The sequence below is a fragment of the Xiphophorus maculatus genome, chromosome 16, assembly GCF_002775205.1.
Source record: "Xiphophorus maculatus strain JP 163 A chromosome 16, X_maculatus-5.0-male, whole genome shotgun sequence".
Classification (NCBI taxonomy): domain Eukaryota; kingdom Metazoa; phylum Chordata; class Actinopteri; order Cyprinodontiformes; family Poeciliidae; genus Xiphophorus; species Xiphophorus maculatus.
In genome coordinates this window covers 9984357-10045790 of record NC_036458.1, presented here as the reverse complement: position 1 = coordinate 10045790, position 61434 = coordinate 9984357, and the positions used below count along the sequence as shown (strand labels likewise).

Genomic DNA, 61434 nt, shown 5'->3' with positions numbered 1-61434 from the left:
TATAGCAATACTTCCTATCACAAAGAGACTGCAGGTTTAAAATGGAGTCATTGTCAGGTTGATGTGAATGACACAATAGTATCCTTTATGACTGTTGAAAAACTCAATGGTCACTGATAGCTTTAAAAGATATTGTTACTAAGGTATTATTTTCCCTCTAGTTAAAGGCTCTTATCTGTGTGACTTCACCCCATTAGTTTAACGTACTGCAGCTAAGTTTCAAGGCATTAGAAAAATCTGTTGCCAATGGGCTTGAGAGTCAATGATGAACTGCCATTGGCAATGAGAAGGAGATCCTCAAATTTAATAAATTTGTCCTTTTTGCAGCTTTGGTGCCTCGGTTTCGTCAGCATTTTTGTAGTAGCACAATCCAAGGTAGTTAGGAGAATCAAGATATTTAACCTATACATTTTTTGTTGTATGCAAAATCAACTTTTTGAACTTACACTGTAATGTTCTCATCAAATGCATAGTTCAAGTGTTGTTTTCACTCACTATATTCATGCATGTTTGAGGAAGCCTTAGACCTCCCTTGGTAGCCATTTGGGGTGTTTTACAAAGTTTCTCACAATTGATTGCTGCTCCTTCAATGTGCCGTCTATTTCTCTGAAGCTCTACCTTGGAGATTCAGTGCCCAGCTGAGCTTCCATCCCACAGAGCATCCCTCCCTCATGCATCCCCACACAGCTCCATTAGACTAGTGGCAGCACCACTAACACTAGTGGTGTTAGCAAACACCTGGTGGAACTTCATGTCTGCGGATCTTATCATACAAACTACACACACTTAAGAACAGTTGCAAACAGCATCACTGTCCATGGACAGTTTGGGCATGGAGAAGCATTGATGTGATGACGTCATGAATGAGGAATGTTAGAAAGGGTATGAGGTTCTTAAAGAGACACGAGCCAATTTCAAGGTGCCAGATAAGGCTATAATGTGAAGTCAAATTTATTTTAAGTTGTTTTTGATATATACAGCATTTTCATAAGAACTGAAGGTACTTGACTGTGTTATAAAATGGCACTATGTGTCTGGAAAATATAGCTCCTTGTACATCACAGTTGGGATTTTGTTCTGAAGCTTGCAATCTTTCCTTTTCTTACTTTTTCAGTTACCATCATGGGAACAACCCATCAATTTCTTTTTTATCAGAGCTAAAGACATGTTTCCAAAATTTAAGGTTTTCATCACTGAGTGCATTTGCAAACTGTCACCTGTTTTATTGTGTTGCTCTTGGAGTAATGGCTTTATCCTTTGTTTAGTGGCCTTTCTGTCAATGTTGTTACAGGACTTGTTTAACTGTAGATAATGAGACCCTGTTATCAGTTTCCACCAGTATCTCACAGGTTGTTTTTCTTTTATTCTTGGGTTGATGTACAGATTTAACACCTTCTTTTCTGGGACTCTTCCTCTAGAGCCGTTTGATGACTGGACATTCCCATGTTGTGTTTTTTTTTCCATGTCATTGTTTGAGCTGATGAAGCATCTAGAAATTGTCTCCAAAAATGAGTCAAGACTTGTGGAGGTCCACATTTATCCTCTTTGTATCATGGCCGAACTACTGTATATGATTATTCTTTTTTGTCACACAAAAAAGTAGTTTCTTAAAATGTCCCTTAAAGTAGCTCTCTATTTTCACTGCCACTCAGCTTAAATCATTTTGATAAAAAGCTTTACACGATGACATGATGACATCATCATTGGAACCTTTTCAAGACACTGTGCATGCAAAGCTCTGAATTTAAATTTGTGTCAATATCTGGTATGAAGTATATATGTGCACCTTAAACACATTTTTATTAAATATACAGCAGGCATACAGTAACTTGTACATCATGATTGGTTTGAGTGTATTTCAAAAACCACTCTGTACTAATGATACTTATGGTGCTAATGAAACATATTTTGTAGTGGAAAGAAATATTTAAAATGCATGCATTTTATTAATATATCAATATGGTTCTATTAAATATAACATTCTATATTAAAATTGAAGTTCAACAAAAAAAGGAACTTGCAGGGTTTGGGGGCCACAGCTCCCTGCTAAAATCCACTAATACTTGAGACCTCTAATAATGCTCTTAGCTGCCTATTTGATTAGTTCTCACTCCACATTTACCTTGAAATGCATTAATACACACAGTATAAAGCGTCTTAGCATAACCTCCAAAGCTAATATAAACCGTCTTCCTTATTTCGGTTCTTTGGGGCACAGCCAATAAGCACCAAGAAAAAAAGGCATTCCTGGATTGGTTGCTTTGCAAAAACAAACCAATAGCTTGTTAAGTAGTATCGCTCCTATATATTTTAGCTTCATATGATGAAATTTTCTTTTTAATATTTTTAATTATTACCAAGACAAAAGTGTTACCTTAAACAGAAAAATCTGTGAAACCTGAGCCACAAATAGATGCGGGTTCACTGTACCTTTGTATAGTTAGACTTTTTCTATGCAAAAAGTTGTTATGTTTTTGTTTTTTAGGTCACAACATAAACAGTTTATGCCAGTAAAAACAATACCACAATATGTTCTTTTGTACTTCCAAGTTCCAGGAATCATATTGGTTCTTTTTGTTTTGCAACTGACACCTTAACAGATTGTCACTAAATCCTCTCCTGTGAGACACCATTCATATTGCACAGAGCCATTGACTTGCATTCCTGTTTGTGATGAGGGGGGCTGTCTATGCAAGTGGTGGTTACACAAGACTCCCCTAACGACATTACGGGCCTAATGAGTTTTAATTGGGAGAAGATCTTAACTTGAAGACCTAATTGCATCTGATTAAAGACAATATTAGTTTTAGTGCTTCCAAATTGGTTGGGGAGGTTGGTGAAAGGGGGTTTTGGTGGTATCAATGGCGTCCTTGTGGAAATATTGTGAATGTCCCTAAAAACATGTTAAGGAGATGAAGCAGACAAAGCCAGCTAAACAAATGAAGCAATAAGTGTTAAGTAGCTACTGTAGAATGGGTTCGAAAGAAGGTGATAACATGAGCACAACAGACGATTTATAATTCGTTGAAAGCAACTCTGCCTTTGATATGTAATTGCACTGATGAAACATTTGGCAAAGAAATTCTCAGAACATAATATAAAAAAGAGGAAAAGTATTTAAAGTGATGTTTACATAAGCTTTAGCTGAATAGATCCGTTCTCACATTTTATGCAAATTATTTTTGCTTTTGAAACGTATTGCCTAACTTAGCTTTCCTCCAAATCTAACTGGCCTGGTTTTCAAAATATGATCACATCTCCAGTGAATTACATTAAGCAGGATTTCTTCCACTGTACAAGGCTGCCCTCTTTATTGCGCATCACAGAAGATAAATCATCAAAATACCAGTGGAGGCATTCAGAAAGTGTTTAATGTATTTCCTATAAAGATTTTTTTCATTCATTATTGATAGGAGTATAGATTATTTTACATGTCTTTTTGAATATATGTAAATAAAGATATACATAATATTTTTCATTAGTGATAATCCTTTTAAGTTGTCTTACAATTTCTGAGAAGTGTCTTACTTCTTGTCAGTATACAATCCTCTGCTAAATGAAATCAGTTTTAAGTCTAAATCTGTCAGGGACGTGAAGAGTTTTTGTCTCAATTGTGTATGCATATATTTGCTGAAAATACATACTGATCCAAATAAAAATAGACAAGAACACATTCAGCGATTACTCCCTCTACAGCATGCCCTGGATCAGTGGTGATTTAAAGCCTGACACAAGAGAGAATACTAAATTATGCGTGTATGAGGCTTCATTTCCTGCTCTTCTTAAGCACTTTCTTAATTGCCGTTCTCACCTGAGCAATTGTATAATTTCCTTTATTTTTCTCCTCCTCTGCCCAGAATATGAGTCTATAATGAGCTGTGGGTGTCCCACAAAGCTAAGCCTGGCGCCTTGAAATAGGTTTCACTAATTTACCAATTAGTCATAAGATACAATTAGTGAACAAGTTTTCTAGGTCCATGAGTGCCCCCCACCACTGGCCTCCCCACTTTGATTGTTCTATATCTGCAGTGATCATCACTCCATTACTCGGCTCATGCTCTCGTCCTGCTTTGTTTAGCTTTGCTACAAAAGCGAGGTCCCACCTGCACTTTGGATATTACTCCAGCCCTATGGACCTCGGAGGGAATTGGTGTGGGAGTGGGAGTGTGTGAATGTGTCTACGTCCGCAGCTCCGGGTTTCTGTTTAAGTGCAGCTGGGACCGGTTTCACTGACCAAGAGGATGCAAGTTAAAAAGTGGAGGGTGTAAGGAAGGGGGTGGGGGCGTTTGGAGACCAGAAAACTTATGAGAACTGAGACAAGTTACTGAAGTTTGCTGGAGGTGCAAATCTAATTTATGAGTGGAAAGTAGCGTGCTGTTTCTCTCCTCTGTTCGCCCGACTATTAAAACTAAACCCGAGGACAAAAGGAAACATAAAACAACAACAACAAATATCAACTTTGAAATGCTTGCTGGTTATTATGCTGTCCGCGGGGCTCTGAGCGTACAGCAATCAATATGTGTGGGGTCATAAGTCAGTGTCTTTTTCTGTACAATGATACCTGATTATTTAATTAATGTCAACCACCTAACTGATTTGTAATTAGTTTTTTTTTTTTTTTTAATTACATGATTACCTCATTTTTGCATGTACATCTGTTGGTGGGTGTATAGAAAGTAAAATAAAATTACTGTTTGCTCAAGGGAAAACAAACTCATCACATAAACTATAACACGGCAACTAAGAGATTAATTAAAATGTCACATGATTAACAAAAACAAATGTTTAACAGCTGAAGATATAGCCTCAAATTAAAAATAACAAAATATTGGTGACTTTGATTTGTATTCAACAGATACCAAAGTGGAATTAATGCTGTTTCATTCCGTAAGAAACAAATTAAATATGTGTAAGAATAAAGGCACGACCAATTAGGCTTACAGGGATTTGCACAAGATTCAACTAAGAAAAGGTTTTACTTTAGCACCTGCTCAGTTGCCACAACATGAGGCAGGAGTTTTCGTGTTGATTGTTATTGGCATGGAGGGACACTTAAAGTGTGATCATACTTAGCATGTTTGAAGTACTTTATTGAAACTGGAATAGTCACTGTGAACAAAAATATTAAAATTTCCCCTCCAAAAAATGCATCTCTCTAATGTAATTGCGGGAAGGCAGAGCAGGAATATTTTATTAGCTTTCATGGGCACTTTATAATTAGAAGTCGCATAAATTGTAAACAAACATATTGATGCTTTTCAGAAGACATTTGTTTTAGAAATACCATAATTTCTATACACACAAAAAAAAAAACATTGTAGGGTGCAAAGGTCTGCATTGTACATGATTTAAATCAACTTATCCCTATAGATGGAAGGATGAATGAAATGCTAACATGACAATAAATACAAAAATGAGTTTTCAATCAATTTACAATCTATAAAACTATCCAAATCAGCCTGGCCATATGTAATAAAGTTATTGCCCCAAACCTAATATATGGATAAAAATGCTTCTTTTTTGCAGAACTTATTTAATTCAGCCACACTTTAGAGTTTTAGAGCATGAGCAGCCTATTTAAGATCATACCACAGAATCTCAATCAGGTTTTATTTCGGACTTTAATTAGGTAGCCCGGCCAGGTTTTTTTTTTGTTGTTTTTTTTTATGATGATAAACAAGCATGTTCTCTTTACTCAGGTTACCTGTTGTGATATTACAGTTTGTTTAATGAACTTAAATATTTCAGTGTAGCAAAGATGCAGAAATATTCTGCGAGTAGGCCAACTCGAGTGCTGTATTATTGCTTCATCAACATTTTTTGTGATAATTTCTGCTTTATAAAAACAGTAAAGTGTTGCATCCATCCAGCGGACCCCTGGAGACTTGTTAAATCAATGCAAACATTTCTAGCGGGAAGACCCTACCCATTACTACCCAGGTTGTTTTTTCCCCTTTAAATCATGACGTTTGGTTCTTCCTGTATAATGTACTTCAACTCTTTGAGACTCTTGTAGTGATACGTTTAATGTGAAATATCCATACTTAAATTGAGAATATTTAACTTAATCTCAAAGTTGGTTTAAGCATCACTAACTTTATTACCAAATTAATTAATTTATTTATTTATTTATTGTTATATGTGGTGGAAAATGCAACACTTACAGTTTGACTATGAATAACAGAGTTAACTGGACTTTCCTGCCAATTCCACTCTTGATCAACACATTTAATGTAATTCTATATGAAGCTTCCAGACACAAGAAAGTCCCAGAGCTGTCAACTTCAATTTGAACTTATACAAGCATTTTTTACAATCTATTTAGATGCAAGAAGACAGGTGGGCGATATTTGTATGGCTAGAAGAGAGTTTATATTGCTCTATGCAGTATCAACATGACTGTCTGGACACGTTGTGTTGAGCACTTTCCTGCACAGGAAAAGACCCAGGAGACTGAAGTTTCTCCAAGTATAGAAAAGTTCAATTGTTATTAGAAATCATAAATGTCTATGTAACAGTGTATAATTACAGCATATGATTTGGTCAATTAAGCATCAGATCAACCTGAATTTAGAAAAAGATGGAGTTATATCTCTGTTGCCTATAAAATATGCATATGCATTTATTTACTTGTCATTTGGAAAAGTGTCGTTCATTATTCTTTACTTCAGATTTTCTCTCTCTCCTGCATTGTACCTTCCTCTCTCACTCACTTCCTCTCAGAGGTTCATTCCCCTCATGCTAATGGACAACCTTCCCCTCTTCCTCTCCCCCCCATGTCTATCTAATCAAAAATCAATTAAAAACACCTCGCCGCCAAGTCTCCAGAGCCAAGCCTTAGTCGAGGGTGGAATAGAAACGATTCCCGAACCTCTTTCTCTCCCTCTCACAATCTCTCGTCTCTCTTACTCGTTTCCTCTCCCTCCCTCCTTCACCTATGGTCTCCCGATCTCTCCCCATAAGCTCCGCCCTCCTGTCTACTGGAAGTTGGCAACATGATTTACGAGAACGGAGAACTTAATTTATATATTTTTTTCCTCTTGCATCCTCTCATTTATTTATTAGATTTTTCTCCCAGCCGCCTCTTCCTGTCTCTGGTGTGGAGGGGAGGAAGAGGATGGGAGAGAGGGAGGGAGGGAGAGGATAGGATTAGATGGAGAGTGGTCTCGAGGCAGACCAGTAGACTGGCAGGCCTGCAGACATGGAACAGATCTGTCCCACACTTAATGGCATTAGTGCCGTCCCTGAAAGGGGGAGGGGAGGCCAGCAGGGAGACAGGCTAACATATTAAAACTGCTTCCATACCAGACGCTTGTCTACTCCACTCAAACTCCAACTTCAACTCCGACTCTCTTTCATTCTGGGTACATTTATACGTGTGTGTCCAGTTTTGTGTAAAAGCACAGCACTTTACTGAAATTTGCTACTCGGGGTTAATTCTTTCTGAGTCACTTTGCTACAGTTTATATAAATTTTCCACAGAAAGAATATCTAAACTCACCTAGATGTGGGTCCTGGTTAATGCACAAAAAGTTCCCCTTTGTGTAAAGTGCAAATAGGCTTCAGCACAAAAGCTAACACGGCCCTCAGTAAAAGCTACATCTCTGTCAATTCTTGCTGTGTGGATAAAACTGCAATCCCTCCTTCCTCTGTACTATCCCCTTAACTCATTTACACTTACCCTTTTCCCACCAGGATTTAACACATTCTTCCAATCTGTGAGACTTTAGTGTGATCAGTAAAGGATTGCTGACTGTCAGCAAACCTTCAAAAGCAGAATTCAAACAATAAGATGCACTTAGAGCCTAAAATTACCATCTCTAACCTACTCGGGTACTACTCCCAAAAGACACACAGCTTTAGTTTCCAGGAGGATTGGGGAATTTCATACAGGTGCTGGACAAGAGTGTAAAGTAAAAGGTGACAAATTATAAAAGGTGGAAAATAGCAGTCAGCAACAAAAATAAGAGAAGATTGTCAGTCAAGACGAAGAAGAGAGCACTTTTCTTAAACATGCACATATCAATTGTTAGAGTCTGTGGTCGGGTAGGGAAGAGGAAGTTACGAGAGAATGTGAGCGGACACTGACAGACAGGTGGAGCCAACATGCTGTGTCTTTTGATGGATGGGGCACTGAGTCAGTGAATATACATGGACCCCTCCCTCCACCTCTTTCAGCTGCTTCAGCAAGGCCCAGGGTAGATGAATTTCAGGGCAATTTCCCCATTGCTTTTATGAAAGGTTAAGTCACAACAATATTGCTGTGGATCATGGAAATATCAAGAACGCTTACCTCTGTCGAGCAAGTTTGAATTATCCATCTCCCCCTCTCAGTTGGTTGAGGAGAAGGAAACGTGGGGACAAGAAGAGATTGGCAGACACTAACAGCCTGGGGAGTGTTTTTCTCTTTATCTCTTTGTCACAAAGGCCACCCTAGGTACTGCAGATGTGTCTGGGAAAAGCTTCAGAAAGAGCTATTGATCCTGCTGAGTACTCCAACTGTATATAGTTGAGCTTTGCCCACATCCTTGCACCCTGAGGAAAATTATACAGGAACAGGCCATGCTAAAGGTCACCCTATGAAGGAGATTAGGGTCTGCAACTGGTTATGCATACCTATTTGGTTTCCTAGCAAGCTTGCAACATTATTATTTAATCAGGCTACACACTGATGCACTTGAATTAAAAAGATGTTACAAGTGGTTGGTGTTCATATTGCTATACAGACATGGAAGAGGAATAACAATGAACAAAACTATATTGTATTAACATTTATTTTAATAGTCCAAATAAATATGTGAGAATGCTGACTAGGTTACCAACAGAGTTTATAAATTGTCACTATGAAAGAAAATGTATAAACTCATTTTATTTTATATTCAATATTTATGTTGACCAAAATATCATATAATTTTATTTTATATACCAATATGAAGCCTTTTTCGACTTATGGGGATCATTTACTTTCTTAGATATATATTTTTTCACTTCTCTAGTGTCTCAGAACCAAGTGAATCTATTATACATTGCACAAATTTATATTTACTACCTGAAAAATATAAACCATGTTCAGTATATCCTTCCAGATTTTTTTTTACTGGCAATTGGAGAGAAAATATATTTATTTTACCTGGCTGACAACTAAGGATGTTTTCTTTATCACTCCATAAAATTACTTTAAAATGTTTTGAGAAAATTGTCTGTAATCTTATTTGTCTTTCATGCTTCTGAGCCACTACTTTTAACACCAGATCCCAAAATGGTTTATTGGATGCACGGTTATGAGCAGCTGTATGTGTTTAGCCTGCAGTTAATTCTGGATGGGAGTGAATGTCCATTAAATGTAATCTAGTTTTTCAGTGCAGCGCTCAAACCGCAACTTCAGAGAATTGGCCACCGATGAAGACATCATCCATCATCCCACGTTTGCTCTGCCAGAACACTTGGAGATAAATAAGGAGGCTTTTTAAGTTGTACCTGTCTTAGTGAAACCACACAATCATACACTCTCATAGAAGTTAGCATATGGAGGCTTATAATTCACATCTATTTCTGCAAATCAGAAGTATAAAAAATCATTTCATAGCTTTTCATCAAACGCCGCTCTCTCTGTCAGCAGAGGCTTTTATCCCGCATGATTATTTCACATCTTGACAGCCACCGCGACATGTCTTTTTGTGTGCACGTATGCAAGCATCACCACCCCATCTCACCTCTTCAAAGATGAAAAGGAACCCAAAATGATACACTCAGAAATTTGAGTTCTTGGTTTGATGAAGCAGTGCTTTTAGAGTTGATCTGAGTAGTCCACTAGAACACTTATCTCAGCATCAACAGTGGTGGGGGAAAAAAAAAAGAAACTGCCTTAATTGGATTGCTAAAGCTCTAAAAGGTTTTCTGCACATGGGCTCCTCTGCAGGCCACTGGGCTCCGGGGCCAGACTGGGCACTGAGGCTTGACTGCCAGGCGGACTGGCTGGACCGACTGATAAAGTCCAGAGACTCATTGGTGTCTTTGTTAGCCGCCACGAGTCTACGGGTAAGATGATACTAAGAGGCTTTGAATACCTGATTGAATCAGTAAATACAACACACAGACAGAAGCAGGAGCTCACAGACACTCCCACACCTCTCTTTTTTTTTTTACTAAAGAGATACAGTATGCAGATGATGTGGCGTGTACACACCAACATGTTTACTCTGATTTGTTTTTTCTTCTTTCTTTTCTTTTTTTTTCTTCTTGACATAGTGTACGCCTACACATAAGTCCAGGTGTTCACAAAGAGGATTCATTTATCAGTAGTTCGCTGTGCCCTGGAGCAAGAGAGAGCTGCAGCAGACATTGATCAAACTGACTTCTAACATGAAGAAGTTCAAAATCACACTTTTCAAATCCCCTTACCGCCAGCAGCCTTCCACTGCTGACATCATATGAGGCACACATGCACTCAAGCACATTATTATACCTTGCTGGTATGTTCACCAGCAAGGTTGCAAACAGAGATGTAGAGATTGTCATGCGAGCAAGCTGCAAGATGCAACATAAGTCTTACATTTTTAGCTTACACATCCAAAAAGGCACCCATTTTGTACACACTCCTCTGCTAAGGAAATGACAGTTGCACTACAGTGGTTACACACAAGCATAGAAATAGGTAATATTCTCACTTTCACACTTGAAAACAGTTTACTTGTTTCTGTATTAATATTTCAACTGTATGTTAGCCTGCGAGGGTCCAACCTTCTTTATTATTGAGATAATTTCAATAATCGCTCAAATAACACAAAGCCATATTTTTCACCCAAATAGTCATGGTTTAGTTAACATGAAATTTAAGAAAATGCAACATATTTTTGCACAACCGCTCCAGAGTTATTAGCCTTTGTTCCAACTGTTTTGCATATTCAGCCTCCCTTCAAGCCCACGTAGATGTTAATGCACTCCCACACAAACAGATCGGTGTGAACAGGGCAAACATATTTTCCAACTTCCTCTCTCTATCTCTTTCGCTCTTTCACTTCCCCCCTCTCTCGAATATGCACACTTATCCACAGTATCTCAGCAGTATTTCACTGTTGTCTTTCCCCAAAACTTGCTCACATCATATAGATTTAGGGACACATATGTCCACGGACAGAAAAAGTGCAGAAAATCAGTTTTCTGTGTTGCTCACAGCCACCTCTCAGTGTGCTGGATCAGCTGAAATAGGATCCATCCCTTAGATCCCTCTGTACTTTTTGCACATACTGATGTAGTCTGATCTCCTGTCAGTGAGACGGCCCACTGGGACCAAGTCAGGGGGTTATAGCTCATCCTCCAGAGACCATCTCAGCCAGATGCTCAAAGAGTTGGAAAGCAAGAAAACAACAGCCACTACAGACAGGCAGGGATATGATCAGACAGAAGACGCTGCACTGTATATACCCGCTGCTTTAGGCAGCTTAAAATGATATCTCCACACTGCTCACATCTGGAAAGTCACAGGTGTTTTGACGTGAGGCCATTCTAGTAGAGTTGAGTGCCTTGGGACAACGGTGCCGGCTCGATAACCTGCAGGTTCAATAGACACAAATGTATTTACTTCCCTGTGGCAAATGTGTCAAAGCACAAGGCTGTAAATAGACTATGTATAAACACATCGTGGGTACATCGATGGCATGTTATTATAGGTGACATAGTCTATGTGTAGTTTTCAAGACTTTCTGTGTGGGTTTTGTTTTATTTGATCTGTTTATTTGTTTTGTTTCATTGATTATTTTATTGTTTGTTTAATGGTTCTTTTTTCTGTTTTTCTTTTTTTTTTTTTTTTTGCCAATGTTACTTTATATTTACCATTACATCTGTCTCATCTGTCATCTTGCTGATCATCTTATCAAATTTTAACTCTCATCTCTTTGGAGTTTTTGTATTTCCACAGATATCCTACCTCTATAGTATTTTGGTTTTGCTTCATCAGATTTTCATCTGCCTACCTACTTACACACCACACAGAAAAGCATAGATACAAGAAAAAAAACACAACTTTGATCATATCAACAGCTCCTACTCTCTAGCTGCTACCAAACACAGCATCTTCTGCAAACAGTAGGCTCTCACACCCTGAATCTGTAATAGAAACCCTTTAAATAGAACTTTATTTTAAGAATCAAAGTGGACCAGAAAAATCACAGTACATTACAGAGTTTAGATGGATGTGTTTAATATGTCCACTGCAATACCTTCATGAATGAAATAAGAACTTAGTCTAAAAAGGTTTTGTCAATAATATTTTCGCTTTCAGCTTACTGTATTCCTTCACCATGGCTTGTTCTTAAAGTAAGAAATTTTACTAAGATTTAAAAAAAAAAAACTAAGTCAAAGACATTCACATTTACAAAAACTTTTCCATTGTTTTTTCAGGTCAATTCAGGTCAGTTGAGATCATTGCATTTTAAGAGGCACAAAACTTTGCTTCCAATTTTGACAGACCGAAGCTGCAAAAACTGTATATTTATTTAATGACTAGAGGTTTCCAAGAGCAAAGCAACAGAATCAACAGAATTTTTTAAGAATCTAGATACAATTCTTATCTATTTTATATTCCGAATATAAAATAGATATATTTAAGGTCTATCTGTACACAGAAAGAGAGCAAACTATATACACAGATATAGCAGCATATAAGTACCTCTGGGTGAATATATTGCATATATTTCCTCCATGGATTTCGTGTTTTTTTTGTCCCAGGAGAGAGCTGCTCTCCTCTCAAGGGGCTTCATTTCCCTCTTTTTTTCTTCCGACTTTATTACTCCTTACATGAGAATGTGTAAATATGGAATTATTGTGAAATTGATTGTTGCTCTCTTCTGTCCAGTGTGGCCTTCCTCTCATTAATCTCTTATGCTTGCAGAAGTAGCTTAAAAATCCATCTGGGGCCATCGCTGCAGACAATTGTCTGAAAGACCCATTCCATCCAAATTGAATTAGGATCAATGTGGAGCATACACAAGCAAGAGCATCATTAGATCAAGAGATGTAAGCAAAGAGAGGGATGGTGAAGGAGAAGGAAACAAACTGCAGCTGATTGCTCTCCTCGTTTTCAGGGCATTCTATCAAAGGAAATCAGCCTGAGTCCTTTTTAAAATCTATTTGTTAAGCATTTATTGCCACATGTGCATGTTGCTGCTTTCTACTAAGCAGGATATACAGACTCACATCAAATCGTTTTCAGCTTCTTCTTTTTTTACCCACTGCTAAGCCCTGCCATAAGCTTTCACAGTCTAGATGTAAGCACCACTTTCTCCTTGCAGAGAGGAGGAAAATGGTGGAACAAACTTAGAGGGAGAAGGAGGAGGAAGTGACTGTGAGTTGCATGCAAAGACACAGCTGGTGTGACTGGGCTGCCTGAGTGAAAGCAAGATGGGTGACAGAGACTGAGAGAAAGATGAAAGGAGGAAGGAAAGGTACATTATGATGAAGCTGAAAGCAGGTCAGTGACAAATGAAAGTACAAGGTGACTGGTGAGCCTGTCAGAGTGGTAAAAGGCAGAGATATATGTATGTGTAAGGAAAACATGCTACCGAGCTTAATAAGAAGTCAGTCAAAGATTGGCTGATGCTGATGACAGCTGGTGGACAGGAGAGGGAGAGGAAATGCTTTGGAGAAAGGAAAGCTGAAAACAACGAGGACAGGGTAGGCGGCGATTTAAGTAATTTTGAACCTGCTGCAGTTTGTAGGCAGAGGAGAGTTGTGTGAGGGGGTTGAGACAGGCAGCGAGGAGATACGGTGTGAAAAAAGAGATACAGAGAGCAAGATATGAGAGAGGGCGAGATAGAGATAGATAGGACGGCCTGGAGTGAGACAGTTATCGGCCATGATCGATCAGGCCTGCTGATGCCAAATGGGGGGTGTAATGACGGGTAATGATATGAGCCTGAAGAGGGAGCACAGTGTGTGCCTCCATGTGTGTGTGTGTATGCGTGCTCAATCCATGACCGCACAGATTCTCACACTTTCATTAATAGATCCACTTCATTGCACCTCACAGAGATGGTTTAATATAAGCCCCCACAACAATCCAGACGTGCTGTACATGCATGGCGCAACTTCACGCTGACACACTTCAAGTTTTCTCTTTATTTGTGGTTGTGATCTCCCCTTTTTTGAGACACATGATGTGTTCATGCTCTCTTTGGCTGTGTGCTCCTTGCCACTTTTAGTGTGTGTCGCCACACCCCCGAATCATCATCTGTCACTTTCTTCTCTCTCCATCATTACTTTTTCATTTCTTTCTCACCCACTATGAATCTCTGTGAATTCGCTCATCTGTTTTTCAAATCAGCCCGTTAAACACGAACTGCTGCTGAGTGGTGTGGCATTTCAATTGATTATATACATAGATTGCCAAGCTTCACAAATATGTACATACAGGACATACAATGGCATATTAATCAGTACACTGTTGGCAGACCTCCTGATTCAGAAACGGTTTCCCCAGCAACATCAACCGATGAATAATAATGTATTCTGTTGCGACTGGAGATCATTACCATTATTCATTTCTGTTTTAACATCAAAATAAGACAATTTCACTTGCTCCCCTTCAAAGTAGGACCAGAATCTTCTCAAGGCACATTTAGTGGGGGTAATCACTGTGATTAAAACTTGGAACATTTTTACTTTCCGATGGGCAATTTGCAGAAATTCACTAACCCGATATTCATATAAATACATGGCCATTGGCTTCATTCACTGAAGCCTGTGGCCACTGCTATAGAGACCAAATCCAATCCAATAGACATTTAAAACAAGATCACAACTTTCAGTGCTGAAAAAGATCAAAAGACATTTTAAACTGTACAGATAGTTCTTAGCAACCAATTGAAAAAACTGCTGGACAAGAAAAGTACTACACTTAAGAGGTTAGCATTGCCGAAGCTGCACAAATGTATGCCACATGTTGCATTATTTCCACATTTTGAATTCATGCGTACATTAATCGTATTTATTTTATTTCAGAAGGAGCTTTCTTCATTAAGTAAGAGGTCACGACTTCAGTCAGAGATCTATTTAAATCTACTTTTCTTCCAGAGGGACCTTCATGTCCTTCACATTTGTTATGGGATATTGACTACTGTTGTACTTTTTTACCCATTTCAATAATAATAAAAAAAAATAACAACCAATGTTTTTCAAAGTCTATTGTGCTCATTTGCACATTAAGAATAATGGATGAGGTATTAAATAGACATCTTAAAGACTTTTATATCCCTTGTATTTGGAAGCATCATCCAGGTGTGTATAATGTAACTTTACTAAATACTTCCTTCTTAACTTATTTATTTTGGGTTAGATAAGGTTTGTTAAACATTTTTAAATCGGGTTTTATTAATCAATAATAAATGCATGGTGTGACCTCAGAAGAAGTAGAATAATATGACCTTTGGTATTTCTGAATAAGTTTTTGTTTTCTTCAGTTGAATAATGTATAATATAAACCAACTTGAAAATGAGATTCCAAGTCTCAGGGAGATTTTTCTGTATGAATAATGAAGAAATAAATTCAAATATTCTTGATTTTGGTGTGCAATAGCTGTGTGTATTTACATAAGAAAATATGACCAAAAAAATAATTTGATCCAATTGCAGGTTAGTAGGTTGTTTTAATAGAAAATGCACAAAGTCATGATGAGGTCAAAACAGAAACCTATCCAAAAAAATTACCCTGGTTTTTATTTTTATTTGCTTTACCTTCTGCTTATCACACTTCTCCAGTGTTGCTTATTACCTTCTTCAGTAAATACAGTCCCATCATGTTAGCTATACTTTGTAAATTCCTTGTTCCAGTTTTTGGTTTTATGTGTTTCCACAAAGTCATAATTCATTCTTGTCACATTCATACTGTCTATTTGGAGTTTATGTTTCTGGACATCCTGCCTTACAGCCTTGGATTTTGTTTTCAAATAAAAATATTTTACTTTGTTTACCTTCCTCCTGAGGCTTGCCTGTATTTTTGTTCTTTTCTTCTAGCTGCATAGAGGATAACACTCTGTCTTTGTTCTTTTTGAAATTATAGTAATTGGACAAATAACTTAATACTCATATTGTTTCACCTTCCTTCCTTTGCCAAAAGACTTTCAAGTGACAAAGACACCAACACCCATATTTGCCAGCCTCCCACAAAAAATGATTAAACTGTTATTTTTAAGCATTATTAAGAAAATAAGTCAAATGTGCTAATGCAGAGTGAAAGTGTTATCTAAAAGAGAAAGGATGCAATTATAAATGTGTGCAATGCCGTTAGTAGAGCTGTTAGCACCCTTACAGATTTCTACTGTGTTTGCTTTTTATGTTACTTTTAACAATTTTAGATCAACAAACTAATTTTAATATCAGGCAGAGATAACCTGAATAGATGCAAAAGCTGTTTCAAATAGTGCTTTTATCCACAAACGGAAGAAAGGAATGCAAATCAATCTGATACATGTTTGAAATAAAATTTCTTAGATAATCTGAAACAACTGAAATATATTTTTTTTAAAGCACAAAGCAGAAACCTGTAAGATGACAAAAACCTTTTCATGGTGGTGCAGATATACACAATTTGCACACAAAATGATTTCAAGACAAAAAAGGCAAGTAAGAAGCAGTTCCAAATTTATATAAAGTATATAGTCAGTTAGATAAAACATCAAAATTTGCCAACATACAGAAATTGATCTGTCTTTCATAGATAGATAGATAGATAGATAGATAGATAGATAGATAGATAGATAGATAGATAGATAGATAGATAGATAGATAGATAGATAGATAGATAGATAGATAGATAGATAGATAGATAGATAGATAGATAGATAGATAGATAGATAGATAGATAGATAGATAGATAGATAGATAGATAGATAGATAGATAGATAGATAGATAGATAGATAGATAGATAGATAGGGTAATAAAAGTTCTGCTAAGTCTATATTTTAATCAAATATTTTACACATTAGAAACAACTGAAGTAAAGTCAGAGCTCATTTATCAAATTACGTGCTAAAAACTGCTATTTATTTGTCTCATATTTTTCCTTCTGTGCCATCCATCAATTTGAACCACGGAAAATAAATTCTTTTCTTTGTATTATGTAACCAAATTTTCTATATCCTTTTTTTTGCAGCTGATATTTCAAATGATGATGACTTTTTGATGAAAGTCTGCTGAAGAATACAGGGATCGGAATCCGGACACAGAGTGCTGGCCCATTATGTTTTCTTTAACTCCACCTCAAAACTTCCCAAACTGTGACTAAAAAAACCTTCATGCGGACGAGCTGGCAGCGTGTGAGGATGTGGAAAATAAATGAGAGGGAAAGTATGCTTAATGAGAAATGCTATTTTTACTGCTTTGATGTCCCCATCCACATAAGCACACGGCTCAGACAAAAACAAATTAGAGACGTTGACTGCATCCAAAAGACATTAAAAACATATTAGCACAACAACCATTTGAGACTGTGTCAATACACATACACATGTGGTGTGTGTGTGTGTCTGCATTTCAAATTCAGGAAACGTATTCTCAGTGTGTTTCTCAGCACTTGTCCGTACTTACTAGTATTACGCATTCTCCGTCACCGTGAGCAGTCTCCTCTTATGGTTAATAGAAGACAAAATATAAACATAATGATATCAAAATGTACGCATGACTAAATAACTCAGAGGCATCACACTGTGATTCATTTCCCCACTGGAAAGTGTATAAAACTATGTTTACATGGTGATTACTGCATCCAGAAGGATCTGAATGCACTTTTCACAACTTTTGAAAGTTACTGAGATCATCTTACTACCTGTTCTTCAGGTAATATATTCCTTCAACGTGCAATAACAGATAAGAGGGAGAGAAATACAGGATACAGATACCTGCCATTGTTTGAAGACTGAAGGCAAAAAAAAAAGAAGTGAAAACTGACAGAAAGCAAAAGGCTTCAAGAGTCATCCAATTACAGCAAACTTACATAAACTGTAGTATCATAATGATTTCACCTCGATGCAATTTCTTTACTCCCATTTGCTTGTCGCTATACTTGTGCAGAGATGAAATATTTACCAAACTTTGCTTGTTAAAAAGACTTGAATAAATAAGCAACCTACCAATCTGTCTTCAAATGTGTATAACTTTGTCGCAAAGAACACTTGAAGTTTGTTTTTAGTAGCAGGGGTCATGAAAAAAAAAACTTAATGATTCACTCCTACACATATTTTTCTACATCTGATTAAGATGAAACTTCGTCTCTCTTTAAGTTATTTGACAACTAACGACAACATCTCCAAGTATGCCATTTTGTGGGATGAAAATATTTTTTCTTACCACTCAGAAAGCCTGTTCCATAATCGTTTTCTCCCATGCAGGATCAACCTTTTTGTTCCTAATTTGTTATACTACATTTTATGTTAATTATTTGTGAATTAAAACTTCTTGATGCGTTATTTTATTAATCATTGCTTGCATCACTTCTTTAAAGTAACCAGATGTGTTCGTGTGAATATTTGAGTTGTGACTGTTTATAAAGGTTGAGTGTGCAAGCACTAGTTTCTGTGTAAATAGCTGATGATTCCTGCTTAAAAAGATAATGCAATAAAATCATTACTCTATATTGCTATGCAGTTCTACAGCTGTGGGGAAATGTTTCATTTACACACTGCTTTATGGGCTGTTTGAGTGCTCAACACTCCATGAGTGTTTTAATAAACAATCAAAAGGCTATGATATTGACTGTTGATCGTTTCACTGAAGTGTAGATATTAGCACGAATCGTCTCCACAGCATAATGTTGATATTTGGTGGTCTTTATATGTTTAAAAATGTTTTGGCTTTTTTAAATTTTGCTGTAATTGTCTCAGCCACACACCGGGAAAATCAGTCCACACACTCACCTCCTTAGTTTGATTTGTTTTGCAGGTAAACCTGCTTTTTAGTTAAGTAATTCACTGATTTCTTTACTAAATCTAACAGTGATGTTATGAAGTCTGCATATAATTCCACTGTGCATTTTTCAAAATGTATTCTGTTCTGCGTGAGGCTGGGATGGAAGTGGTGGAATGAGCCCACCACCCAAAGGTGGATCTGTTTGCAATGTCATGGCTACATTGTCAAAGAAATTTTTAGTTTGCATGAATCATTTCACAATGTCCTCTTTCGAAAACTACCGACAGTTGTGGACGTTAACTATCAAAATTGCATGGTTGCACAAGCATCTGTTTTCAGCCATTTTTACCTGTAAAAAGTGCGAGCATAAATGTTGAATTTGGGAACGTGGCCAGCAGCAGCTTTTTTGCGAAAGGAAATCAAAATAGGCAGAAATGAGCAGGTGAAATTTCATTATCTGTGAACAATGCTGTGCAAAAAATTTAATGATTCATAAACCTATCCTAACTTGTTTAAAGAAGCATAATAGATCCCCTTTAACTCGTTCTTGATAAAGTTGAACTGGTAAAATCAGTTGCTTTTTTTTTAGCTGAGAGAGATGATGTACCAACCAGTGTTGTTATTTTATGTAAATAATACAAGCAGTTTATTTAAATTAATATGTTTTATTTTGTTTAAGTGAGTGATAATTGATGCATAACTCACAGTGAAGACGAGAGCGTGGGAGAACAGATGTAGATGAGTGCAGGATATCTACATCATTAAGATAATGGTGACACAAAGAACTTATTCTACATTTTATGGAAGAAAACAGGAGAAGAAAAAAATTGCTAAGTATTGGTCAAAATGAGGAAACAGAAAAGGCTATGATTACTGACCACTGACTCTAGACCACACAAGTCAATATATTTAAGTGGATTTTAGCGTTTCCGTGAGAGGTGAAATGCTGCAGCGTGCCCACATTATAGCCACACAAAGACACACACACACAGAACAAAACAAACAAACTCAGAATTGGTTTAATTCCATCGGCTGAGTTTGAATGTGAGAATAGAAAGTGACATAATACTCACACAGTGCTACAGTTTCACACCTGCCTGCAGCTTCATTGGGTAGGTGGGGGCAGCAAGGTTGCAGGCTGCAATATTAAACCATCAATCACCCCCTAAATTAGGCATTTTACATCACACAAGCACTTACAGCTCTCTCTCCCCTTCTCCCACAGGTGGGGCCTAAGCCAAGGGAAAAGAGTTTACATCACAGAAGCTATGATGGTGCTGCAGGACCCATGAATACATTACACCACCACATATATGCACAGCAGGGGTAGCAACAAAATTACAACTCCTAATGAATATTATCAAATCAAGACTTTAAACTCTCACTCTGAGCTATATGCTGTAATCTTAGACACAACTTCTTTTCACTTCAAGGGAATATACTGATCACAGAAAATAATGTGCGTGTGATGCGTTTTAGCAATTACTCACAGTATCTAATCTCTCACCGCAATTCTTCCCAACACTGAGACACAAGCAGGAAAAAAGCAAATTTCAATCAACTATAGCGGATGAGACAGGATCTTGTCCACCCTGTTTTTAATGTTTTCATTATGGGAAACATCTGGAGTAACAATGAGGCAGGAAGCTATTAACAAGCATGAAGAACAAGCGGCGAGAGCAATGGAAGATAGAGCAGGGGGGAGAAAGACGAGGTTAAAGCAGAAGTAAAGGAGGAGGGAGACCATGGGAGGGGGCACAAAAAAACAGAGGGTGAGGGTAAATGAAGCATGGAGTTGCATTTATTCCAATTAACCACTGCTGGGGTCTCGGGTGTGAAGGTAGAAAGTGTCCACCCCCATTAACAGTGTTTGCTGACATGCCTGCTGATTACAAGCTGGGGAGAGAAAGTAATTGCATAGCTCTCTTTGCAAACATGAAAAAGAAAAACATAGAGTCAAGCAGAGCAATAGAAAGCCATGGTATTTTATGTATATCCCCACCACATCTTATTCCTTCTTACCATCTTTCTTGTGCATTGCACTGCCTGACACTGTCTCTTTTTGCCAGCACCTGTAAGTTGAAGGTAGAAATCATATGCCCCATTGCAAGCCAGTTTCTTCTCTGCCTTGTTTGTCTTGCCTCGGTTTTTGGTAGAACTGGTAATAGTGGTGATTACGCTGGCTCAATTTCTGTTTCACAGCACAGCAGGCATTGGCAACATGATGTGCGCTCCTGTTTGGACACAATCTCCAAAGCTGTTGAAAATCACAGTTTAAGGGCCTGCAAATAGAGAAAGCGTGGAAAAAGGTGGTGCATTTTTGAATAGACACAATAAAAACAAACAGGCAGAGAGGCAATGGAAAGCCTCTGGATATTGTTCCGACGTAGTTTTCAGTCAACAGTCACTCTGCAAATATTTCACCAAGAATGTATGTGTTACGTTGTTTCAGTGGGATTTGCAAGAATCTTGTCTTATGGCATTGCTGAGATAAGCTGTCCGTGGGCGAGCTTACTGCTGAACTTCTGACCCTGTAATACAAAACGATATAACCTATGCAACTCAGGACCGCTCTTGATGCAAGGAAATAGAAAAGTAGACAATAAAGAACCCAGAGTAAATATGTGAGTTCCTTACGAAGCCAGGAAAGTACAAGTAGAAAAGCTGGGTGCCATATCTCACCCAAAACAGAAAGGCAACAGAAAAGGGTGCATTTTGTAAGGACAAAAGACCCTGAGGGGGCGAGACTAATAATAAATAACCAATGCAGGCAGAGAAAATGAAGGCTTGAAAAGTAGTTACCTCTTTTGGGATTTTATAGACATTTTATCATTGTAGAAATTTGTCATTAAACACTTTTACATCCTGTTGTTTTACATAGCAAATGAGTTGGGTCAAACAAGCAGAATGCACCTAAATCTTTGTTCTGGAAAAGCAGCTGTTGGAATTCAATATCGAGGCACAGAGTCTTTATGGCTCTAGCAGTTAGTAAAGGAAACAGGCACTTCAGTCTTCAAACAAGAGCATTAGCAGTAGCAGAGGATCTAGTAGAGTTGCCTTTGCTTATTTATTCTCCTCTTCCTCTCCACCTTCTTCTATAGGTCTGACCTTTCTCAGCCTTTCTCTACCCCTGTCAATGCCAAGCCCACACTCTAACCCATTTGAAGAGAGACACCTAGTGGTGTAGAACACGCCAGACTGTCTTTGAGCCCGGACAACATTTTCTACCCTAACTTTACTTCCTCTCATCATCATTACAGTTTCTTCTATCTTGAGGATACATTAATCAAAACAAATGGCAAACTACAGGAGAAAAGCAGTTAGGACAAAAAAACCTGAAAAGAATAATAGATCAAGAGCCAGCTTTTGTAGCTGATCATTTTGGTGTATGGTAAACAGACAATTCAAATTACTATCAAGAGATGATTAAAACCTCACTTTAGGCACACAGGGTAATTATAAATCAATTAAAGAAAGACTGCAGAAAATTATTTTGCAGATGCCTTGTAATGGCAGGGCTCAAAACTACTGGTTTTCAGATGATCCTTCAAATACAGCTAAAAAACAATAGTTTAGTTTTTTTTTTTGTGCAAAGCAATTTCAGGTTGTTAATCTATATTCTTCAGCAGAAGAAGATCACATGAATAAACCTATAATACCACTGACTTTACTGGATTATTAATAATGCTGTTAAAATGTAGTGGGTTGTTATTTTTCTTGTTCGTGGTTGCTGTTTCCATAAAAATCGTCTGGTTGTCATTCATCTTCAGATTGTACCTTTAAGACTGCTTGTCTCGACCTAAACGCGTGACATTAAATCAGTTGACATGATAATAACGTCACACCTTCCCAGTCAAAAATCAGCTGAAACGCAACGCTTTATAAAAGATGATCTGTCGTGGCTGCTCAGTGGACTTTTCTGATAAAGCCAGACAAGGTGGTATTACAATTGCAAACCCCAATCGAAACGCCTGCAGTCAATCTATCACCGTGTTATCTCAGAGGAAGGGGTATATTAACTGGGGCCCCAACAGCTATGGGCATGCATGGATGTATAGGGCGGATAGCAGAGCTGGCTGTCATCCCTGTGGGCTGATTAATGAGGAGCTCGGCCTAGTGTTTAATGTGTTTAATATGGGCCTCTGACGAGGCCGTCACACTGACGGAACCCACCAGTCATGACTGATGAAGTCACGTGCAGTTCTGCTGTTGTTTTTTCTCACAAATGAACTAAAATGGGAAACTAAAACTACATATTTGCATATATGCCACAAAAATACAGGAAACTTTTTTTTTTGTCTAAAATTAAATCAGATTAATAACAGCTTGGGTCAGCAGATTTTTGTTCTTTGCTGCATGCCAGAATAATCAGCAAGACATATGTTTTTTTAATTATTTGTATTACTTTCTTCATATTCAGAAGTTTTGATACACTAAGTCATCTGTGCGATGCTCTAAGTTAATTAACAACGTTTGAATTGAAAGGAGGAACCCCTGGGGCTGCTCAGGAAGGAAGAAGCAATTATGCCAAAACCAGCACAATAAGCAAGATTGTTTACAAATATACCTATAGGGATAAAGATCTGAATTTGTGGAGACACATCCCGTGGTTTGATTAATCAAAAATTCAAGTGTTTTGCTCTATTGATCAAATTTAATTTTAGATAAAAGAGGAGTACAGTTTAGACACCATCCCTAATGGGTGATGATATCATAATGTGGAGATATTTTGCTGCAGGTGTGTGGAAAGAATATTATTTCAAAGTATTGAAGCAACATCTCATTGCGTCTAGACTCTGAACTCTCCTTAATGGCTCATCACAAGTTCAGCCTGAACTTGGACAGGAAGTGTTGGTCCAAACAAGAAACAGATGTAGGACTGTTCTGAGGAGACATAATTATTTGTGACAACACATCCCTAAAGCGGTCATATACTGAGGATTACCTAATGTGACAAGGCATGTATTGTCTTATTGCCTGATGGTGTCTAAAGATAATTAGAGCCACATGCTGAGTGATAACAAAAACAGCATAGGAGACATAAATATATTGTCTGAAATGCTTATAAAGCTTGGCACAATTTGGACAATTATACTGAGCATACTTTTAAATTAATTACAAAGTGGCTCACAGACAACGATATCATCGATGTTTTGGAGCGGCCGTCACAAAGCCCTGGTCTTAGTCCCATAAAAAATTTGAGGGCAGAATTGGAAAAGTGTGTGAGTGTGTTTGTGTGAGCAAACTTGGCCCAGAAACCAGACTCAGTTCAGTGGCAGAAATAGACTTGGATACAAGGGATAGCTAGAGGATGAGAACTTTTTTTAAAATCTGCATCCATATAGTAATAAAGGGAAATATTCTGTTTCTCCTACCTGGTAACTAAAGACCATCTCTACTTGGCATTACCGTGTGAATCTAGCCTTCTCTCATTTACAGGGTTCATGTTTTGCATTTAAAAGTTGTAGTTAAAAGCATTAACTTTACATTTTTATTTTAGGTAGGTTTGATTTTCCTCAACTTGCATTTAGAGAGTAACAAAGAGACAGTAATTTGTTATCCTCAAATGTCCTTATCTATTCTCCCCAGGCACACATAGCCTTTGTGTGCTCTCATTTAAATTCTTTATGTTTTGGTTGCAGATGTGCTCTAGGCGCAGCTGCTGTAGCTCTCATGCTAAACAGTAGGTGGCGCTGGAGAAAAAAAATCTGAATGTGTTCAACAACTGGCAGCAGCAAAAGAGTCTGAGAAGGAAGCGAAATCTTAACTCATCTGTATCTACAAAGATTAGCCTCATAAGTGTAACCTTTTAACCATTTTTACAAGTTCATCAAGCATTTAGAGATAATTATTCACTTTATCTACATCCAACATTTGCAGTACTTTATTTACAATACTTCCAGTGTATATTGCTTTCAAAAAGAAAAAATATTTTCTGATGTAAATTCACAAGAAGCAAACTCTCAGGTTTTAAAATGACTCTGCTCAGATTCTGAACAGTGGCAGACATTTGGGTGACGCAAAACAATCAGTTCTTTGGATATTTATTTTCCATATTCTCCAAGTGAAGATTCTCACTTCTTTCTGGGTGAAAAGATCGGAAAGATCTTTTCCTCTGTGCAATGAAACTGCTAATATTACACTGCCTTCTCTATAAAGCAATCAGACTTTTTTCTTGCTCTCTCCCCTCCCACTTTCTGATTTGTCTATTACTTTAAAACTGACCTTGCCATTTTTTTCTTCTTTTTCAGCCTACTCCCACCTGCTAATTTCCACTTCTTCCTGCCGTTCCCCTTCCCTCACTATCTGTTGCCTTCCCACTTCTCTGCACATCTCCATCTCTTTTTTCATCTATCACCTCCTCTGCAATGTTCTCATTTAATCATCCCCTCAAGAAATACATTCACTTGTGAGCTACCAAGCTTCTATTAGATCACATATTCTGTTGTTACAACTGTTATCATAGCCAATTCAATGCTGTCAGGGAGTCCAGCAGCTGCCGAGTACACAATGGTCCCCTTTAGAAGTGCACACAAAGAGAACAGAACCGAGTGTGTTTACAATTCCATCAAAACGATCTGGTGGGTTGCATTCTGGTGTCAACTCTCTTACTTTTAATAGCTTGTCTTTCTGTGAGTTGCTATGTTTAATTGAAAAGTATTATAATTTAATAATTGCTAAGGTTAATTTGATACTAAGAATATGTATATATATGTAGTAACATGTTCATTTTGACCAATTAATTACATTTTATAAATTGAGCGTTCTTTTTTTGCATACAGAAGTTACGAGCAGAGTCTGCAAACAACAACAATGGATGAGGCCAAAACACACTGGATCTTCAACAATCTTATGGTTGAATGACCTAAGTAAATGAATAAAGACAATAAATATGTTTGTCGTTGAGCTCATGTGTCTATTTATTCAGTAATTTAGCAGCAAAAGAGACTTTTGACTTGAAAATGTTGCTTACTTTGTTGATATGTGGTTTTCTGTTAAAGTTTGATTAGCTGCCAGTAATTACAAACCCTGCAATGAACTCAATTTTATTTACATTTAGACAGACAGACAGACAGACAGACAGACAGACATGTTATCTGCAGAACTAAATGCTAATTTAGTTCTTTCACATGCATGAGGTGGACTCAGAAAATGTTCCAGTCCATATCGCCAGGCTGTGTTCCCACAGGAGAGGGTCTGACTTTAGTTGAGGCTGGTTCAAATCTTCAAATCAAGTCGGCTCTATGAAGGTGGAGCGGTTTGAAGATGAAGAGGGGTGGGGGCACATCCAGTCTTACGAAGGACATAATGGAATATCAGTTCTCTAAGAGGCTTGTTCTACTTTCAGGCCAGCTGCAGAGTCCAGTTTAAGCATACAATGAAAAAAATCCTATTGGTCCCACCCTGTCCCAGTCATTGTGCTGGGAGCAATGAAATCTGAAGTACAAACTGATCGGTTTTTGTTTTTATTCATCTTAAAAATATATGTATTCATGTTTGGAACACTTCGTTTGCAAGAAGAAAGAAAGGCAAAGCGTAACTGCTACTCCCAGTAGTCTTCCCTCCTCGAGCCATCCAAATCCCATCGGTGCATTTATTCACACACTTTACACATAAACAACACACAAGCAGTTGAAATTGCAAGAAGGGCACACAGTCAATGTTACCACAAGTGCAAAATGACATTTATAATGAAATAAAAATCTAAGATACTTCTTGCATGCAGGAAAACCTTATGAATGTGTGACATTTTCATAGTACAATAAACACAAACCATGATATGCTTTCCCCAGATGAAGAGAAAAAATCCATGAGTCAAATGCAACACCAAATTTGGATTTTTGAGACGATAGTTATTGTAGCATATTACATGTGACTAAAGTAAACAAACCCGTGGTTGTGCAAAGAATGTTTTTACCTCTCAGTTCCCAAATGATGTATCACAACAATAATCACTGTCAGACCCAGAAAAGAGGTGGTTCTTTCAGAGGGAAGGATGAAGGCAGAACTCTGGTAATTATGCAGCTGTAATGGAGTCGGTGCCCGGTGAAAGCCTAATGAGCTTACTGAAGTCTACCATTGAGAATTGATTCCTGGGAAGGGGGAAGAAAGGCAAAATACATAAAAAACTGCTTGCTTGCAAGAGAAAGCAAGTTGAGGTGAGCTTGTCTTTATCATTTTACACTTAATTGACAATAAAGAAATTTGTGTTAAAAGTCTGCACGAGTAGGCCTGTCATGATAACAAATTTTGCCGAGCGATTAATTGTCTCAAACATTATTGCGATAAATGATAATATTGTTTGAAGACCTTTTTACACTGACTTAATGGAAATGACGTAATAATGCATGCGATTTCCTGCCTAAGATAGATACACTGTATTTTCAAAAGAACACTGGAACAAAATAAACAAAACAACCAAAAACAAAAATAAAATGGATTCTCAGTCTTCATTAACAAAAACATTACTTGAATAAAAACTAAACAACATAAAGCCAATGTGGAAATAAATACTGCATTCAACCAAAAGAGTGCAGATTATGACGTCTCTATACTGTATTGCCCTTCAGTAATCATTAGATTTAAATAGAGAAAATGGGCACATCCGACTACCTAATGATTCACACTGCACGATTTTTTTAAATTAGTTAACTGGACTTGTAGCCATTATTTTGTGCCCATTGTTGGACACCACACGGCACGATCGAACCGTTATATAGGATTTCTGTCGGCTAATGTATGGTGTCAGGTTTTGAAAATGGGCCGACAACTCTAAGATCGTGCAGTGTGCACTGGGCATTACACTAAGGAAATGAGGAAGGGAGATGTCAGTGGAGAGCACTGGAGTTGAGCCTTTTCTCTTTCAGTGTAATCAACAGAAAGAGTAAAAGGCCGGAAGAAATGACAAAGCCGATAATTGAAATGAGGTAGATAGTTTAAATTTATCGTACGATTAATTGATTTATTGTTTATCGCGACAGGCCTATGCACGAGTAATTAAAAATGAATGCCAGGAAATCGTCTTACAGGGAAAACTGCGATCTAAACCTTTTACTGTACTTTTGCCTTCAGGATGAATTAGTCTGATAACATACACAGTAAACATGTGTGTTGGTGCAGTGTTGTGCCTGAATGTGTAGAATACTATAATTTTGTTGCTCTGACATATCAGCAGCCTCAGAGCTCCCGGAGAAGATAATGAAAATCAGAGCGATGTAAATGAATCTGAACTCTTTTGCAGGCTTTGCAGACTCAGAACAGGCTTTGTGTTGTCCTGTGTGTGAACATACAGCATGTGGGTGTTCTGCAGGTACACACTTACATCTGGGTTCATGTCAGGGTGTTTTCAAGCGTGAAGTGCTGTGAAAAAATATTTGCCATCTTACAGATTTCTTCCAGTTTTTATTTGTTTTATATCATCAGTTTTTGATATCAGACAAAGACACTCCGAGTGAATACATTAAGCAATTTTCAAATAAATTATTTTCATTTATCACTGGAAAAAGTTATCCAAAACAAATCACGTGAAAAGGTCATTGCCCCCTAAACCTAAATAAGTAATTACAGTACCTGGCAACAAGTCTTTAATATCGCTGTAGAGAAATTTTGACCCTGCTCTTCTTTGCAGAATTGTTTAATCTTAGCAACATTGTTGAATTTGCAAGGATGAATTGCTTGTTTAAGGTCATGCAAATGGCACCTCAACTGGACGTGTTATTTTTGGTCAGCCATGGTTTTGGTTATGGATGGCATAAATGAGGCCATTAAAGAACCATGTTGTCTCTACTTGTGCATTATGGCTCTGACTGTGGTTCACTGGATTGTCGGTCGGAAATGGTAGTGTTGTCATGAACTGTTGTGGTGAAAGCGGTGAGGGAAACGCAGCAGACCCAGATGAGACGAATTATGCAAGTCTAATGATGAAAATAGGCTTAAACAATTCCAAAAGTCCAAAAAAACCTGGCAGCACAGTCGAGCGGAAGGGTAAGACTCAGCACTGGTAGCAACAGGTTACACGCATGGACAAGACGCATTGACAAGGACCCGACGAGGAACAAGGAACACAGGTGGAGTTAAATACACAGAAGTTAATCAAGGAAACGAGAGACACCAGGGAACAATCAATGGGAGACAGTACAACACGGAGACACAGGAAACTCAAAACAAACACACAGAAAACACAGAACATGACAAGTGCAACCATTTTCACACTGATCGATGCCACAGATTACTATAGCTTCTCATCTTTTCTTGTACTTGTTCAAATTTGAGCATAGTGTATTTAGCCTACTTGGTAGTGCATAGGTCTGGATCCTCTTAATTAAACAAGGGGGGGATTATATTTTTATAGGGCCAGATTGGTTAGAATGGCTTTTTCTATATTAGTAAATGAAACCATCATTAAAACGCTGCATTTTGTATTTAAGTCACTTTTCTCTATGATAGATTACTTTAAGATCTAGAATATTTAAGTATGATAAGAAAAGAAAAGACTGAGAAATCTTTAAGAGGTGTAAAGAAAAATGATTATTTAATGCTAAAAATACACTTAATCTTACGACATGTGTAAAGGGATAGCCAACACTTTATTTGGAACAGTTTTCTGTTGAACATTTGGGAATTCAGCTGAAGAAGCAGGCCAAAGCAGGGCCTTTTTTCCTCCCCCGCTGACAGACACAAAGCTATAAAATTTACACTCTGATAGGAGTTACAGACTCTTTGGCGCCTCTCCCCGTACCTGGCGCGGCCCAGGACGAAGTCGTCCGCCTTTTCACTTAGATAAAAGCCGACATCGGAGCTGAGATAGGGGGAGTCCCAGGATCTCTGGGTGTTGAGGGAGTTTCTGATTGGTCAAAGAACGGAACGCCTTTTTTGCATATATTAAATAGGGAAACAAACTATAAACCTTTTGGTTTATAGTTTCAAGTCAACACCGGAGAAGAGAGAGTTTTTTCCATCTTTTTACTCCACGTTGGGCGCCTTTGTCTGTCTTATGTGTTTTGTGTTTGTCTGTCTTCCCCTTGTGTGTTTTTATTTTCATGAGAAAATGCATATCTCTGTATCTCTGCAACTTTGTTGTCGATTGTTTTGTATGAGATTAAAACTCCGTGATCTGTGACGTCAACACGTTTTGTTGTTGTTTCGTTTTAGCAGCACGCGGTTGCAGGACGCTCACGGAGAACCCCCGCTCGACCCGGTTAACAGGAGGAAAAGGAGAGCCATGCTTTTCCAAAATTTAAGCTAACATAATAACTTTTCTCCTTAACAGAGGGCAAATAGGTTTCAAGTCAATGTACACATTAATAATTACAGCCTTTCACTTTTAGATGAAACAGCCATGCCGCTTTAGCACATGATTTGTTTTTCTGAGCTATGTTTAAAAATAATTGTTTGTTCAGTTCCAGTTACTTGCAGTGCAGTTGATCATATGTGGTACTGCAGCAGTGAAAGAAACCCATCCTCCCACTACACAAAATCCATTTTTGCATAAATGATCGTGACGTAGCCTTGTTTGCCATTTCACCTTCCAACAAAAATCAGATAGTCTATCAGAATAGTGAACAGGCTTCCTTTTAAAGCAACTGCAGTACAAAGCTTTCAGACTCAATTTTCATACATACTTTACTCACTAAGTGCTCTCTCAGCTTTTTACAGTTTTGCTTGTATTTTTTTTTTCTCTGTTGCTTGTCCAGTCTCATCTTGCTTACTTGAATAATGTTTATCCAATTTACTCACAATTAGTGAATCAAAAATAGAAATATTTATTTTAATTAAGACAACTAAGCAATGAAGGGACTGATTCTGCATGGCAGTGACCATATGGACTCTACTAACACTATTTTGCCAAGTAGGCTGGTAACAGATGCCACAGGGCAGTTTATTTACCCTGGAAGAAATGACTCGAAGAAAACTTGGTGGATTCTTGCAGAAAATTTGTTGGTTAATCATTGACCATATTTCATTTTTTAAACCTAAAGTTAAACTAGAGATTACATTTCTACTCTCATTTATGCTTTCATAATCTTTCATGTAATTGAGGCAGCAAGCCTGGAAGAAATGGTTTTTGATCGCTGATGACTCAACAATAACTTCTTTTGGTGTTTTAAAAGCATTATGCTCCATATTCACAACATATAGGTTTCTGTTACAGGTATTTGATAAGATACATATTTTGACTGCAGAATGATGAGGAATGAAGAAAAGCAAAGAAACAGCTTTTAAAATCTGCTTTAAAATTTTAACTACAATAACTGAAAAGCTCTGTTCTGAAGCCCACAAAGCAAATAACGCAGCACCATTTTTATTCACCTGTTTAGTTATAAGTGTGGTTATGTATTCCATATTTACAGACCACTTCTGCTGTGTCTCCAGTCTAATTAACCCCCTTATTCATCTTACTTGTTATTATATTATGTATCTTTAATATTCGTTTTTGCTACAGATCACTGTGAATTAAAGGAGTGGGAGCACTTTGGGGAGTGAAGTGTGTTAAATGTGTAGGAGAAAATGGGTTTTCTAATGTTGCGGTTGTCAATAGACGGTATAGTTGGAATTCATTTAAATCAGGCTTCCACTGCCTGAGAGGGAAAACATTTAACTAAATGCTGTACTTTCACTCAGTTTATTTGCTAGTTAGTCTTTTCTTTAATGGTTGATGATGTAAATGCAAATTAAGGACGAAAATGGAGAAAATCAGCTCTTGCATGAGCACTTCCATCGCTAAGCTAAAGTGACATCACTGTGGAAGCACCTCAGGAACAATGAAGTGGAGTGTTACTTCGCTTAAAAAAGTGTGCAAACACTTGAGGATTGAGGCCATCAGAAAGCATGCAGAGCCAAGTTTGCACGTTGAAGTGTGTAGCCACAGTGGCTTGTTGCTATAGAAGCAAGGGCAGATTTTACAAAGGGACATTACACACCTACACACTAAAGAACTATTCACTTAATGTGCTCCTGGGGGACCTGTTCACCGCTGCACCGTCAATTCACCTCTTCTTTTTACCCCACTTTCAATCTTCATTCTCTCCTTTCTATTCCATTTTGTGCTTTTTTAAGGAGCAGGTGCAAATTTGGGGTTCTAAAATTGCTTTTTTTAAGCTGTTGGGTAAATTGGATAGGCTGTTTTTTTTCTGTAATATCTTTCCCACCTACATTTCCACATCCCCATTCAGATATGTGTAATGTAACACTTGCTGAGCTCAAACGGAGTCGGAGCACAGCCTTCACGATTCTTCCACCAAAGCCGTTTGAGCCGCACAACAGCAGAATGACAGCGTGACCCAACCGATGTTTAATCACAGTGTTTCAAATTTAGATTAGAGTTATTTAATAGTCCGTTTACAAAACACACACTGTTGAGGCTCTCTACGTGTGGGTGTGTCAGGGCAAAAAACTAATAATGGCACAAATAATTAAAAGCAGCGACACAATGAATATTAATCAGAAATGACACAGAATGGAGCAGCTCTTGCTGCTTTTTCTAGAAAGTAAAAAGCTACCAATCAGCTAAAAAGCTTTTTGAAAATGCAATTAAATAGTGGCCATGACTTAATTAGGTAGCCCGTAGTTATCCGAGGATTTCATTAAGGATTTCATTGAATCTTTCCTGCCTTGAATTAGACCATGGCCATGTGAAAATAGGAAGTTTAACCTACAGTTTAACCTTTGGGTTAAAGCGCTGAGCATGTGCCATTCTCATTTTTCTGTTTTTTTACATCCACGAGGTTACTACAGTCGAACCTGTGGCAGCGCAAAGTGGAGAAGTGACCAGTAAACAGGGAAAGGCGGATGAATACTGTGAAATTTATACCAGGTTGAGTCAAACAGGCCAAGAAATTTAAAGACATGATCAAATCTAATGGCCTAAGTAAGTCACAGGTCAAAGTGAGTATCTTGCAGATTGTCGTAACTCATTGCTCAATAATTGGTCTAGAGCTGCTGTCTATAAAGTGAAACTAATCTTATACATAAATCAAACTGATTTTAAATAGTATCCAATAAATTGATTTAAAAAACATTATTATCAAACAAGTTATGATGAAACACAAATTAAATCATTGATAAACCACACTCATCCAATTCAGTTCCTTTTAGAGTACCAATTAACAAATCCAGTTTATCTACAAAGATTAATTGTTTGTCCTGTAACCAGGATGAACGCAGCTCTTTCTGTCTCAGTTGTTGTGTCTTTTGCCTGCTGGTGTTGGGTCCAGTGGTGTCGGTTCTGTCACAATGTGCCAGGGCAACTGTGGCTACAATGTAGCTTACCAGCATCAGCGTGCATGAACAGGTGAATGATTAAATGTAGGGTGAAGTGCATTGAAGTCCACTGGACATGATAAAGTGCAGTAAAACCACAGGCCATTGAGACAAATTTAAATTAATTTCTGTATACTTCTGTTTAATCCTAGTTCTTAATCCTAGATCTTGGAAGAAAAAAAAAAATAATGCAACACTGGATAGAAATAAATCTTGTGACATTGCAGAAGTGTATCAAATAATACCACAGGGAAAGCATGTCCAAATCAAAGATAGAATGAAATATTGGATAGTGTGACTTTAATCTTATAATCCAGTCAAATTCAGTTTGCGATATTACAAAAAAGTTATCTATGGTAGAGCATAGATAGATGACCTCCATTGATTCAATGACTTTGTGTGGATGTAACGCATCAGAGGGAGGGTTGATGACATCAAGCATTCCTATCTTTTGAGCAATGAAGACATTAAGCCAAATCAAAGGCTTTTGGCTACAGAGGATATTTAGCACTTTACACTTTCTGTAATAGAATTACTGCAACTGAAATTAACTGTGCGACTTAGCTCTATTTTCTTTCAGATACACAACTCAAAGTAATTTTATCCATTTTGACTTTGGAGGAAATTCATAATGTGAGTTACACTGTTTGCACAGAGTTTAATTTAAAACAGAGTAGAACAGAAATAACTTTTATTGCCCCTCAGTGAGGAAATTTCAGTGAGCCAGCAGCAAAGCGAAAGGGAAGTTAAAAAATGCAGACTCACACATAGTATAAAAGTAGTACAAGTATAAAACAAAATATAAAAATAAAAGAGTGTATAGTAAGGTCAGATTTACGGCATAAGAAGGAAAAACAAATTATGTGCATGGATTAAAAATTGCATACTCAGATTAAAAGAAATGGGCAACTAAGGGAATTTAAAAAATTTACAAAATGTGCATAAATATTTCTGCATATAAACATCAGCAGGCTATTTACAAGAAATAGTAAAATTGAGCAAATAACTGGAGGAATGTAAACATTTATTGACTTAACTGGGAGCAGTGATAGTTTTAAAGTCTAATTTATTTATTTTCATTCGACATTTTAATGCTATTAAATCTTTGGTGTTTTGAAAAGGTAACAAACATCTAATATTAATGATTGCCCTCTGCAGCTCCACTTCATCATGTTTGCCCCTCACATAGCTAATTATAGCCTGGTAAGCAGGGCAAATTAACTGACAGAGCTTGCATTTCTTTATACTAATTACTTTAGTAAGTCAGATGTTAATTATTCTTATAACACCCATATGATTAGTTTTATTTCATCACAAAATGTGTTAATGTGATAATCAAATTCAACTTGTCAACAAGGTGCAAGAACTCCTCTCACATACCAGTAGTTACAGATCGGCACAACTGGAAAGACAAAAAAAAAAAAATAATACGGTTCTGATTCAGTCGAATTAAATTAGGCTGAAGCCACAACAATGGTTCTCCTGTGCAGCTCCTGGAGATAAAAAGAAATCAGACAGATCCAGACAGAAATTTTAAGAGCACAGAGCCAGCAGAGACAGAGGTCAGTCATGTTAACTGGATCCTGGAACAGGAGAACAGATTTATACCCCACAGGCAAGCTGCGAGACCACCAGCTGCGACAACACTCGAGAAGTACAGCAAACACCACAGCAAAACAAAGCCAAAAAAAAAAGAAGATGGCAAAGCCCATCACTGCAGGCACTTCCAGAGTTACGTCAGACAAATATGCAGTGGCAACACAACAATACAGAAAATAAGCAATTAAACAGAAACTTTTAGATAAGTTTCTGTGAAATTATACTATATTTCATAAAATTCGCTCCAGATCAGGTTTAAATAAACTATTGTATCAAATAAGTAGAAAAAGCTTTATTAAACTTAGTCAGCTAATTGATGAGAGAGATCTTTTGTCCTTTAAATGGCTTCAGCATGAGCATAAACTTACAGCTGCCATCTATTTACATAATTACGTAAAGGTTTCACATACATTGACCCTACATTACAATTATAGCTGTAATTTTCCCACCACACAGCACAGTTGCTCTTCTTTGTGTCATAACGCCTGCAAGTCTGTTGTGTCAAAGAAGGCAAGTGCAAAACATTCATGTAAAAAATATATTTTCTATTAGTGATGAAGACATTTATGTGAGGAAGGAAACATATTTGATATTTTGATCAGTAAAGATTCTGATTTTGATAAGACCAGCATTTTTCTGCTTTGGCCATTCATCAAGAGAAAAAAAGCAATGATAGCATCAAACTTTTCATCTACTTCTGGAGGTATATATAGAAATTTATAACACATTTAAATATGCAGTTATTTTGTAATAATTATACATCTGACCATGAAATAGGTTTTTCTTATTTACCAAGTAGAATTTAAAGATTAATCTACTTTATAAATGAAACCAAATAAGATAATTAGGACTTGTTTCATGGGAAAAATAGACAACAACTTTAAGGCTTGATAACCGACAATAATTTGAATAAACTGTGATACTCACCATAATAACTGGACTAATTTCTTTATGTGTCTCTTTCAAAAAACAAATTTGCAAGGACTGTCAATAAAGTTAACATTTCAGTTCGGTCCAATCTAACAAATAGACAAAGAAAGAATTTTCTGCAACTATATTACAAAACGTCCGACATAAGCTGAGCAGCAAATCCTGAACAATAAAGAGAACACAAATCTTTCTGTTGTCATCGTACTTTCAGTGTTAACAGAAAGTACACCTTCTGTTAACATTGCGGTTTAAAAATAAAGTGCGATCTAATTTTCATTTGATTTTAAATCCCTTTAAATTTAACTCGATAATGCTGTCATTTAGTACACAGAAATGAAGCCAAATTTGATGTTTTTGAAAAAGTTTTTTCTTTTTTTTAGAAATTCTAAAATCTTGGCTGCAAAATTCACTTCTTCAGGCATCGGAGAGATTGACAGACTCTTAATATATTTCAGGCTTTAATCAGATCAGCTACTAATACTATCAATGCATTTGCACTTTTTTCTGGTGTCCAAATAATTCAATTTTAAATTTATGTGTCCAAAGAAGATTATTCCAGGAGAGCTTTTAGTTTTCTTGGTCCATGTCATCGCTTAAGTTGTGCAGCCTTTACATTAAGTCTCTTTATTCTGACTCTTCTGCACCTTCAGTCTATTAAAAAAAACCTCTTCTGATCATAACTCTCTCCTGCTTTACTGTCCTGCATTTAGGTTCTCTAACTTCCTCCACAACCTGGACCATGACATCCTCACTCTAAATGATTAGATGGTAGGACTAATGTGTGGGGGGGGGGGACAAAGTCAACCATTAGGTAAATAAAAAGGCAGTTTTATTTTGTTCATTCTTTCATAAAGAAGTCAACTTTTGAGCAGCTATGAGTACCGAGTAATATTAGATTATGTGGAACTGAATTAAATATTTAACCTCATTTCAAACTGTGAGTAAAGCCAGCTTAGGTCATGGAGGAGGGAGAGATAAGAGGGATGCCACCTTAGGCTTGAGGGCTGAAGCATTGCCCCAGCTGAAATCTGGCCAAATTAAGCAGGAGATGGTGGAATAAGGATGGCTCTGAGGGGCCCTGGTACTATGCTCTGGTTCATTTCTCTAATTAATGTTATGCAGATGCCTTCACATTTCATCCAGAGAGCAGGGCAGGACATTGGGGATACAAGAGTAAAGAGCCACTGTAATTACTGAGTTTCAGAGTGAGAATAAAATATGAAAGGCATTGATCATCTGTGCTAATATGCTGAAGGAAATAAGACACAAATACGACAGTTTTCATTTATTTATCTTGAATTTATTAATAAATCCTGTTCACTTGTGGCATCTTGTTTTCTCCTGTTGCCATATTTTAGTTATTTCTCCCAAACCAATTCTAAAAATTGGTTTACCAATGAATGTCCCTGAACATAAAACTATCTGATATAAAGCATTGAGGATCCTGCTGTGTCACTGTGGCAGCGTATTCATTTTTTTCCTATGAAGCCACGGGAGTGTAAAAGTAGTTGCTTTTCCAGGGTTTAAGGTTCCTGTTAATCCCCTGCCTGTGTGGTTATGGAGGTAAAACACATTTTCGAGCTCATGCTCTGTAGCAAACTGCACTGGTGTGTAGCTTAAGCTACGAGCAACAAGGAAGGGAAGATTCAGCCATTTTTTTCCTTGGGAGCGTTTTTTTTTCCAGTGTCGTGCTGTTGGACGCGTGTATTTTGGGGATTAGTGGCTTAATCGACCTTGTAATGGGGAGATCAGGGTGGCATGCAGGCATGGAGAGAAGAGCACGCATACACACACACACACACACACCCATGCTCATACACACTTAAACTGTATTCTCTTGTGCACAGTGTCATATTCAGGCAAACACACTTAAGCTTAAAAATCTTTGCATCCTTGCTTTATCAAAAACACACAACCATAATGGCATGAGATACTTTATTTCATAGAACACTGCACCACTTGAAACCAAGTACAAGATTTTCCTTTTGAAGGAAATATATACCATACACACCCCAATTCACACACACACATTGACACTAATGACCTCATACTTCTTCCCAATAGCCACAAAATGTACACTTGCACCACGTAGTACACCCCAGCACATTGGATGCCTTATCACGGCGTCCACCCACTGCTCCCACTGTTAATATGCTGTGGCTGTGCGGGTACATTGTACTGCAGACCGAGGGCTCTCCGGGGGGTCAGTGTATTGTCTCGGTGAACAATGAGCACTCTGGCTAATGCTTCTGTGGACTCCAGAGGTCAGCCCTGTGAGTCACTCTTTCCGTCTCTGTATTTCCTACACTGTATGTCCGTCTCTTTCTGTCTTTCCTGTTTCCCCCAGAGGGATTGTTTGCCCTCTCTCTGACTAGTGTGCTGGTTGGAGTTGAGGGCCTGGAAGGCCAAAGGTATGGGAGTAATCTGTGTGTTATCTCATATCAGCGGCAGCCGTGGAATCCAGTGCACCACAGCTGATAAGATGAACAAACAGTTGGGATCATTAGAGCGAAGGCATTGTGTAATCATCACTTTAATCTCTCTCTAATCTCGACATCTCCAACTAGCCGGGGCCTCCAAAGCACACGGGGATGAGGTGCTGTCCAACAGCTAGGCCTCCACCCAAATAGTCAGTACACACACACACACACAACACAAAATACTTTGGTATACACAAGTGAACCTACACTGAGAGGAAACACAATCAAACACCGCAGCTAGCGCACATGTGGATACACACATCAGCACACACACAAGTCGACAATTCCATTTTTTTTTTTGTTTCTGAACTAATAACGGGCTATGCGCACATGGCCAACCCAGAGGAAAAAATCAATACTCTCTCAGACAAAATCAAGATTTCTTTCATCCTCCTATTTTTTTCCTCTGTTGCCTTCTCCCATCTCTCTGTTTCCTTTCTCCCCCCCAATTCTCCACTTTCACAATCGACATCAGTAGCTTCTTGATCTCAGTGGAAGTCCTTGGAGCACCAGAACACTAGTGATACTCATCCTTCGAGGTTGATCGATTCAAATAATAAGATATTTTCCCAAGATGCTCGTCTTGGCTCCGTGACCCACACATTTTCATTTCTTAGCTCATCTGTGTATAACAAAGGCAACCCTTGAAAAAGCAGGTCAAGAGTTTCTTCTGCCAGTACTTGAGAGGACTTCCTGGATCAGTACCAGATCTTTTATTGCCCAAGGATAAAGAATACCGCAGCAAGTGATGAGCTAGGAATGATTATCACGGAAGGTGGTAAAATAGTCAGAATGTAGTGCTCAACAAATACATTAACTGGACAGGCAAAGCAGGAGAGAGGTTTAATGAGAGAAGAAAAAAGGAAAGAGGGCAAAAAGAAAGAAGCCGGAGACAAACAGCACAGCCTGCCATCCATCCACGCTGGCATGTTCTCATCTTTAAAGGTACAAACAAATTAAATTTCTCTGTTTCAGCGATCTTGCAGATGGACATTAAAAGAAATATAACCAAGCAATTCCTAATTTCCTTTGACTGAAGAACGTTGGAGATAATTTGCGTTTTCTGCTGGCTGCTGCTGACTGCACTCTGGCAAAGGACGAGTTGGGATGCACTAAGGCTGGGAAGCAAGGAAGATAGGCAGATATAATCCCGCATGTTATTTTTCTGTTTTCCTTTAAAGCCTTGGCACAATCAGAATGCCTCGGTTATGCCAATAAAGCCTACTGGAAATTAATTTAACAGACAGAATTAGCCAGTAACACTTAGGGGGGAGAGAGTGTCAGGGAGGTGTCTGAACAGGGAGAAGGAAGCTCATTACAGCTCAGATTTTTATAATATATAGATCCCTCATTTTGTTTCTGCAGTTTGTTTTATTTATTTGAAGTTAGAGGCTTAATGAGATCCCAGTGGTACTTCAATAGCTAACCATGAGAAAAGGAGAGGGAGGACTCAGGCAAGCAAATAAAAAGGGGAAAAGAAGGGCTGTGAATCATAACATTAGCAAAGGTGTAACAAATTAAAAAGAAGAGACGAAAAAGAGCAAAATAAAAATACACAGAAATGCACAACTTACTGATAGGTACATTGCTGCTCTTCAGCAACGTTCAGCACCAGTTTGGTCTTTGTGCTAATCAGATTTTGGGAAAGGACCGGCAGATGCTCAGCCAGGATGTTGTATGCTCCAATGAAATGGAGCCCGATGCAGATTGCATACCTCAACTCTGGCTGAAAGAGATTGGCCACAGCAACACGGCAGCCTGCCAGCTCTTTGGGCCGAGGAAAAGAATGGAAAACAGATGCCCCATAAAATGCCCTGGCAGGAGGGTTTTGTATTGATGTACTTGTTGTATTTTCGCTCTCTAAACAATGCTGTATTACTTAGTTAAACATGGTGCATGGATGAATGAGCATAAGCTTTGGTTAAAGAGATTGAGAGAGAGTATGAGCGTATTTGGTTTGGTTGGATCTAATCTCTGCATCCAAGTGAGCCAAAGTCATAAGCAAAACAAGCTGCTGCTCAGGGTTCCTAGGCCAGCAGTGGGCTCTCAAGGATGCATCGTTTCTCACGTAGAACATGTTTCTCAATATTCAGGTTGTTCTTTACTTAGAAAGATGCTCTCCAACAACAACAAATCCAAGAACCGATTAGAAAAAAAATCATTAGACTCTTTCACAAAACAAAAGATAATTCCAAGTGGATGCAATGTTATTCCACACTACTTTTAGTTTAAAACAACCCAACAGTGCTTGTAACAGAGGGTGTAACATGACTTTAATGCACATGACACTGAAGTCTCATTATTGTTTCATTTCTTTTTGACGATAATTGCAGATGGACTCAGTATAACCATCCTGCTGTTGGCTGAGTAAATCTTTCAAAATTAAAATGTAAGGACACTCAGTGGGGACCCGGAAATTCAACCACACACAGGAGTTTGCAGAGGAAAAAAAAAAGTTTAATTTAATTTTCAGATTTGGGTTGCTGCTCAGGATGTGGTTGTCAAACAAAGCACTGAGAAAAGAGGGGAGAAGGCTGGTGATGCACTGATAGAGGGGTAACTTAGAAATGTTCAGCTTGACTGACCTGTAGTGCAGTGGACAGGTGGAGCAGAGAAACCAGGTAGAACAGGCTGCTGTGGAATCAATGAAACTCACCACAAGGAGATCCAAGAGGCAACACCCAGGGACTAAGACGGTAATCAGGCAGAGGTCATACACGGGAGGGCAGAGAGAGCAAACTTAGCTTGAGGGGCAGGCAATACTCGGTGGTTGTTAGGCAAAGCTTGGGTCAGGGTCCAGAGGTCCAGAACAGTTGGGATCCGTGAAGGGCTTGTCAGGGGGGGTCAATCCGTGGACAGAAAAAGGGTCGATGAAACACTGAAGGCTTGGAAGGAAACTCTGGATTTCTACTGGCTCGTGGCTGTCGATAATCTGGCAAGGAGGCAGAGGCTGAGAGGTGTTTAAGTAGGGTGTGGACCAGGTGGAACAGGTAAGCAATCAGGCATGGCAGGTGAGCTGAATGAGTGTTAACACAGCATGGACAGGACAGAACATGAATCATGACATCTTACCTTCTTACTCTTTTTTTCTTGAAAAGGATTTGTAAGTCCGTTTTAAAGGTTTAAATTCTGCTGCTGGCTGGTCACACAATCAATACATCATCTTTGCATCTGTTGTACTTCTTCATCACCTGAACAATTAGGTGTAATTGATGGATCTATGAGTTTTTCTCAACTAGAAATTCCTGAAAGGAGAACACCACCATTTCAAGCTCAAGCTCAGTTTAATTACATAGAAGGAAAATCAAGCACACCAAAAAGACCATCTCTAAATAGATCAATAAACAAATAAATAGATTAAAGTTTTGGAATGGCCCAGTTAAATGTTTGACCTAAATTTGACCAAAATTCAGGGGCATGACCTTTAACAACCTCTTTGCAAGGCATGTAAAAGTTATTGTCATCAACATTTTGCTTAAAACTGCCAGTTGTATTTACTTGGTTCAATTTGTCTAATATCATCCTTACTTTATTCATCTGAAACATTTAAGTGTGATAAAAAAAAAACAGAAATCTGGAATGGAACAGATCATTTTTTCAGAGAAGTGTAAGTTTGAAGTATCTGATGGTGGTTAAGTTTATTCTTCTCTTCCACATCTACAAGAAATATGATGAACAACATTTTAAGCTCCAGGTAAAACCTCATAAAAACAATCTGCTCACATTGTTCCTTATTTTTGCCTGTAAACCAGAGCCATTTTAATCTTAAATTAATGTGTTTTGTTTTTGTTACATCCAATATTAATGCTTAAACCTCCAGTAGATTATGCTGCACTCTATTCTCACAGCATATTTCTCATTCTGTTAGGCATCATCACGGCTCATAGATGTTTGCATAAATATCAAGTTCTAACTTTTCTACAGGCTTTTTCCTCGATTCACCCTACCCAACTCAGTTAACAAGTCGCAACTTTTTTTCTTTCTTTTTTCTTTTGACAGGGTAGGTAGGGGCAGGAGGGGTAATGAAAAAGGTAAGTGTGACGAATTGAGGGAAAGGTTGAAGAGGCAAGCTGTGTGTCGATGAAGAGAACAGAGGAGATGAGGGCACAGCAGAGGGGGGACACTGTGTAAAAAAATGCAGAGTTGAAGGGTTGGGAAGAGCAGAATCAGCACTTATGCAAACACTCTGAGGAGCGTGTCACACACACTAATACACACACAAACGCTTGTACACAGCCATCGAAGGAGTTTCGCTGTAATGCTGTTATGAATACCTTCCATATCGGGATGTCATACTGGGCAGAGCTGGCTCTTGGAACAGCGACTCCCTGTTGCGCTGTGAGGCTATTACATGGTCTACCGGAGCTTGACTAATAACATGGACCGGATCAGCCACTTCCCACTTCCTCTTCAGATCATCACGTATCACAGGAGTCGGGGCATTTTACCACCCACTCATGCCAGAGACTTTTCTCAACCCTAATCCCACAGATAGAAACACACACATCCACATACAAGGCCTAGTTATTTTGGTGCAGACCTCTTAACCTTCTCCTATGACGCAGTCCATCAAGTATGAATCAACTGTTGCCACTGGTCAGCTGGCGATCTTCCACTGCAAGGGTTTTACTGTGCTTTGTTTTGCTGTTTATTTCTGTTAATCTATTTGAATAGCTGCAGAGGGCTTTCCAAAAGCACCTCCCGCTGAATTTACTGTCTTGGTGGCTGAGCACACATCTGTCTCTTACTCAAACAGAATTTACACCCAAATTCATGGTCCAGATCGTCTGTGCCTAAACACCTTCATACCCCAATTCCTAAGTCTTTGTTTAGTAAATGTGCAGGCGTGCATGTTTGTGTGACGCAGGGTGTGAGATGTTTGCTGCTGTCAGAGAGAAATGTGTTTGCCACTGAATGGGTGATTTATTTCCCTGTTTGTGTTTTTGACTTTGCTGTGGATTGGAGCAGTTCTATTGACTGATCTAAGTGATTAAGAATGAAGACACACACACACAAAAATTAACCCTAAGGTATTTTTGACTCTCACTACTTTACCATTCAATCACACTAGAAAGTTTGTGTTATGTAACATTTGTAACAGAGTTACACTTGTGATATTGTAAACATTGCTATTTCAATGTGTGAAATATTGTAATCACAATTAAAATGCTTGAATGCATACAGTTTTATGGACATCACAGTGATGGAGAAGAATTGATCATTGAGGAAAAAAATGTTGCAATTACATTTTTTTTCTCATTATTAGTTTAAAGTTTGCAGTCTCAATCAAGACCATTTTAAAGGATTGGTATCAGAGCACTTTATGGATATCAACTCTGATACCCGTTGGTGGTCTGATGGTCGTAATTTTGGCCCAATCACCCACAGCAAGAACATTATGGGCAGTCAAGTCTAAGGAAGTTGTGGTTATATGAAACCAAAAAAAAAGTCTACCAGCAAAAGCTCACTTAAAGTTAGTTTGGTTACATCCGGGGTCATAATCCATCAATCCTACAATAAGTGTGTCAAAATACAAGCTGTTGCAAAAAAAAAAAAAAAAAGGTTTGTGAGGATCTACGTTTTTTTTCCAACAAGATCACAGTGACTTGGTATCTTTCTACTGCAGGAGAGGGAACTACTATTATTATTACTAATAGTAATGCTGATGAAATTCAAGTGGTTTAATAGCACTTTAAAGGTACAAAGTGTTAAAGTCTGGCATTTATTCCAATTAGGTGTCTACCTGGAACCTGGAATTAGTCAATACTTATTTTTGAGTGACTCAGATCAGCTTTGGGCACAACACCCTAAAAGGGGACAGCTCTTGTTTAAACAAACATGAAACACAAGAAATTTTTTGATAAGACACATTTTCAAAGTGCACATTTCAGTGCCAGACAATGAAAATGGCTTCAGGTACATTGAAAATACATTCACTGTATGTATGGAAAGAGAGCCTAAGAAAAACTGTAATGGCATACTATTCAAGGTGTGACAAGCATCAAGCTGCATGGCGTTATTGCAAATGGTGGAGCTCTTACTGAGTAATGCATTTCATTGGGGGAGAGCATTTTACATGAAACACACTTGTCGGCATTATGTCTGTCACTCTGCCTGCCTGCCTGCCTGCCTGTCTGTCTGTCTGTCTTTCTTCCCATCTCACATGGCAAGACATCTCTGCATTTATACCAGGTCCCTCCCTTACCTCAGTTTCCATTTTTTTTCCCTCCATCAATTCGGCGACATCCAGCAGTGGGCCGTGACATTACAGAAAAACAGAGGGAGGGAGAGGGCAGGGGAAAGGAGGTTGGATGGAAGGAAGGAAATAGAGTGAAGAACATTGCAGAAAAAGAGAAATAGAGATTGTAAAGGCAAGAGGAAAAATTTAAAAGTCAGGGTTAGGAGGGCAGGCTCTTAGAAAAAAAAAGATTGAGAAGGAACAAGCGGTGGAGCTATTGAGATGTAAGTGAGGGACTTGTGAGTGATTTCCTCAATGTCATGAGGCAACATGGTGGCTGCTGCAGCCTCGGGTGAAGGAGCGGTGAAGCAAACTTGATGGCCTACAAATCTGATGAGGGGAACTGGTCCCCTTGAAAGAAGGAGTTCAATAATTCAAAGAAGGTGGAAAAGGAGAAAGTACATGAGAAGACGGTGACAGAAGCAGAGCTACTTGCAGACAGGTATTTAGAAAATCTAAGCTCATGAGTGTGTGAGGGTGAGTGTTGCTTGCACACAAAGTTTAGATTGTCTCTCCGCCTCAGCATCCCACGTGTGAGTTTGGATGTCAATGTCAAATGTCTGTCTATACCATGACGGTGTGCCAGCAACTGAGGTCCAGAGGTAGAATTTTTGGAACAATTACCGTCCAGTGAAAGCCACCAGGCTTTGTTGCCAGGTACGCTTTCTGTGCAGAACATCATTTTGGAACAATTCATTCAGCCTGGCAGCGACGCTGCAAGGCCACAATCAAAGCTGCCGCCAGCCTGCAGTGCGGACACAAGCGAAGGAATTATGCCCTTAAAATAACCATGTGGGGGCCATTCAAAGTCCTAACATTCAAAGCACATCTCCATTCTGTACACAAAACACTGGGTCATTTCGCTCAACTGGCACAGTCTTCAAAATGAAAGTGAAGAAAATGTCTCCAGGTCGAACATAGTGAACTTCTGTTTGGCCTGTAAGAGGTTAATAAACCTAGAACTTGCACACCGTGCAATGAGAGTGACACAGTGAGAGAAAGGAATGAAAGAACATTAATTCAGAGGTTTTGCTCTTAGCTAAATTAATGTTGAGTAGGACGACAATTAAAAAGAGGTCACAATGAGTGGGCTGTGACAAGAGGACACCATTTACTATCTTTCTCTATGGTGTATCTTTAAAATTATTTCTAGGGGCCAACTTCTATTCTCACTGCATTGAAAAGTTTTAGAAATCAGGAATTGTTTCTAAGTTGGATGATAATGGCAAGCTAATTAGAAGCTGGCTTCAATTAAGTATTAAGAAACCAGATAATCTCCAGCCATTTCTCCAGCCGCTAATTTGAGAGCAGACATTCATTTATGTGAAAAATGGTATTAATTTTCCCACATACACAAATGCTCATCTCAGGGCCAGCGTAATGATGCTTTTCAGCTTGATAGTTTCTCTTTTTTTCCTTTCATTGGAGCTGGTTATGATGGGGCTGCAGTGCATCCTGCTGGTTGAGCAAAAGCACAACAAGTCTGACATCTTAAGGTGGTCAGGTGAAAAACTTTTGCTTCATGGCTCCTATTAGCGGAATTTGATCTGGTTGATGCAGTAATAGTAAAATTGATGTGACTTCTCTTGTCAGTGCCTGAATTTTTTAGTTTTTCCACCTCTAGTGGAAAAACAAGCCTCTCTCAGAGAAAACATATGAAAGAGTCACAGCTTTAATTGTTGTCTTTTTACTTTCTTTTTCAAAAGGGGATGTTTGAATGAATCATTCATTTGTAATTCATAATTGTATACAGACAAATACTCAGAGTTTCCACACAGCAGTTGGAAATGTAGAAAGTATAAGCTTAGAAACAAATTTTCAAGTCTCAAATGCATGTGGAAAAAGTGTGACATGCTAACTCAGACAGTTTGCAAATAAATCCAACTGAGGTCTGGGATTTAGGAGTGCATGCAGTATCTGCTTGCTAAATTTTAAACTCTGCAGAAATATTGACATTTTTTATAAGATATTTTTAAATAATATGAAGGAAATAAATTTATTTTATATATTGTATATATATTACTTTTGTACTAAATGATTAAAGGAGCTCAAAAACTAGGCCACGCATAGTAGGAGAGATCCCTGTTTTCTCACAGACTTTTAGCCTACTTTTAGTTTCTGACTCAACTGTATTTGAAGCTTACTTCAGTTTTCTTTGCGTAAGCAGAAATATTTAGCCTGAGCGCTTATGTCGATCTTAACACTTTTGCATTTATGACTCCTAAATGTCCTATGGGTGCAGCTCTTCTTATGATGTCTGTGGGGGGTAAAGGATGTTAAAGTAAACACCACTGAAGACAGCTTGTGCAGTAATCCTGATGTTTTTGCATGATCAAAATGCAAAAACATCAATATCACTTAAAAACAGCAGCTTTTTTGATTCTATTCTCTTCACAGACCAAAATCCTGACATTTTTACCTCAAATGTTTGCAATCAAATGAGGACATGAACACCACATGTGGTTCATGCAATGTGAAAGACACCTGTCAACGATTATTACCACAGGTTTGTTAAATGGAACGTTTTCAGTTTGCCTGTGTTGAATGCATAAACTGAGCTTTAAGTATGAAAACGCATATTTAAAGCTCAGTATGTCATGTTGTGTATAATACATATTTTTTTTGCATATTTTACACATTTGTATTTTCATGTACTGTGACATTATGAATCCATCCCTTGCACTGGACCATAACCTTTTTAGTTGATATTTTAAAATCATAGATAAATGTCAAAAACATAAGGTGCATAGATCATAAAGAAAAACTGTGATAATGATTAAATTCACACAACCTCTAAACAGCACTGCTCTGTTGTTTGCACAAGTTTCTGATGTCTATAAGTGTCTTTGGAGTCTTGGGTCTAAATGGCCGTTTTGGTCTAATTTTGAATTTACCCTTATATTTTCACCATAAAAAGTATTTACCTTACCTTGTTTGGTATCATTATTTTCAGAACATCCTAAACTTTGTGATTTTACAGTGTTTGTTTCATTTTGACAAAATTTATTATCACATTGGAGCAAAAAACACACACAGAAACATGACGTCATGCCCGCCACAGGGCGGGCGTCGACCTTAAAAGGTTAATGTTTGCTTTAAAATTTCTTCATAAGAAAGAAATCACATCTGTATAATTTCGGATAATTTACTTCTCTCTCTTCACAAAATGTTGAAATTCTGAGTAATATATTTTTCACTCCTGAAAGATTAGGTAAAATATTTTGTTGGTGCAATAAAACAATGGACAACCTCGACAGTAACAATTAACATCAGCCACTGTGGATCAGACAGGTCTTGCATGTCACAACAGATAATGCAAAATTACGTGTCAATTGGGCATAATTTGTTTTAATTTAATTTTTTTTATTTCTTCTTTAATAAAATAAAAAATAAATAAAAAAACAAAACACTGATAGATAAAGTTGGTAATATTGTGTCAGGTTTTGTGAACTAACTCAACAATTATAGGAGTGTAATGTAATAAAACAGTCATGAGTAAAACTTATTTTATAATTATTTCCTTTAAATGCAAAATCAGATTTTTCAGCTTTTAAACGTATGCTATGGTGTCTAACTTTCATAGTGAAGCAGAACACACAAATCAAAAATAGCTTATTACATGCCTAAAATCTGAAAAATGCAAAATAGATGGTACAACCTGTATTTTATTGCTCCACTACTACCACTTTAATGTGTTGTGACAACACATGAGTTATATATTTCTTGTTAGTTTTGCTGCTTTTATAACTCTTAAAACCTGGAGGGTCTATTTAAATGACTTTCACAACATCTTTACGGTAGACACCCACAAGAAGAGAAAGATTTCTGTGAAACATTTTCCAATAAATACTTTTTTTTTTCTTTAGATTGAATGTGAATGTTGTAAATTATCAGTAAATAATTTATCTGAAACATCACAGCACTTTTCTAAAATTATATCTGAGATTATGTTTTACCTATCAGTGGGATGCATTCAAAGCCAAAACTAAGGCATCTTGCAGTGTAAGTATTTTGCTGCTAACATGAAACATATTTGATCACTCACCCAAAAGCAACCCTCTGGGTTCGGGAGTACATAGAAACAAGCAAAAGGCCACTTGGAAGGCTTATATCAGCATCTTTAGAAGTTTCCATGAAACTTACTGAAGTTGCTGAGTAAGTGGTTCTACTTTAAATTTACAAACCAATAACATGAAGTAAATTCTTGTTCTATATTGCATCTGATCATATTCAATAGAAAGATAGATAGATAGATAGATAGATAGATAGATAGATAGATAGATAGATAGATAGATAGATAGATAGATAGATAGATAGATAGATAGATAGATAGATAGATAGATAGATAGATAGATAGATAGATAGATAGATAGATAGATAGATAGATAGATAGATAGATAGATAGATAGATAGATAGATAGATAGATAGATAGATAGATAGATAGATAGATAGATAGATAGATAGATAGATAGATAGATAGATAGATAGATAGATAGATAGAAGTTTTAAAAGTAAATTAAAAGTAACATTGATTTGTGATGTATATAAATCCAGGAAGAAAAATCACTGAATGAAACAAAATTTTACGTCGTTCTGATGTAATACTGTTATTGTCCACTAGGTCATGCAATTTTCCATGATAAAACTTTCTGCAAACACAATTTGTATTTAATTTCAACCTCTTTCTGCCCTCGCTATATTTTACACTATAAACATATACCTTCACATAAACATCGCTCTTTAAATCACCACTGCAAATCCAAATTTATTGATCCAGTGGAGAAAACCCAAATTTACAAATTATCATCCAGAACATGAGAAAAAATATGCTAATTTCAACATACTTTAACTAAAAGTAATTTAGATCTTGTCAAGTATACTTGGATATATCCTGTAACAGATGTAATCAACTTTCTCAACTCATCAAAGGTTTTCTTTCAACCAAAACCTTAAAAATAGAGAAATTGTGGTCAGCTAGCTGAATTCTCCTTCGGATATGCATACATTTCCATTTCACTGAATATTACTTGTTCGATAGCATCATTTAAAAAAAATTGCTCAATATATGCAATAAAAGATATTAATAATACAGGTGTAAGAAAGATATAAACTTAACAACCAGTTTCAGGAAGCAACAAAAAACTGTTTTTCCACTGTGACCTCTGCAGAAGAGCTGATCATGAAGGTCAGAAAAACTATAAGCCATATGAGTGCACTTCCTGTGTAGCAATGACAGCTATTTTCTGACAGCTATATAAAGGAAATGTCTTTGTACACACAGACAGCATGATGAATGTCTGAAGTAGTATGCTGTAAAGGAGATTTTTGGTACCTTATATTTTACATATTTTAAAAGAAATGCAAATTTAATTGTGATTAATCAGTGCTAGATATTTTTTAACTGATTGACAGTACTAGGTTTTTTTTTCTTATATTACTTCTTTTGTGTTGCTATATTATCTTTTAAGAGATGTCAGTTTCATTTCAAGTTCAAAAGTAACTTCTGGTTGGATTAAAAAAATATTAAATCTAACTCTAACAAGGTATGAATATTTTCGGGCCTAACTGTATGAGGGCTTTACTTTTTATTCATTTCTCTCCTCACAAATCCAAAAAGCACCAGCACAAATGGTCACTGAACTCTTAGAGCTTTGTCAGCAATATCCCTCTGTGGCTAGAAAACTAAAAAGCCAGCGGTTTTGTCAACCACAAGCCAACTCCTGTACAGGGAATGATTCACATATGGTGTGAATAGCCAGCACTTTCCAACAACACAACAGTTCCTATTAAAACACATTTCCACAGGTCATTTTGAATGTATGAGTTAATAATGTTGCTGAAAAAATATTCCAACATGAATCTGCTTATTTAAGAAAGTAAATTTTTTTTCTATGCAGTCATAATAATCCCCAGCTCTGCGGATGTACAATGAACGGCCTCGCGTCAGGAAACAGAATTTCAATAACTGAGTTTATTCATCTGTGAGCAAACCAATACACAACAGTCAGACCAAAAGATGTCCTGACCTTTTTTTTTTTGGTTGTGACAGGAAGTTGTTGAGACAGAACAGCTGCATGGATGTCCCTCCGTATTGTTTGAGATTTCTGAGAGGATCTGTAAAACGAAAATAGACAGAATAGATTGTGCATTTGAACAGTGCTGTTTTTATGTGAACTAAAAAGAAAGTGTGTGCACATGTAATTTTGGAACAGAATCTGAGAATCTCTGAAAAGTCACATTCACATATTCAGGGTTTTAAGTCATTGAGTAACTTAAGAGCTTTTAAGTGAAAAAAGTATATTTTTATTAACACTGTTTGTGGTTTTTTTGTTGTTTTTTTTTATTATTTTGACTCTTGTTTTTTCATTCCCAGGCATCCAGACAAAGCCTGGACACAGGAGAGCCTAACATTAGGAAAAGTACCCATAACCTGTAATTAAAGACTGATAGTTCTAACAATTAACATTGGTTTTGTTCTCTATCATACAGTAAACAGGCAAGTATATTTTGGCATATTGACAATAGGGTTAGTCTATAGCCTGGGAATAAGTCTAATTTCTTCATAGTCATTTTCAATCGTCTCAGTCATTCTCTTTGGCAACACCTTTTTGGTTATGTCCGGTCTTTGACCTTATGTTATAACGCCTTCTCTTAAAAAAAGAGGAAATGGAACAAGGGTGGAAAAAACAGAACTTTGAGGTGCAAAGAGCTATCTACTGTATATCAGATCTGAAAGTACCTGACAGAATCTGAAAGACATATCTTTAAAAAAAGCCTGACATGTATGCACCATCCTTTAGCTGATCAGCCAACAAATTGAGTTATATTTGGTATTTGTTTAATGATTCAGTTCATAAAAGAGAACATGTTGTACTGTTATGATTAGCTGTTAATACCAAACAACCAAAAGATCTAATTTTAGAATAGGTTATTTAAGAAGTTGGTTACCCAATTCTCTATATTCTATTTCAAGAGTATTTCATCCATTTGGTTCAAATTTTCATTGGCTGGTCAAACAGACTTAAAATGGTACTGAGCAGAAAAGGAGTGAAGAAGAAACCCATATTCCCACAAAAACCCTAACAGACTTTTAGAAAACCTGGAGAAATATTGTTTGAGACCTACTGTATAGAAATACAAGAAATCCTGACAGTTTGGGAGCAAAACAGAAAGAAATTAGATATTGTTGAATACTTTTGGATAGCGCAATACATTAGCCATTACAATTTGTGTTTTAAGGAGTTATACAGTATATGCCATATGGACTTTCGTTTGTTTTTGTTACAAAAATCTGTATTAATGTATTAGTGACATTTTGTCTGAGATTCTGATATACTGTTTATGTTTTGCTTATGTCACTGCCGCTTGTATATATTAATAAATCTGATCAAAATGATTTTAAATAATGTCAATGCCGTCTGTATAGTTTTTCTTAAGCAGCTTCAGACCTGAAAAAGACCTGAATAATGTGTAAGGGAAGTATCAGTACTGCACCTTATCAGAAATGGTTCTCAAAGCAGCATCCCAAACAAAACAAGCTGAAGTACAAAAGTATTAATAGAGTCTGACTCTCTTGAAATTCTTCATAATGTTTCACTGTGACCACATGCAGTCAATATTTATCACAGAGTGTTTCTTGTTTCTCTTCAGTTTGTTTTTAATACTTTATGCGTTTGACTGAATGGGTCCTTTATGCAATACAACATATATCACACCAGCTGTGTTCTTTTTCAAAAGATATCAAATAAACATTTTCACTGCAGCTAATCCATAAGATCAGTTTGCAAAGATCGCTCAGGCTTAAAAGAAATATCCTTGTTAACCACAGTTAGGTGTGATAACATGCAGCTGATATGCAACACCTTGTTATTAGATCCTCTTTTAAAGCTTTACTGTTGCCTGGCAGGTCACCACAGCAGAGAGACCAGTCTGACAGTAGAAGAGAAAGGAGAGGCAAGATCAAGCAAGGAAACTAAGAGAAGATGCAGTTTTATACAAAAATGCATTGCTAATCTGACAGAAGTGACGTGGAAAGTAGCCACTTTGCTTTTTTCATAGACATTAACTTATGCAGTTAGATCTTTTTCTTTTTTTTCAATTTCCAGTTTGTAAGGCTTGAAAATTGTTCAAGTTGGACCAAAGAAGAGAGCATCAGACGATCTGAATGTGGAAATATTCTCAAGTTGTTGTGACTTTTTAAACACTCGTCTGGACATTGTTTTCCTCTTCACCATGAGAGCCACGTGGACTGTTTTGATACTGGGTGAGTCACATCTGGCATTAATTTGGACATGAATGGATTATCATCTGTTTCAAGGGTGTAAAAGATATTATATATTGTATTATCGTTTGCCACAAGAAACACTACAGATAAACCAGTGCTGTAACTTTTGTAATTAGTTACTTAATTAAACATGAAGCCATGTAATAAGGCTCTAATTTCAAGTTATCTTCAAATAAGCTCGATTATACTTATTTTATATGTATTTTTGTTAAATATTCAGCTCTCACTGCAAAATGAAAAGTCCTCTGTCAACTATAAATTTAAATTGGTAACTTTACTTTAGATGTAGCACAGTTACGTAACAGCTTTAGTCTCAAAAACACATTTGAGAACAATCTTTAAGTTGTTCATTTGACTAAAAGAGAATTAAACACTATGACCTCATCTGCCAGTACTCACGTTATTTCTTACCAACATAACCACAACCACCAGTCAGCTGACCTCAGTGGAAGAACTGTGTTTTTATGCCACTAGCAACAAGAAGCAACACTGACACATTCTGTTTCTCAAAATCCCCTAAATGTTTTTATTAGAACCAGGATTATTGAACAGTGATCTAAGATTTAATCTCCTCTGTAAAAATCCCAACATATTATGTTGTATACTGCAGTGTCATTTGCTCTGTGCTAATCTGAAAGCCAAATATTATATAGTAAAGTTCCCTAATTACAAACTGTAATTTCTTTTAACACTTATATTTTATTATTAACCATGTAGTTATTTTTATTAACTATCCACTTAGATTGAAAACACTATTAAGAGAAATCTCCTTCAGAAAATATGTTCTGAACAATAAACTTGTAAAGCAACCAGACATCATCATAAATAATAAACTGATTAAGAATATATTTAACATTTAATTTTAAGGATTATCACTGGCAAAGCCTGTGGACTGACCAGCATAAACATTCTCCCTTCCTGTTTTAAATACTCTGAATCACACCCACATAGCCATTCAGGAAACTACAAAGAACTGACAACGCAGTCAGAACGTTGTATACTGCGTTATTATTCACAAGGCAAAGTACGGTGTTCAAAATGCAGTACTCCAGATACTTATGTGAAAATTATCCTGAGATATCTTATAGAAGGAGGCAATACAGAGTGAGAAAATCAAGCCAAAATAATTAGTTTTTTTCAGTGTGTCCATCTCAAAATTCATCATATCTCTAGCTCTAATGTTTTGACTTAATGAATTGTGAAACCTTTCTAAAACACCCTGTATCCTTTAATAAATGTAGTTATTAGTAGCAATAGGTGAAATAGTGAAAATGTGATAGGCTGCAGTAGTGAGTGAGTGAGTGACACTTTGTGCTTGTTTTTCAGCTTTGATCCTTTCTCTTCTCACTGTCCAAACACAAACATTCTGCCCTGAGGGGTTCAACTCGGTTGACCAAAACTGTGTTGGTATGTAATAAAACGTAACTTTCTTTAAAGATACATATATGCAACATATGTGCAGGTCCCTATTTAAAATAACTTTGTTCTTCATCATGCCTCATCATTTTGAGTTTTTTTCTTGGTTTACTAACATTATTGTTGTTTTTATCATTCTTGTTCTTTCTTCACATCAGTATCAATTTCAGTATTAAGCCAAACATCAGTTCATGCTGTAATAACTTTTCACATTTCTCTTTCCTCGACAAAGATATCAATGAGTGTGAAGACGACCCTGAATTCTGTGGAAACTATACAAACTGTTTCAACACAGATGGCAGCCACTACTGCCAGTGCAAGGAAGGTTTCAAGTCAGGAGTTGTGAATTTTACTGCTGCTGCTTTCACATGCACAGGTAAATAGTTTTTAATTAGAAATGACAAACAACCAGATTTCATCCATCATTTCCTATAATTGTTATTTTCTTTTCTGTTTCAAAAAAGATATCAATGAGTGTTTTGAAAACAAAGACATCTGTGGACCTAATGCCTCTTGTCAAAACATAAACTCCAACTACACCTGCAGCTGTAAAAATGGATTTGCCTCTTCTACTGGAGTGGAAATATTTCATGGCCGTGACAACGTCACATGCAGAGGTAACACAATGACTTCATGCACAGTTGTGTTAGTTTGCTTTCCTTTGCATTCACACTGTGCTCCACATTATTTTGCAAGCGATATTTTCTCAGATATTCTTAAATGGTTAATGCAAATGATGGTTAGGGGTGGCCGAATAGTAGGTTCATGCACCGCAAGCCTGTGTAGGATCCTCCACCTTGAGGTTCCAGAGGCACCAGTAGCTTCAAGTAACTGTTTGCTGCTTTGTAAGGTCATTTTTACAGCTGCTCTCTTAACCCGATGAATTTGTCTAATAGAAACCTTCCTCATTATGTCTTTATCTGTACAAACTTTGTTCTGAATCAGCCACAAATCTCTTCACAGTACGATAACGCTTCAGTTTTTGTTAAATATCTAATGTTTTCATACCTTGTCATATAGTGCTACACTATCTGCGTCAGCAGAGACATCTTTGCTCTTTCCCGTATTGCTTGAAACCTGTGGCCTGCTTAACAATGTGGAACATCCTTTTTAAGTAGATTTCCTTTAATTGAGCTCACCAGACAAACTAATCAACCCAGCTCTCTGAAATTAATTATAGTGATTCAAAGACCACGGACACACAATACCATCTATAAATTTAATAGCACAACAAAAAAAATTTCATCTTTATGACATTTAAATCCAATTTGCATAATAATTTGCAACACGGTGTAAGGTGAAAATTTATTTGTGTTCTCAAGTATTTTTACATTCCATACCCCTTCTCATACAGACAGATATAAAGAGTTATTTTTATTTAATCATTCTCATTTTTGATCATTTCTCTTTTTTCACATGAATATCAATTTCAGTATTAATCCAAGCATTAGTCCATGCTATAATTACTTTTCACAGTTTTCTTTTCCTGACAAAGATTTCAATGAATGTGCAGACGACGCTGAAATATGTGGAAAAAATACAAACTGTTTCAACACAGATGGCAGCTACTACTGCCAGTGTAAGGAGGGTTTCAGGTCATCAACAAAAGCTGCGAATTTTACTGCTAAAGACTCTGCTGAATGTAAAAGTAAATAGTTTTTAGGATGAAAGAAAAACCAGTTGTATTATTTTTTCTTTGCATTTCATCTCCAAGTCAATAATTTTTAACATTCCTTCCCTCTGCTAATACAGACACAGATGAATGTAAAAATGAAAATGTTTGTGGTCTGAATGCATCATGTATAAACACACAAGGAAGTTATTACTGCGTCTGCAACGCTGGCTATGCACTGAAATCTGGAAAATCTAGCATTTCTGGGCAGGAGGAGCAATGTGAAGGTGATGAATAGGAAATAATGTGACAAGATTTGCACATTTAAAATCCTTTTCTTATGTCTTAAAATATTTTATCTGAATCAACTATTCAAATTATTTTTTTCAGCCTTGATTTGTTTCCATTTCAGACATATGTAAGATTGATGACACAATTTGTGGAAATGGATCCTGCCTCCATGAAACCAGTGGCCATTACTGTGCATGCTCTGCAGGGTTTACTAACTATGGCAACAAAACGGGTCGTTGTACTGGTAAGAATAGATTTTGTTTTTTCTGAAAGACCAATACAAACAGGTTTAGGGTTTATACCAAACAAAACACTTTCAAAATGATTTCCAGACAGTAAACTATTGGTTTATTTTCTTAGAGCTTCACTGTGGTGTTCTCAAGGATGTGAACAATCTTACAGAGGTAAATTCACAGCATGAATCTTTTTTCTTTTTCGGAATCTGATTTTCCTCTAATGTCTGTTATCAATTACCTTTAGAATGTGAGTTTTTATTTTTTATTTTTTTGCATTCTTCTAGAAATTTGACATGGTTCAAGATGATTTGAAGCAACTGAGTGAAAGTTGTCTGAAGCTCTCAGGAAGTGAAGATTCAAAGGACCTCAATGGAGAAGACTTGCTAACGGTACAAATTGTTTTTAGAAGCAGCCTTTTAGAGGAAACCCATCATGTCAGATGGTGTACAGCCATCTGTACAGCTATGCTGCCAAAGAAGTCAGTTATCTGCCTGATTTTGCTTTAACCTTTAAAACATGTTTTTTTTCAATCTCTCTCCTCCTTTGACTCTAGGTTCTGCTCTCTATGATCGACCAGCTCCTGTCTGCTGGACCTGTCAAAGACAACAGAAAAATCTCCACATTTCTAGACATGGTGGAACAAGTTTTAAGATTTGTTGGACCTTTAATTAAAACACCAAGAACTAAAAGATTCACCAATCACACAGGTGAGCCAGCAATTAATGACTGCTTTCCAAACTAAATAAAATTATAAACACGCCTTCTCTTTTGCTTTTAATTGCATCATTCTGTCTCTTTAAAGTCCATATTTCATGCAATTCATAGTTTTATCTATGGTACAAATTATTTAATACCAATTTGCCACCAGAACTGGAGCTGCTGGTACATACTGGGTCGGCTATACCCCAAGGATTAAAGACTCTGTTGTCTAAGCAGGCTAAAGTGGATATCAAGATGGAAGAAGCTGCAGGAAATCCCTCATCTTATCCCGGTAAAAACATTGTATATAAATAAAACATTTAAAGCACATTAATTTCAAACACTAAACCTGTTTTGTCTTGACATTGAAGGATTTACAACAGTTTCGTTGCTGAGCTATTCAAACCTGGAAGAATCTGCAGGAGGTTTCTTTAGTGGGATGAAAAAGAATGAGAGCCAGAACTTTAAGATAAACTCCAAAGTGGTGACTATCAGTGTTAGCAATACAGACACAAAACACCTGAACGAACCAGTCAATATAACTTTACATCACCTTGATCATGTAAGAAAAAGCCTATTTGTTTCTTTCTTCCATAACATTCAATACTTTAAGATAAATGTGAAACTAAAGCATTTATCTGTTTCACAGTCAAATCAAACCGCCCACACCTGTGTGTTTTGGGATTCCTCTAAGGACGGAGGTGCGTGGTCTGATCGCGGCTGCAGCGTGGTGGAGTCCAAACTAAACTACACTGTGTGTTCCTGTAACCACCTGGGCAGCTTTGCTGTGCTCATGGCCCTCTACGACATAGAGGTTCTACTTCCTTTACTTCATAGTTATTCAGAACATAAAGTCGCTCACATTTGAAAATCCAGTGCTTTAATTTTCCTCATTCTGTCTCCATACAGAGCCGTTTTGAGTTGCAGCTGATCTCCTGGATAGGCCTATCCCTTTCATTAATTTGCTTGTTCTTCTGCATCCTGACCTTCTCTATGATCCGGTCTATCAAAAGCCCAAGAACAACCATCCACCTGCACCTCTGTATCAGCCTCTTTATTGCAACTCTTATCTTTCTCGCAGGCATCTCTCAGACACAGAACAAGGTCAATGCTCTAACAGCTTGTTGTCTTGATAAAAAGTATCTTGAAAGTGTTTGCCTCTAAAAACACATCAGAGAATCAAGCATTAAGACATACTACAACTAAAATGGTACTGAAAGTGCTTACCACTCTAAATACTGTAGTTGTGTATTAATCTTGTTAGAACATATTATCTCAGCAATTAGCTCTTTCTTATACCTTGAACTCATCTTGAAGTGATGCTTTTCACATGCTTCATCTCTACTCTCATTAGGTTGGCTGTGCAGTAGTTGCAGGGATGCTGCACTTCTTCTACCTGGCCGCATTCTGCTGGATGTGTCTGGAGGGAATCCAGCTCTTCAGGATGGTGGTCCTGGTCTTCAACACCAACTTTAAAACCAGCTACATGATGGCAGGGGGCTACGGAGTTCCTGCTGCAATTGTTGCTGTCACTGCATTGATCAATAGAGATGGATACGGGACTAAGAAATAGTGAGCTTTTAATATTCCATCAACTAATATGAATCTCTTTTTTATTCTTGTCTAATTTTGTAACCATTTTCAAATTCTGAAAAAGTTAACCTGTTCAATCAGTTCAATAAAATGTCAACTTACATTTCAGTTGCTGGCTAAACTTGGATTCGATTTGGAGTTTCTATGGCCCTGCCTGTGTCATCATTACTGTAAGTTTTTACCAAAAATGTATTTATTATTTACTTTAAAATTTACATGGGAACCAACCTTATTTCTTAAAATTACTTAAATTTTTTCTCATCATCCAGGTAAACGTTTTCTTCTTCCTTGTCACTGTGTGGAAGTTGGCACAGAAGTTTTCAAGTTTAAACCCTGACCTGGACAGCTTGAATAAAATCAAGTAAGTTACCACTGTTCCACATGTCAACCTACAACTATCAAAAAGCTGAAATCTACTATGACGCATGTTAGTCACATTTTCTTCAGTAAAAGAACCTGTTTAACTTCCTTACTCATAAAATTGAAAAAAATGAGCGCAACATCCTTTGACATAAAAAAATGAAGTTCCTCCTTTTTATCTATGTGCATTTGTTGCCTCCTGCAGGGCATTCACCATTACTGCAGTGGCTCAGCTCTGTGTACTCGGCATCATGTGGATCTTTGGGTATTTCCAGTTTGAAAAGGAAACAAAAGCAATGTCTTATCTGTTCACCTTTTTTGGCAGACTTCAAGGTGTCATGCTCTTTGTCATGCACTGTCTATTTTCCAAACAGGTCAGTCATGACTTTTGCTAAAGTAAACAAACATCACGCTTCAGGTTTTCTACATTATCAGGGATCAAAGCTCAATCTGTTTTCTGATTTTAGGTGAGGGAGGAGTATGAAAACATTCTTTCTCAACTACGTGCACCTCGGAAGAGAACATATTCCGAGTACATCTACTCAAGCAAAGCTAATGTAAGCAGAGATTTAAAATTTTATTCAATAGAAGGAATACAGTTACTGCTCATTAATGCACCGAGACTGAAGTTAAACTATGTCTTTAAAATGTGTTCAGCATAGAGTTAAAAGTAATATTTACATACAGTGTATTAAAAAAACCTTTTTTACTCTTTATCTTCACTGCTTGAAATTAAATCAGGATAAATATTTTCTGTTGCTTTAAGCCCAGTATTATTCATTCTGGTTTAAAATAAGATATGAAGTGAAGCATAGTGTTTGTTCTTGTTGTTTCTGAGACAGCAAAGCTTTCCTCATAAATGTGATATGTTTTTAATTCTCTCACTGTTTGCATTTTCATCTTCAGGCGTCCAGAAGTACCCAGGACACGGGAGAGTCTCACATTTAACTGAGTGATTTCTCTGGGAGATCTCAGAACGTCCATTTTTAAAAATGTGCTCTCTTTGACATGTGCAGTGAAGTTTGGGGCCCCTGAGGGTGGTTGGCCTGTTGCTTTTTTAACTTTGTCTTCTGCTTCCTGCAGCTCTTCTGCACTGATTTAGCCTAACAATTAACTGTTATGTTGACAATGTGCTTTTCTCATTTGGAAACGGTGCAGATTTGTCTGAAGTACAGCCCCATCGATCGGTAATTAGGCATTGCTTATCAAAATAATTTCCTGCTTCTTAACAGTGACAAGACAGATTTAATGGTCATCGGACCCCAGAAACATCACTGGACATTTGGCAGACATGTTCCTCAGTAGGTTTTTAAAGCTAAGTTAAAAAATCACTTGTTCACTTGGTCATATGTGATTTCATTTTATGCGTATTGTTTTTGCTGCTTTTCTTGGAATTGTATTGTTATTTTAACTCCTTGTGATAGTTCAGCACTTTGAATGGCTTTATATATAAAGTTATTATTATTGCTTTTAATAGCTTTGGATCAAAGTCCAGCTACAATATGGATATTAAAGCTTTGAACATGGCTTGTTTGGACAACTCAGACTGTCCATAATTTCATGGCAATACTTTTTTTAACAGTATTTTTGTAACTTGATAAATTATGTAATTTATTTAGGAATTGTACATACAAAAACAGTATTTTTATATGAAAATTTATATGTTCTTTTGTTCAAAGTTACACTTTTGTAGAACTTAATCAGGCACGTCTACTAATGTAAGATCCTTCATTCAGGTACGTATTTCAATCAGCAAGGACAATCCAAAATATACTTATATTGCAAGCTCTTCTTTTAAATCTTTGAGCTTGAGAAATACAAATGAAATCCAAAACACAAACACAGATTTATCATTTGAATTTTTGCTTGAAAAGAGTTGTTTATTCCGCGAGTTCATATGCTATTTGCTTGAAACTGATCTTAGATAAGTTCAGTTGTTATGGTCCTCTGAAATGGTAGCAACGCTGTAACACATGATTTTAGAGCACATTGCATATTTTACACTGATGCTGTTTATTTCTTGTTTACATCGCTTTCTTTGTGTGAATTCTTAAAATATGTATTTTAAATGTAATTTTTTTTAGTTTTGCAAAAATAAATGTAATCATATATATAACATTGCTGATGATTTTGATGCCATTTCTTGATGTGGGTTGAAAAGTATACAGGAAATGGGAGACTTTCTCCTATTCCTTCCTGTTTATGTAAGATCAGCGACATGATGGTAGATAGATAGATAGATAGATAGATAGATAGATAGATAGATAGATAGATAGATAGATAGATAGATAGACAGACAGACAGACAGACAGACAGACAGACAGACAGACAGACAGACAGACAGACAGACAGACAGACAGACAGACAGACAGACAGACAGACAGACAGACAGACAGACAGACAGACAGACAGACAGACAGACAGATAGATAGATAGATAGATAGATAGATAGATAGATAGATAGATAGATAGATAGATAGATAGATAGATAGATAGATAGATAGATAGATAGATAGATAGATAGATAGATAGATAGAT

General features: G+C 37.2%; 1 protein-coding gene across 1 annotated transcript; it reads left to right on the top strand.

Moving 5' to 3' along the window:
• The first annotated feature begins 52328 nt into the window (after positions 1-52328).
• LOC102217824 (adhesion G protein-coupled receptor E1-like) lies at positions 52329-60954 on the top strand. Its single transcript, XM_023348802.1, has 19 exons — positions 52329-52668; positions 54016-54096; positions 54338-54481; positions 54570-54722; positions 55858-56004; positions 56130-56252; positions 56369-56412; positions 56529-56633; positions 56798-56951; positions 57113-57235; positions 57315-57505; positions 57593-57757; positions 57853-58047; positions 58298-58515; positions 58646-58706; positions 58806-58897; positions 59102-59270; positions 59364-59453; positions 59803-60954. Exons 1-19 carry the CDS (start codon positions 52638-52640, stop codon positions 59842-59844), a joined length of 2328 nt encoding a protein of 775 aa, XP_023204570.1. The 5' UTR covers positions 52329-52637; the 3' UTR covers positions 59845-60954.
• Positions 60955-61434: the final 480 nt, after the last annotated feature.

Coding starts and splice junctions, on each gene's coding strand:
- LOC102217824 (XM_023348802.1), top strand. CDS start 52,638: ATGAGAGCCACGTGGACTGTTTTGATACTGG. Junction 54,723..55,857: donor TGACAACGTCACATGCAGAG/GTAACACAATGA, acceptor CTGCTAATACAG/ACACAGATGAATGTAAAAAT. Junction 58,898..59,101: donor GACAGCTTGAATAAAATCAA/GTAAGTTACCAC, acceptor TGCCTCCTGCAG/GGCATTCACCATTACTGCAG.